The 72,089-nt window shown below is 42.5% G+C and overlaps 2 protein-coding genes and 1 pseudogene across 2 annotated transcripts; all 3 read left to right on the top strand.

Moving 5' to 3' along the window:
• Positions 1-1,491: 1,491 nt before the first annotated feature.
• LOC115328155 lies at positions 1,492-7,267 on the top strand. Its single transcript, XM_040216566.1, has 4 exons — positions 1,492-1,621; positions 2,754-2,957; positions 4,998-5,174; positions 7,227-7,267. Exons 1-4 carry the CDS (start codon positions 1,543-1,545, stop codon positions 7,265-7,267), a joined length of 501 nt encoding a protein of 166 aa, XP_040072500.1. The 5' UTR covers positions 1,492-1,542.
• Positions 7,268-27,417: 20,150 nt separating this feature from the next.
• LOC120844668 lies at positions 27,418-27,891 on the top strand (annotated as a pseudogene).
• A 9,782-nt stretch (positions 27,892-37,673) lies between these two features.
• LOC120844664 (papilin-like) lies at positions 37,674-60,328 on the top strand. Its single transcript, XM_040216564.1, has 6 exons — positions 37,674-37,716; positions 47,733-47,969; positions 52,207-52,380; positions 58,107-58,259; positions 58,725-58,895; positions 60,141-60,328. The coding sequence occupies exons 1-6, from the start codon at positions 37,674-37,676 to the stop codon at positions 60,326-60,328; spliced, it is 966 nt and encodes a 321-aa protein (XP_040072498.1).
• Positions 60,329-72,089: the final 11,761 nt, after the last annotated feature.

The raw sequence follows: 72,089 nt of genomic DNA, 5'->3' as shown, positions 1-72,089 counted from the left end.
TCGTTTGACAAAGCCTCAAATATTGAATGGTGCAAAGCAAAGCAAACACGCAAGGTGCTTGAGGCGTATATTATTATGGGTTTAGTTGATAACTGCGTTAGTCAGCCGTCGGTGGCGCTTAGCGAAAAAGAAGCAGACTTTTTGTGGTCTTTTGGGCGTCACTGAATTGAATATCCACGTGCCGGTGTATCTGTTCCCCCCATCTTGCTTCATCTTCTCTTTCTTCACGCAATACATTTGAGTTGTGAGTACGCGCCGCCTCTCTTCAATTCTCTTCTTCGTCTGTTCTGCCTATTTTTGTGCGGTTTTTCATCATGTTTACTGACTCATAGGTTTTTTAATACTGTTGACTCTTAAGGTTAACACTATTTGAGATTAAAAACAAAAGTATCAGACCCTTTAATTGATAAGCTTTGTTATTAATTTTTGTGGGGATTTCTTACCCTTGTATGGTGCTGGCAAACGCAATTTCACTAGGGCAAACATTTCAAAATGACTTCGATCTAATATAAAAAATGCACAATTTTTATCTCCCTCTTCTATATCTAAGCCCTCTTCTATATCTAAACATTAGAGATAGCTTGGTGTTAGTCTCACCATTTAGGTACGATGGATCAATCTTTAACACTTGGTGTAAAACGCAATGAAACGTGTAATCATTACACCCAATCAGAAGCATGGTCCAGCACAACCAAGTTGACTGCACAGGAAACATTGATTCCCTCAGCTTTTGAATATTGCTAATTTATTTTGGACGTTGTCACGGTCATATAAACCTAAATTGGTTCGAGGAAAAGAGTTGCAAATCAGGAATAATAAACATTGTAGCCGGGATTTGATCACTGTTAACATTTTGTACTTATTTAAACGTAATTTTATTTTTACGCGCCTGAGGCTATATTTGATCTATCTAATCACAAGTGCGCTCCGGAAATTGCCTGTTTTTTTTCTTGCTGAATATGTTATCCTTTGTTCCTGCTGTTTCTTTAGGAATAGAACCATCTTATATTGGTGGAATCACTAATAAATTAGTGCAAAGGATAAAAACATTACCCACATCACCAATTTAAAAAACGCACACTTCTTTAAAGGTAACCTTTCGATGTTGTTGTTAAATTATACCCTTAAATATATTTTGAATCTCAGAATTGTCCCTCGTTTAACCTTCATGACGTGATATCTCTAACTACAAGCGTCAGCAAAGAAGCTGCAGCCTGTCTAAAACACGAAGAATAACTCAATTCAAGCGTTTATTTTGTGATCATGATTTTCGGTTTTTAAGACGTGCATTACGAAAGGTCATAGATGAATAAACATGATATTTTGGATGAAAATAACCGTTAAATAGAAAAAAAATGAGTGGAAAATGTCGTGCCTGTCTCGCAAAAAAACAACATATGGTTGGAATTTTCTGGCACTCCTTTTATTGTTAGAAAGGTTTAGCAGTATTGCAGCCTGCCATCTCGAACATCGCTTTATTGCGGACTTAGCTTCGTGACTTTGCAGTCATCTCACAGGTCTGCAATTGTTGGTGACTTCGGCATGTTCTCAACAATCTACGGCCTGGAATCATCTGCAGTGAAGATGAATCTCTTCCTCCTCCTGAGTGGCGCAGTAATTGGTATGATCTAAAACAAATATTTAAGTTAACCTTCCACTATAAATATTTTGTGACTATTCAGCAGACTCAATATTAGGCAAGGATACGATAACAGCAGAAATGACATAACGAGGCATTTGTGCCTAAATATTTCAGAATGTATTCCGAAAAGAAGTTACTCATTCCTCTAGTACACGTAGCATTCAAGAGAATGCTTGCACAGTAGCTGGATGTTGCCAGTCAAATTCTGAGTTAAAAAAACAAAACAAAAGAACTTGGGCTTCCGGGGTTGTATTTAATGGAGCAGTTTTAACAAAATACGACTCGTCACAAGGTGGAGCGAGAAGACTTTGATTATTTATTAATAATGTGCCGTTGTGTATATTTCCTTATTACAGTCCTGAAACGTATTTCACTTCTGAAATTAAGTCAGAGGTCTATCTAGTTGTTGATGACTTTTTTTCGTCTGGAGCAGAAGTGTAAAGTTTGCTATTTCTTAAGCTCTGCTTGCTAATTTACTACGTACAATTTCAACTTTGAACATTTATTTTTTTGTTTTGGTTTTGGGTGCGTCATTTTTTAAATCTTTTATGTATATTTTAGGTCTCTGTAATTCTTAAACGGTTGAATCTGGGCAGTGAAAATAAATACATATAAAACAATAAAACTAAAATATCTTGTCTTTTTGTACACATCACGCGCCTGGTACGCATGTTAACCGCCGAAGATATTCGCTTAAAAATGTGATAACTTACCCTTTCCATATAGTACTTGTCACAGCAAATTGCTGCACTCCCCAGATAGAGTTCAACGAAGGACGAGGCTGGAAATAAGTTGAGATATAATGCTAGTCTGCGCTGTGGTGCTGAGGATGCAATTTCACTATGCTCAGTGCTCAACACAGGACGAATTTTGGGTTCTAAACTTATTTCCGGTGTCGTCATGCTGCTAACTTCCTCTGTAGACTGCAACGATTGGCTCGTCCATGTGCTGTGTGGGAAAGAGGACGCTCCAGATTGTTTTAATGTGCAGAAATAATGATAAAAATTTGCGTTCACAATTCTTTCCTGATTTAACACGATTAGAAGGCAGACAAAAATCTGTTTCGGAGAAATGGTGCTGATAAACAAAACTGTTTAAATTCTGTTTTCAGGGCTGTCCGTCTCTGCGAAAATTGAGACCGATAATCCGATTTGTAAAACGCCGCCAAGTGGTGAAAATCTTGGAGATGCTCACGATGGATGGGCATACTATTCCAGTGTCGACCGTTGTGGAAAAGAGAAGTTTAAATCTAACGATTTTTCAGGAGAAACAAATCAATTTGCGACCGAAATTCAGTGTATTCAAACGTGCCGGAGTAAGTATTATTCGTAGCCGCACACTCACTGTGAATAGCTTGTCCAAATCTGCCATTATATGCACTTTTTTTAAATATTTTGTCGGGACAGTTATAGATGTGTTCTCATAAATTGATTCAAGATTTTATAAATTTGCTCACCAGCCGGCGTCTTGAATATGGAGTGCTTATGTTTATTAAGGGCGTAATACAAAACTAGATCGCTGTTTTTTTGGATACAATAGGCAATCGATTTCACGGTTTCAAGCACGATAATCTTAAAAAAATTTATTTATCTCAAATACATGACCTACTGTAAAATAAATATAGTTTGTATATTGTGTGATTCCATAAATATTTTGCCGGACTGTGCAGACGACAATAGAGATACCGAGCGTACACAACTTTCGAAAGTGAGTTTATTTAATTTAATTTAATTGTTTTTATAATGTTTGAGAAGTTTATAACCGTAACCATACGTTTACGTTCACTAACTGAGAACTTAATTAGCAATTTTCTCGAACTATTTGCTAATTAGTATTTTTGCAACACCTAATGTCCGTCATGACTGGCAGTTTGTTTATGTAAAAAATCATTTTCTCAATCATGATATTTTTAAGAGTTATTGAAAGTCTCCGCTGAAACACCTGACTTTAACGGTTATAAGACAGGTTATTTTTAAAATCCAACATTTTCGAATGGACATAGTTACACACGAATCAAATGTATTTTTTGTGATCCCACAAATACTTTTCTCGGCTGTGCGAAAGCGGGGAAAATGCTGAGCAGAGAAATAAATTAAATACAAAAGGATCTTATGTTCTGGTACATTTATACCAATGAATGGACATGGTCGGGTACCAAACTCACGGTTTTTATATTTCTGGCCATTTTATCTGTTAATTGTAGGCACAGTTCATGCGTGAAAAGTAAGTTTCAATGAATACTTAAAGTAATATTTTGTTTTATCAAAAATACACATTGCTCGCACAGTAACCTTTTGTTATACTGGCCACTCTTCTAAAAGGGTATGTTACTAATTATGGATCTAGTCAAGAATAAACTTCATTTTGTTGCAACCCTAGATGCAATTGCAAATTTGCGAGACGTGTAAAATAATTTGCTCCGTAAAAGGTTCAAAACATCCGTCTCGTGGAGGCCTCCACCAGAGGTTGAATTACCATTAACTGCATATCTGGTCCTTTGGGGCTGCTACCTGATGAGTCATGACCAATGAACAGCGTCGTGAAGTGGTTTAAAATGCAGGAAAAAATCGTTCAAGAGGACCTTAAGATTTCGAGCAGAGGAAGTGGCTATTTGCGAGTTGATTGCGCCTTTCAAACGGTCGGGAAATACAAAGAAGACAAGTGATCAATAGGCATTCGAAATCTCACAGATTTGAAATAGCAAAGTTTTCCCAGATATTTCTGAAGCAAACTATCGCTGCCGACATACTTCTAATGATCTTGTTTACATTTAGGAACTCAGTTTAAAACAAATGAAATGAATACTTTTAGAACTTTGGATATTCAAGTTAGCTTATTATATTCAAAAACAAACTCAGCGCGCAAAAAAAAGAGAAGAAAACACGGGCGAGGAAGATACACATATACAGCACGGATTGGCACTATTCACCCGCACACACAACAAATAGCGCCAGTTCGTGTTGTATGTGTCTCTTCCTCGTGCGTGTTTTTTTTTTTCGTTTTTAACTTTTCCAGGCTCTAATGGAACAGTTTATTACTACGCTTAACGTCACATTGCACCGTAAATGAAGGTCTCGGCAGAGACCCCTAGAATGCTATGTATGTTTTGGCAGTGTGCGAGTCTAGCAAGCGTGACCTGTGGCTTAAGGAAAAGAAGAATAACCATTTACTGTTAAAAGAAAAAAAAAATTGCATGGTCCGGCTCTTTCAGAATGTATGACTCTGCCGAATTGTTTTTAAAAAAAAATAATTTTGACCTGAAATAGAAGTTGATTTATACTGCTGCGTTTTAGGTTAAGATAAAGCTATTTACGTCGTACTGCTCATATCCCTTCTTTTGCCCTTTCTAATTAAGCTCACCTAAGACAGTTCTGCAACATCACCGCACCAAAGCGTAACAGGAAAGAAAATCTTCCCATGGCCACGTACGACAGCAACCTAGGCTATTGTATTGAAGCCCCTGGTCGTAGAGAAGACGAGGGCAGGGAGAACCTTTTCGTGCGTAACGTAACCTGTATGACTGTTTGCGCGGGTGAGTAGAGCAATCTATAATGCAATTTTTCTTAAACACGTTTTTCTTTACTTCATTTCATGTCATCAAGTTGTGATTTTCAACAAATATTAAGCTTATTAGATCGCTAACTGCGCGTTTTCCGTTATAATTCATATTCTTAGAATTAGAGGCAAACTGATACGGTGAAAGGTTGTCTTTGTAACGTACTTGAAGCTTAGGTAGACGTGTATAATGTTGCATAGGGGAGAAGGATAAGACTATCCCGCTAGCGTGATCTGCATACACATTGTCACATGTTCAGCTGTCGAGAATGATTCTTGTTTCCGAATAGTCTTCAACGTTGTTCTCTGGAACAAACCAGTGTGACATAGAAAATGTAATAATCAAGATTGGAGGTAGTTCAGATAAACTTGAATGCGTTTTTCTGACATAAATGAAATAAACAAAGCAATTTCGACAGCCTGGAAATACAGTTGCTCATGATAGCCGGGGAGCGAACTAATGACAATTTCGTTGTGATCCCGCAATTCAATATTTCGCACAAAGTAATAATTGCAGTGAGCTAGATGTTTCCGTGTGCGTTGTAAACTCTGCCACGTGCGTGGCACTATCTAGTTCACGGTAATAATTGTTTAGTCGAATATATTTGATGATGTGTCTGCCTTTTTATTGGCCTGGTTTTGCAATAACTTTAGTAGTTTTATACTGACAAAGTATTTTAACCTAATATAATTGCGACTTTCTCTGAGCGACGTGCCTTATTTTAAGTAGTACAGTACGCGGACTACACATCTTTGAAAGATGAAATTTTATGCGGTGCTGAATATCTACAGGTGCGGACTAAACAGAGATTTATTGTTTTGAAGATCTTTCTTTATGACTAGACGACGAATTTCGTGGAGGAAATAATATGTTATAATGGCTTGTGTATAAAACAAGCTTCCACTGCTGGGCAGACATAACCCAAAAACTATCCCAGAATATGAATACTGAGATACATGTATTAGAAGGCCCAAATTCAGATACTGAGATATATTTGTCTTTTATACGGAGGGATATTCCTAATATACTTTTGCGAAAACGGAAAAAAATACCGGAAAGCAGCTACCGGAAAGCAAATACCGGAAAGCAGAACCTAATGAAACACGTTCTTTCCCCAAAAGAGATTGTTCTCCTCAGCCACATATAATGACGCAGTGCATTTGCAGCAACGCCATATGTATCGCAATTATCAAATATGGCACAAAATAGGAACATTCGAATTCTCAGGGAATACTCAAGTTTATTTTATCAAGAAACGAATTTGCAAATTTAGATAGTAAACTAACTACACTTCAGCTTATTATTTTTTTGTTTTAACCCTATAAAGTGAGTAAACAAGACAAGACAACACAAATCACCAAAAACAACTGAGTTTTACACTTACACAGCATTACACTCTTTAATAATGCTTAAAATGTTGTACTTGGAAGTTAAAATACGTTTGGGTAGCTTTTAGAATGTATTAGTTGGGAGAAAGCATGATGTAATTCACATTACTATTGCAACTTCATAAATATATGGAAGCTCCAATGTGCATTATATGTTATTAACGTCGTACTATTGTATGCAATATCTTTTTGTTATGTTAATAGAATCATACACACTTTGAAGCCCTTGTGTTTTGACAGGCTTGATGAAACCGACAACCTTTCATGAAAAAATACACAAAAAAATGAACGATGTCACTATAAGTCATCTTATGTAGCAACCTAAAACAGGAACCTATTACTCTAGTCCCAAAATGATTGCAATTCATTTGTTAACCACAATTTTATATGTGTACTCCTACAGAAATACAGTCTCATATTACACTGCATGAACTAGGCAGATCCTTTACGGAGAGTATAATGCGAAATTTATCCACATATTTGGTATTTACTGGAACGTTAATGATTGCGACAAAACTTCGGACGATTTGACAAGACGTGTAGATATCTTAATTACCTTAAAAAGTAGGTTAATACAAAAGTATCATTAAGCCGATTCGGTGTCATCAGGTATGCTATTTCTTCTAATTTCCCTTTACAGGTAAAGACTCGGGAAAAGAAGAGTATCCGAATGGATGTTGAGAAAAATAAAACCTACAGTTGACAACAGAAACGATGTGCACGTTTTAGTAATGCAGCTCTATTAAATATTAAAATAAATCATTCGCAGTTTTCTTACTTGATTGCCGAATATACTCGTTGCATTTTAATGTCTTCATAATGTACAAAACACATCTCGCGTGAAGTTCTGCAATGAAGATGGACATGGCGACTTTTTTGTCTATTGAGAATGCGCATGGCTCAAACTCTATTGAGTTTCAAGGCGGGACCATTTTCTTCAACATTTTGAATGTATGCCAGGCACGTTGGCAGGATTTTGTTTCGGGGGGGGGGGGGGGGGGCGCAAGCATTTTTGATGTCACTTGACAGTGCATGACTTTATCATCCTGACTAATAAAACGCCCTTAATGTGCACATAGTCGATTAAAAGAATAGTTTGCCGGGTTGTTTTGACCGATTTTATTTCGGGGTACTTATGTCGTCTGCTTTGCAGTTGCTTGTTGTTTTTGGTTCTCCGACTGTCGCAGACTGCAAAACGCGCGCCGCGTTAAAAAGAAAAAGTGAGTGCAGCGAGCGACACCACCGTAGACGGAAATTAAGCAGCTGCTCTCTGCGTGCATGTAGTCGCCCCCAATGAAAAAATGGAAGACGTTTACAACTTCCTATGATGCCGAACTAGAGTGAAGCTCTTGAGGAGGAGGAAGGGTACTAAAGGACGGGTGTCCCCTTCCTTATCCCAACCTCTCCTCCTCCCTCTCCCTCCTCATCCCTCGTCCTTCTCCCCCTCCCCCCTCCTCCGCCTCCCCTCCCCCTACCCCTCCCCTCCTCCTTCCTAGTCATCCTCCCCCTCCTCATTCCTCCTCCCCCTCCTCCCACCTCCTCCTTCTTCCCCTCCCTCCTCCTCCCCTCCCTCTCCTCCTTCTCCTCCCGACTGGACTTCCCATAATGCAATGCGCGGGTCAAGAGTGAGACCCGCGCGTTGCATTCTGGGACGTTTCCCATAATGCACGCAGTTACGCTGACGGCGACGCCGCTCGAGCCGGAAACGGGCGCCTAAGAGCTGCGCTGTAGAAACGGAATTGGTTTTGAAACGTCGGGCTCTTGACTGCTAAGGGCTTGGTTGATTAAGGTCTCTATTTCTCTAAATTTTGACCCTACCAGAAGGAGTTCCATGAAAGAGGTTTACGTTTAAATTTTAGAGCGCAGCTCTTGGGGGCCCGATTCCAGCCTGAGCGGCGTCGGCGTCGGCGTCGCCGTCGCCGTCGGCGTAACCGGGGGGGGGGGGGGGGGGGTCACGTGACCCCCCCCCCCCCCCCGAGGTCACGTGTTTCTCTAGCACACTTGCGAGAGTTAGACTTCTGCTCGCACGTTGTGTACCTCCTTCCAGTTCACTTGAAAATCCCGAACCCATGCCATTCACAGTATGGGAGATCCCCCATTCTTCACCACTAGGATTTCATGACGCTTGACTTGCCCGTTGTACCGCATCCCCACTTAAACCATTCCCTCTTGAACGATAAGCTTGCCAGTGTACGGCTTCAGCGTTATTCCCGAAGGTGTCAAGTTGATATATAAAAAAATTTCCTAAAACGTCTACAGTTTGATCACAGTCACGGGTGAGCCAGTGTCGATTTCCATCTGAAGAAGTTTGTTGCAAATCTCTACGGTTACTGTGATGGGTTCCGGGTGGCTTGAGTCGATGAAGTAAAGCGAACGTTTGCCTCTCGAGTCCTGTGTGGTGAAATGGTTGGTGAAGTTTGGTTTATCTTTCCTTTTTTTAAGCTTGGTGATCACGTCTCCTGTCGCGGCAGATCATTTGGAAGTGTCCAGTTCTTCCGAAGGTTTTACAAGTCTTCTTCCTTGCAAAGCAGGTTTCAGGGTCGTGATTGCTCGTGCCCAATTGTGGCATAGGGTCCTGCTTGTGTGAAATTTTCCTTTTCCCTCGCTTGCCTTTTTCGGAACTGACGTCTTGTATTTCTGCCCATGCGCCAAGTGATTGACATCTTGTTGGGTCTCGGTCTCGCGTCTTTTTTCTTTCGCATCCTTCGTGGCTAACTCCATCGAAGTGGTAAGAGCAACCGCTGCCTTGAACTTCAGCGTCGGTTCAGCCAGCAGCTTTTCGAGGATGTTCCCGTTCTTGATGACGTCAAAGAGCTTTTCTCGGATCCGGTTGTTGAGAGAAACACCGAAGTTGCACTGCAGGGAAAGTTGTTTGAGCACAGCTACGTAGTCTGCGATGGTTTCGGATTCCATGTGCTTCCGGTGTAGAAGTTGTAGGATTCAACCATTTCACTGGGCATCGGCTTGAAAGGTGTGTTCATAAGTCTTGGTGCTTGCTTTTGCAGATGTCACCAAGTTTCGTATTAGTCCGTCCATTTCCCGTCCGATGATAGTGAGAAGAATATCTGCTCGCTTTGACTCCGGAATGTCGTTAGCAACGAAGAGCACTTCGATTATTTGGATGAACGAAGATTATGATTCCGATTTTTGATCGAACTCTGCAATTTTCCCGATGCGATGTATTCTCTAGGTTCAAGATGGGAAGTCGCTTAATTTACAGCTGTCTCCCTTGTTTTGATGTCGCTCAGTTTTTTTATATCTGTCTTTGTTGCGTGGATCCCATCCTCGTCTCCATTGTGATGTACCGGTTAATTTGGGATAATGCAAGGATATATTTATTTAACTGCTTAGGATACAGTCGGTTGGTGTTATGGGAAGCGGTTCTTCTGGTCTGCGACCGCTCTCAATCTGTAGCTTCAAGGCGTCCCGTGCTTCTCCGTGGTTCACTCGGCTTTCCCCTGCCGGTATTTCCGGTTGCATCCGGTGTTGTTTGGGCTCAATTCACGGGACGCCATATTGTTGGACGTTGTTCACAGCGCATGCTGAGAACTAGCTCTCATTTATCGTCTTTAAAGATCAACGATTCTGATTGCGTAGAGTGGACGTTTAACGTGTATCTTCCTGAAATTCTCTGAGGCAACGAAGACAAGCTATAGACCTTTTTATTTCAGCAGTTAGCTGACCGTCGGGTAGAGGTCGCTGATGCACTCGCCGCCATGAGGTTGCTTCAATTTGGTTGGTTTCGGTTTCAACGCGCACGCCATTGCGTTGCTGTTTCAATGCGTTTTCGCTTTTTGTGATACAAATTTCTTTTTTGTGGCACACAACGAATGACATGATGGTACTGATCGAGTCACTTGGACAACCACGAGGTGGTTTCGAGCCTAAAGTGCGAGCACTTTCACGAACACCAGATGCGTCTGATTACGTCCAATCGTCAATTTTGCCCAGGTTTGGCGGTGAAACGACTGCTCTAATGCAAAGAGAGGATTACCATCGCTTACGGCCGTACCCGCGGACAAGAGTTGCTAGAAAGAAAAAAAAGAAATAAATAAAAATCAAAAGAAGCTCTGCCCCCAGCACGCGGTTTTTGCCTGCCGCCGGGCTTTGGCTGCGCGTGCACCGAGTGGTATGAAAGGGTTGACTCAAGTCAGGGATTCGACTGCTCATCTTATATTGTAACATACTATAATGCATGAGTGCTTAGTGAAGAAGCATGTCCACAACATGATTATCGATTTGCTAAATCATGGGAAGATGAAGTGACGACAAGTTTACTGTTTGGGTTTCATAGGCCAACTTTTTGTGAACTTCGCAGTCTGAAGAAGGCGCCTATAATGACGTAGATAATGTGAAAAAGCGTTGTTTCCTCGGCCTGTTTTATTTAAATAAATTAAGTTCTCGAGAAATATTTTAATAGACCAACCTAGGCCGAGTAGCAAATTTATTTAACTAAAGTACTCATTAACAAGATTTCACAGTATTGGTCTTATGAAATAGACTATTTGTTATATGGAGATATGATTACGACGTTGTTAAGGTATGAGATAAGTGACATACGTCACTTATCTGCAGACGGATTCTTTTCGGCGTCACAAATTCTGGACTCCAGGCACTCTCAAGCTCTCTGTGACAGTTTCTTACGGGGGAAGTCAAAACCTTTGCGCTGAAGTGAATTAACTGAATTGAACTGGTTATGTAAGAAAATCATTTAACAACTAAAAGACTGTAGAAATGGGTCTAATTAAGTACGCCATACAGTTTCTTGGAATTGATAAATAAACCGATCGAGCGAATGTTTATATAGCAAAAACACTTAGAAACGTCAAACAGATGTAGGTGTGATATTGTAAACAAACAAATTGCCTGATGTCGACGCACCATTATTTTTGACATCAGATAAAAAAAAAATCAAATTAAACGTTTGTTGCCTATCTTGTCCACGAGTTCACCTATATATACAAAACATGATGCTGTCAGGAAACACACGTGGAGTATTTTGTCACCTTCCTTGAGATCCTAAATGCGCCGATCGTAGATATATATTTACATCGTGCTTCCTATTGTGAAGCTTCCGCCACAATTAGTAAGCAAACCTAAGTTCTCCTTTAAACCCTCCTGCTGTCATATATGTGCTCAATGTGCGTGAGCAATTTATGTGCCCGTATAGCCTCATCGCACGTAGCCGGCACACCGACGGTAAAAATAGTCGAAACGTGTAACAAAAGTAACTGCAGAAATTGTGAACATAATGATTTAATGCAATTACATGGTAAAGGTATAAATATCTGACGACATTTTCCGGAGTGAGGTAATTGAAACGCGGTGAAACACGATGTAGAACACGAATTCAACGCATCCGCCAAGACGCGGAGTTGAGCGGAGGGGAGAGCAAAGCGACGAGCTGAAGCAACCTAATGGCGGCCGCATCACGTGATTTCAAGATGGCAGCGCCCATGCGGCAGAGGGTGAAAAGGTCTATAGGTAGCCGTGCGCTAGCGGACCTTGAGCACCGATCAACGCTGTGCACGCGCGGGGCTACCTTTTTTTTTTTTTTTAATTACCTGGAAACGTTGTTCTCAAGCATTGTTTTAAGGATACACCGCGAGCAACGTCCAACAAAGTGGTGTCCCGTGGATACCCCCCCCCCCCCCCCCCCTATGTCGTATTCGCTTTACTTGGCTAACATGAACATAATACACGCCAGTTTGCATGCGCTATGATCCGTCGCAAACTAGAACGGGAAGTGATTGATTGTTCAAAGATAAATTGCGACCTCACAGAAGAAGTCACGTATGTGTTTTGTTTGGCCTTTTCATCTAATTGTCTTGTTTAGCGTAATAAACATTTATTTTCGTGAGGAACAAAGAATTTTGTTTTTAGTTTGGACACTCACTTATTGTGGATCATAATAGAAAAGTGAAGGATTTTGTATACAATGCTTTAAATTGTATTACTTATTATTTTGCGTTCCAACATCCTACTTTTTTTGGTTACGTGCGTCATGCTCTTCAAGTTTGTTATGTGTATTTTATTGGTAATTCACGAAAGTTTATACATGGGCAGTGGCATTAAAATTGTATCTAAATGTTAAAAAAAGTTACCTCGTATTTCATTCCTTTGCTTACGGGACTTTCGCAATGGGGATTATTGCTCCGAACAGCTGCTGCCCGGGAGACGCACTGTACACTTCCCTTTTCATATGTTAGCCATTAAAGACAGAAAGTCTTATAAAAAAAGGTATATGCCACTTTTAGATATATGTTCTAGAAAACATGCAAGAATTTCAACGTACCGCAAAATTAATAAATATATTTCAGTCTTAGTTATTTTTTAAGGTATCGAGTTCGTGACGGAAATGAAAATGAAACTGGCATTTGGTATACGTAGTCTAATTTTGACAATATCGCGCAGTTCTCAGATGTGAGGTAAGATCACCCCGTCCACAACTATGAATACGGTAAATTTAGATTTAACGAATTTAAGATAATCAAAGTCGATTCTCGCCTATGTTCAGTGCATTAAAACGTGCCGGAGCAAACGTTATTTTTAGCCTTTTGCGTCAATAGCTTGCCAGGTGTAGGAGTTTTGATATTTTTGTAACATTTTATCTGCACTATATCATTGCGTTATCGTCAACACTATAAAATTTATGAGGAGTAAGGAGTACTTTGATAAAGGAGTACTTTATAAAGATGAGGAGTACTTTGATTATGAGGAGTACTTTGATAAAGAACATACCCACGAAACTACTGTGTCTGTTTCTAAACTAACGCAATAGGCCACGATATTGATTATTAGAAGGACTGTCATTTTACAAACTGGTTGCTCCTAAACATATGTAGCGACGTGTATGTATTTTGTTTATTGACAGACCCTGCTTTGTATTTAAGTGTCATTGTGTTTTTGCTCTTGAGCGTTTTTATATATGAAACAGCACCTGGCTATCAGCCTCGAGAATTTACGTGGCGCCCCCCTACGGGGAACCGAGGAGACTTCGCGCAGAGGACGCAATTTTTCCCTGACCTGTCCCGCTCGCCTCGTGGAGGTTGTGAAGATGTTAGTTGTCGGCACGATCGCTTCTATTTAGCTTCTTGTGCTCGTTTTTCGTAGGAAGAGTGCATTTTTATATGAGGTCTTATTGATGGCGAATCGGCTGTTTTTCCTGCTAGCATACACGCACATTTCCAGTATTTTCGTTTCCTAAAAAAATAAGACATGACTGCATACGTGTACGAACAATGTAAATAATTCACGAAGAAGCCATATTTATGTAAAACAACCCTGTTTCACGAGCATTTCAAAGGCCTTCAGGCCCACGGCCTTTTAAAGCATCCGCGAATCAACGCATGCAGAGTGGCATGCGCAGAGTCGGGTTCGCGAACTAATTTGCCAACCGCCCAAAAGCCATTCATGCCCGCCAAGCGGGGTGTAATTTGCTCCTAACTCATGGACATGCAATCAACAGCAAAAACACATGAGCCACAGCTTCACTTACGCCTCGTACGATCGCATTGTGCCGTGTGGACGAACGGGGAGGCTTATCGGCGGAATTGCCTTTGCTGACAGCTTTGGGTACCTTTAACGTTTAGAATTGTAAATGAAAAGCACAGCGTCCTATATACTGACAAAGCCTGGGAGATTGCCATGAAAAGCGGTCGCCGAAATGGAAAAGGTGGAGCGGCAGACAACGGGTGAGAGAAGAGACACGTGACTGGCGCCCCGCTGCGTCGAGACGCCGCAGCGGAGCGTTTCGCCGTGCTGCGCCGTCTCGCAGCGGACTCGAAACACACAAAACGTGGGTTTCGGGTCCTCGCCACTAGAAGAAATGGGCTCTGGCGTCCAGGTTTTTCGAGAAATGTCTCTCTGACGCTTTGTGCTACCAGATCCTCGCGCTCCAAATCTGGGACACGGCACTCTCTGGCATCGTCGTCGAACTGCCAGGCTTTGTGAGTACAGAGGAGGCTATGGTAAAAGTGAAAAACACGCTTAGAAATGTACGGAAGCACGTTGGCATTGGTGTTATCCAGCTTCTTGTGCACCAGGTAAACGAAGGCTCGCTCCTCCAAGTGCTTGCGGCACACAATAGCCCACGTTGACGGTCCTTAGTTTGATTTTCTATGCATTCTTTAACCTCGACGTCTTTCGGTAGTGAAAGCTGATACCGACTTCTTTTCGGGACTTGCATTGCGGCACTGAACAGTAGATCAGCATGTTCGTAAACCAGAAAATGGGGGCAGGGACGCCAGCGGGTGCAAGATCGCGTAGCGGATTCATTTCCCTGACTCATGGTACATTTGACCCAACCAGGGTGCGTCGACCGCAGCGACACTTCTGCTTGCTCTCGTTGCTAAGAATGCCAGAGCTTCGGAGCTACAGGTTTTTTTCTGTAAAAAAATAAATGAATGAACAAACGGAACCAAACAAACTAACTAACGAACGAATGAATGGAAGAATAAATGAATTATTTCTGCTTGATTTCATAAATGATCTCCCTGAATATGCTTAAGCATAGCTTTGGGAGTACTAAGGAGACAAAATATTTGAAGACAGGGTGTTTATGTAACCTAGAAGTGAGAATGAGTGGGTTGGTTATACGATGCACACATTTACGAAGAAAACACAGAGAAACGAACATACATCTTTGTCCGTCCGTTTGTTTTCCCCTTAAATGGTTGTATTATATATACTACAGAACCGAACTAATGAAATGTAATCTATTCAGTTTCCCCAAATGAATAGAAAGAGTATAACTTTCAAAGCCATTCTTTTTATTATTCCTGGCTAGAGTTTCTCGGAACTGTAGCGACAGTTTGTGCGGATTGTAAGGGTGCACCTGAGTACTCAGGATGATCTGGTTTTTAGCAAATTAACACATTCCCAGTACAATTAAGTGTCTCATAGATAACCCCTCAAGGGAATGAAAAAATATTACTTAAGTAGTCACGAGTACACTTTATTCGTTTCAAACCATAAACGCGCTTGAAACTTTGCCGGACGTTCACTAAAAGTGTAAAATCATTTGACTCAAAAGCGTTCCAAGGGATATGCCTCGTTGAAGCACCCTTCAGAGTTAGAGAATCAATCATTGTTGAAGAGCTTATGTAGTGAAATACATAACTCTTAGTACGTAAAGCTGCGAGTTAGATTTGGATGTTGAACATTAGAATGAGTCGAAATAAACCAAGCGCAAACTTGGAAAGAGTGCGAAAAAGACAAGGGTCAAGAACGAGGAGTCAACGAACACAACGCTGACTGGCAGCTGAAGTTTATTCCTGCGAGGAACGGAAAGAGAAACATAAAAAATGCAAGATAAACCCAGGGTTTGTAATAAAAGTTGCTGAGCGTCATCGAATACCACTAAATCAGTAAACTTGAGTCTCAGAGTGTATGTCGAAGTGGTGTGGATAAAATATTTCCACATTTCAAACATTTCAGGGAAAGTGCAGATGATGATAAACGGAAAAATACCCCAGGTGCATTGAATTTACTGCAAAAGTAACCGAGACAATTTGAAGTTGCTGGCTAATTTCGACAACTGGAAAAAGCTCTCATGATAATTCAGTGATACTCCCACAATTGTGGGACAATGTGTACCACACAGCAATGAATATTTTGTCTTCAATATCTGATAATACATTTCCATGTTTTTACTAGTTCACGTTCCACGAAACAGTTCCCGCCCTCTGCGATCCGTGGCAAACTAGAGCGAGAACAGGTTGATAGTTCAAGATTTCTTTTTGCCTTATGGAATATTCAAGTTAAAAATTGGCATTAGCAAATAATATTATTGTTTAAAATAACAAAGCTTCGTAAACAAGAGGAACAAATACGAGATTTGAGCATGGTACGAATTCGCACTGTGACGCATAACTCAAAGGTCATTATTCTGTAGGCGGATGCCTGCTAACTTATGACGTGCTAGTTCACACTCATTTCTCGTGAATATGTGCGTCATGCTCCTACATTTTAGGCGTGTTTCACTTCCATTATCGAAAGTTCATATATGAATAGTGACGCGAAATAAATATACTACTTAAAAGCCTCTGTCGTATTTTATAACCGTCACCTGCGAAATGGCACTCACCTCTACATGCCTTTTAAACTTCACATGTACACGTGCCTGAACTGCACTTGCATTTGTTAACTTCAACGCAAAATATGTTATGTGGTCGGCAGCTGGCATTTTTCCGGTTTCGCATTCTTGAGGCGGAAGACCGTCACATGAATGCTGCTGCGTGAGCATTGGGGTGGAACTTGTGACATCACTAATCGAGCATGAGTTCAAGCCGAGCAATGAGAAAATTTTTTACTCTTTATTGGTTTTACATGAACTCTAGCCGGACACTGACGGAAAATTGGCATCCATTCCCTGACCCGCTGTAGTCTTCGGTGACCTAAAGAAAATCCAGCACTACGGCCTCGTTAAGGCCCATTCGCGAAGCAGCTTTGGACAGCGTTAAGACTGAACTCCATGGAGCGAATATGCGGAAAATAACCTTAAAGTTGTCTGTTTTCGAAATCTTACTGGATTATGTTGTAGTCTGGCTCAGCCGGTCAAGATATTTATCTAGGACGAGCAGAACCTAAGCATGTCCGGTCGTCAGGACATCTAGTTCCAAACACCCGAGCCACAAGACACGCGAGCCCGTGCTCAGGGCTTGAAGGCGCCTTTGATGATGATAACAGGCTCTTTGCTACATCTCTCCTGTCTCGAAGGCTGGAAATGGTGGGGTGCTATGCGTCTTCGCTAATAATACCATGGAGTGGGTTGCAAATTATACGGTGGACCTCTGGGGCTCGCAGACATTAGAAGGTCTGTTGGAGACGCGGGGCATTCCTCTAGTTAATGTGTGCTGACCAGAAACAGGAGGTGATATGAAACATCTGATCTGACTCGGTCGTTCAGGTAATAAGCATGAACACGTCGAAGTTTACGGTTCTTATCCAGGACCTCAAAAACGACTGTCAATTCTTTTTATAGACCCGCCCTTTATCCAGTGCTGCTTTCTCAGCCGGTGCTTGATCTATACTTTTTTGATATGCTTCAAACGAGCGCGAGTTCTTTGGGCAGACCTTTCGAGACGTGGACGGTTTAAATTTTGGTTTTACCAAATCGAGGACTGTCCTGGAGTATTGGTGGTTTAAAAGTTCGCAAGGTGGCTTCCTGGTGGAGGTGTGGGGAGTAATGTGGTGTCGCATCAGAAAATCTTGCAGGTACTTCCAGCTGTCATTTTCTTTTGTATGGCGGAGAGCGGATCTTGAACGTCTTCACAAAGTTCTCGGCCTGACCATTTAATTTGGGATGATTCGGTGGCGTGAGGAGATGCTAAATGCCGTTTAGAGCCAGAAATGACTTGCTTTGGGAACTTATGAACTGCTATTCATTGTTGGCTACCATATTATTTTGGTAGACCATGAAGCTTATATCTCGATGTCTTGGTCTATCCTTGGCCACGAAACATATGATCGCGCGAGCATTGATTCCAGAGTGGCGTGTGTAATCAGTTAAACATATCTAATAAATAGTCTGTTTAAGTTGATCGTGAGCGTGTCAATCCACGTTCGCCCAATAAAGTTCGTGTGCCTCTTTCCTGTCCCCACAGCTTCCAACGGTGCTGTTTGGTGGCCTAGTGTGACACTGAGAACACTTTTTTCCTTAAGAGGAATCGTTTGGTTGTTGAGGCAACACAGGTTACTCTTACTTTGCTCGAGTTTCGGCTATCTTAGCTTTTCCCAGGTGTCGATATCCGCTCGCGTCAGCTTGGAGACAGTGTCCCCTTATAGATCAATGGGGATCCCTTAAGCAAGACAGGTGACAAATTTGTTGTCTTCATTGCGAGTAGCAAACAGGTTTATGACGTCCCGTTTGCGATTTCCCTGGTGTTTGTTGCGGTCGCAGAAGCACACATCTTCGCAGTATGTGCTTGATTGCCGCAGTTCTGGCGGGATTCTATCCAATATCAACAATTTGAGACCATGTGCTTGCTATTGCTGCACCGGCAATAGCAACCACATGTGTGCTGTGTGCTGACCAGAAACAGGAGGTGATATGAAACATCTGATCTGACTCGGTCCTTCAGGTAATAAGCATGAACACGTCGAAGTTTACGGTTCTTATCCAGGACCTCAAAAACGACTGTCAATTCTTTTTATAGACCCGCCCTTTATCCAGTGCTGCTTTCTCAGCCGGTGCTTGATCTATACTTTTTTGATATGCTTCAAACGAGCGCGAGTTCTTTGGGCGGACCTTTCGAGACGTGGACGGTTTAAATTTTGGTTTTACCAAATCGAGGACTGTCCTGGAGTATTGGTGGTTTAAAAGTTCGCAAGGTGGCTTCCTGGTGGAGGTGTGGGGAGTAATGTGGTGTCGCATCAGAAAATCTTGCAGGTACTTCCAGCTGTCCTTTTCTTTTGTATGGCGGAGAGCGGATCTTGAACGTCTTCACAAAGTTCTCGGCCTGACCATTTCATTTGGGATGATTCGGTGGCGTGAGGAGATGCTAAATGCCGTTTAGAGCCAGAAATGACTTGCTTTGGGAACTTATGAACTGCTATTCATTGTTGGCTACCATATTATTTTGGTAGACCATGAAGCTTATATCTCGATGTCTTGGTCTATCCTTGGCCACGAAACATATGATCGCGCGAGCATTGATTCCAGAGTGGCGTGTGTAATCAGTTAAACGGATCTAACAAATAGTCTGTTTAAATTGATCGTGAGCGTGTCAATCTACGTTCGCCCAATAAAGTTCGTGTGCCTCTTTCCTGTCCCCACAGCTTCCAACGGTGCTGTTTGGTGGCCTAGTGTGACACTGAGAACACATTGTTTCTTGAGAGGAATCGTTTGGTTGTTGAGGCAACACAGGTTACTCTTACTTTGCTCGAGTTTAGGCTATCTTAGCTTCTCCCAGGTGTCGATATCCACTCGCGTCAGCTTGGAGACAGTGTCCCCTTATAGATCAATGGGGATCCCTTAAGCAAGACAGGTGACAAATTTGTTGTCTTCATTGCGAGTAGCAAACAGGTTTATGACGTCCCGTTTGCGATTTCCCTGGTGTTTGTTGCGGTCGCAGAAGCACACATCTTCGCAGTATGTCCTTGATTGCTGCAGTTCTGGCGGGATTCTATCCAATATCAACAATTTGAGACCATGTGGTTGCTATTGCCGCACCGGAAACACTTGGCTTGGCCAGAAGTAAGATGCTTTACTTTGTCGACGTGCAGCGCATTTTTGTCTGGATGGTTCAACTGGCGGGACTGCGCTTCAGGCCTGAGATGCGCTCTAAAAAACGCTCGTGCGTCACTTTTCCCTCACAACACTTGAAGTGCCAATCTCAAAAACGTACGGGCAGCTCAGTGAATGAAAATGCCGAAACATACCTTTAGACTAAAAAACGCAGTCTGAGTTGTGACATTAAAGAATGTAAGCGTGACGTTTTGCATTGCTTAATGTCATAACTAAGACTGTTTTTTGATGAAAGCATATGTTTCAGCATCGTCATTTGCTGTGCTACCTACGTAAGTTCCGGTGATAGGCTCTTCGAGTGTTCTGAGGGAAAGTGGACGCATGGGCTTTTTTTTAGAGTGTAGGACTCGGCCACCAGCCGAGCACTGTCTAAGGTCTGGTCGCTCTTTATTACTAAACGTGCCCGGATGTGTGAATCATAGAGACCACCAATGAATGCCGTCAAAAGTGAACAACTCCTGGCGTTGGTTTCAGTATCACATTTGCAAGTCGCAATAACAGACCGCAGTCTTGCCAGGAAGTCTTTCACGTTTTTCGATTCCTCTTGACGCGCCGAAAATAGCTTGGCTCGCTCAAACCTTTTAAATTTCCTCGGGATGAAGTGATCCTGGAGCCGTGAAACCAGGTGTTTATAGCTTAGTTTGGAGAATTTTAGAGGTTGAACCAAGGCGCAAAACAGCTGAAACGTGATCCACCCAAGTGATGCTACCAATAAATTCTTTTTGTCGACGTCGACAGTCATCTTCGCGACGTCCAAACAAGCATGGAATCTTACCTGGTAGAGTTTCTACTCTTCCTTGTCGGAGTCAAACGTCCTAGGGCCATAAAAGCGGTGGCTGCTGGCGTCCACCACGCTTCGGTTGTTAGAGTTGCCACTGGTCGTCAGGGGCCCTTGGTTTTAGTCGCCAATGGTGAATTCTGGTTCAACCGGTCAAGATATTTATTGACGAGGAGCAGAATTTAAGCATGTCCGGCCGTCAGGACATCTAGTTTCGATACCTCGAACGACAAGACACGCGAGCCTGTGCTCATGCCTTGATGGCACCCTTGATGATGGTAGTAGGCTGTCTACTACAGATTAGATCCGAGTTGCTCCCGAAAGTAACATCACATAATAAAACGAGTCGAGCGACAAGGAACCCATGTAGGTTTTCGAACGCCAATGCAAAAAACCATCGCTCTGAAGTGAGGTGGAGTTGATTTGGGAGGAACGCAATAGGTGATGCATCGACTATGTTGGGTCACCGGCGGCTCACTACTTTCTATGCTGACTGCTGATCTTTAGCCGAAATTACCCAAGTGTTAAAGAGAAGGCTGGAAACGTATGTACACACGCCGAAAAAGAAACTATCAAGCAGGACACCTGAACATAATGCGACACGCCCCCTCTTTTCTCCATTATGTGATTGACTATATAGGTCTCATAAATTTTTCCGAAGTCACTCGATTCCTTCCAAATCCCCTTCATTATTTTGCGAGGACTTGCTTTTTCAGCACCCGTATCCTGTGGTCAGCATTTCGTTTGTTTCAAGTGAGATATTTACCATAAATCAATATTGGCTGCTTTTCATAGATTAGTATGCACCGTTCTTCCACAGTGGACGCAATGATTCGACTTCAACAGAGCGAATCAAACAGCGCTGAAAGTGCATCTGCACGACACTCATCACCCATCCGCATCTGATATCGCCTGCTAAACCGATCCCGCACAGTAAATGTGCAGTGGTTTCCGATTTTTTTTTGCGTGTGATTCCTCTTGCCGATGATAGGAAAGCCACAAAGACCAGGAATTTCAAGACAATGCACTTTCGAAGGTGCCTGAGTGGCTCCATCTATGATGCCTTCATGTGCGCTTCGCATAGAGTGATGCCAACTGCCTGTTTCCCTTTCCCACACCCTCTTCCACCGCCATTTTGTTCCTCTCATTGTTGTTGTTGTTGATTTTATTTGCATCAAGTAGAGCGTAGATGATACTGGAGGCTTGTGGAAAACGCGGTCACAAGACCAGCTTGACAAAGCCACAGGCCCCCACATTGTTTCCCTGTGCGCCGAAAAGTGGCCTTTGTGTCCATCGGTCCTCCCATCCGAGGGAGAAAATGCTAATCCTCCCTCGGTGGGTTGCACAACGCTGCTCCGAACTTCTGAGATAAAGTGCTTGTTTCCGGGAGGGTTATGAGCCCCACGGAATATCGCCGAGAACCAAAATCGCTGCTGGTTTGTCGGCGAGCGGTATTACAAAGGGTGGCATCACCCTAGAAAAGCGCACATGAAGGCTCCCTAGCTCCATCGTGTCTTAGCGTCGGCTCCGTTTGAACTTCATGCGAAATAAAGTATGCATCAAACGACTGAAACAAAAAAAAAAAGATCCGTCACTTACCAAATAAAACATGCAGGATGTGGCTTAATCTGTTCACGCGCCTTGCTTCCCGGTCGATGTCTTACAGTTTAACGGATTTCCGCTTTGTGTTTTCAGGCATGTGCAACCATTTATAAAAAAAAATAATAAAAAAATATAGAAGGCCTGTTCCTTTCTATAATTTTACCAACAGCCTAACAAAATATAATTTTTTTTTACAATAGGAAAGCAGCACGGAAACTTCGTTGGATTCTGAGGCAATTACCCTTACTACTGTTTTTTTTTTCTTTAATAAAAATATTTTGTTGTAATGTGTTTTTACTTTAGGATCTTTTTGCTTTATAAAATGCGCCATTTCAAAGTTCATACATCCTGCGGAAGTTGCTTGCCTTTTGGCGCTGGCTTTTGATTCTCGAGAGATTCAAAGTGTTGCTATTTTTTTCTTTTGCTTTCAGATCTCCTCTATGTGAGGTTAAAGAGACGCAGTTTTTTTTTTCGAAATGAGCCAAATACAGAAACTGAAGTTAAGCGAAATTTGGCTTAAAATCAGAGTATATCTAGATTCCTATCGTCTCCAAAATGTATTAATCTCAAATCGACCCCATATTATGCAATACTAAACAGTATAAAGTTAGGCGCGGTAGAGTGCGCAAAGGTAGTCCGATAAGCAATCATTCCGGTTTATCTCAATTTCGCATCACATAAATTTGGCTCATTTTGGGGAAAAAAAACTCATAATTTACAGAACGCGTCCGCAATAACACAATAACAATTAGCCATGAAGAAGATAATGGTGAAGATTATTATCCTGTTGATTTTCATTGCCGCCCCTACCGAAAAGAAACTGTATAAACTTGCTTATGAAACAGAAAATCCTTTTAAGTGCATCTTATACGTGCATTTTTTAGCGGATATTTTTACGAAGATTTTATGTTCTGGAGCAGCGCTTAAGACACCGAAGTCTGCCTGATTGGGATGATAAGCTGCAGTGATACCTACATAATACTACCATTGCTCTCGTATTGTGGTCAAGGTATGCCGCAGAATCGAAAACAAACAGAACAAATTGTTCTGGAAATTATTATCTCTAGATATCTGCCACTGGGACGATGATTATCATGAAAGCCGAGGTGACTCGCGATATAGATACAAGAAAGCTGATACGAGCTGCTGTTACATCGAGAGGCTGAGAGCATGTAAGTGATATTATTACGACCCAAGCAAGTGAACAAGACGACACCCGGGACATCAATGCAACAGCACGCTAACCCAATAACTACATCTGTGATTTGCGTTTTCGCCTTTTATGCTGGTCGGTTTGAAGGTACGGATATTCTCGGTGCCCACCTAAGCAGTAAAAAATATTCTCAGCATGTTGATTTTTGTTCCATCAATGTCATACCTCTGAGAGCATTTTGAACGGCTCAGGGGATGATTCTCTTAGTAAAAAGAAAACGCTCATGCCGTAGTTATTTGAAAGCTAATAAATCAAGCCACTCCAATACGGTTCCAAGCCATGTGTTTGCTTCCCCGCACGGCACGTCGTAGCCAGTATTTCTATTGTAGTGTTTCTTTATTTTATTTTCGCTGCTTGCGTGCGGCTGCGATTGCCGTCTTAAATTAATATGCATAGAGGATGTATTCAATCAGGTGGAAGTGAAGCTTCACGGACAGAGAAATCGATTTTCGATCAATATGAATGTAGTCAAAGCCGGGAATTGCGGCAGGTGTTAAATGTACGCTGCTGCACCGTGGCGAGCTCGAAAACGTCTAGCGCTTATCCTAGCGCGCCAGTTGGAGGACCGTTTCTCCAGGAACCGCAGTATATTTAAACAGCAAAATAAAGGATATATTTTTGTTTGTTTGTTTGTTTGTTTTACGATTTTACTATCCATCCTTCCTTAATGCTAAAATTCCAAACTAAAAAAAAAGATGGTCTCAAAGGACTAACGGCAGCATTTGGTCCTCTGAACTCCCATTTGCTCCCCGAAGAGACCATCTGGTTCGAGCTAGGTATCGTGCGCAAATGCTGGGGACTAACTGTACTAGACCAGGACTAACCGAAAGGCGCGCGGGAGCAAAAACAGCCGCGGGTGCAAAAGTGCAGGAGCAAAAGTAGCGAGAGTCGCGCGGGGAGTAAAGTGCGGGAGCAAAAGACGCGCGGACAAGATGGCGGCGTCTGCTTCATCGCCAAAGGCCAGCGTTAGCGACGGACTTACTGTTTCGGAACGCAGGAGGAGGTATCCACAGACAATCGTAACATCAAAAATTGCAAGAGTTTAAGGGTTGAAGCTTACTTTATAACGATCGCAGCCTCCGTACCAGCACGTCGTGGTAGCCGCCGCTGACTCAAGCGCAGCCATTCTTGATGCACTGGTCATGCGGATTTTGAGCATTGTCCTGGCGTCCTTCTCTTTACTTACTTTTGAACGTGCTTTGAAAGCGTTTGTATTTTCTTTTTGGTTTAACTGCAACGTAGAAAAATGTTTTTACCACTCAGCACGTGGTAAAAACGTTTCCAAAGACAAAAACGATAAATTCTGGTTTCTTTTCTTTTGTATTCTTTACAATATTTTTTTGTTTCTGTTTTTGCAAGAGACGATGCGGTTGCCACGGAGACGCGCATGCGCAAAGTAGGGCAGTCTATGCGGGGAAGCGAGAACATGGCTGGCGGGAGTTTATGGGGACGCTGTTTTATAGACTGTCACAAATAATTACGGTGTGTACCGTTACCTCTTTTGTAAGAGATACACTCCTTGGAAAGTTTAGCAACAACATTGGAAAACAATATTGCTGCGAAAGCAGCACCATATTTGTAACGTCGTTTACGGTTGAGATGGTCACTGACAAAACGACTCCTCTCATATGATCATGGGTAGGCTTTAGGTGGCGATGCCGATTGGAATAGCGTGTCGTCGCGTATGTGTCGTCGCGTGTGTGTTGTGCGTCTGTTGTGTGTGTCATCTGTGTTCTATTTCCTTGTCTATGTTGAAATGTGTATAACGTGCGCAAACGTGAAGTAAGCGTTCGTATGTGAATGTAATGAGCGCGGAAAAGTCTACCCCAGCGATACCATATTTTTTTACCAACTTTGAATTTGACGTTGACCACCGGCATCTGGGTGTGTAAGGGCGCAATTTGCTACAAAATAAGGTAAGGGCGCAGCACTTAGTCCCAGGGACATAAATGCAAGGGTGCAAAAGTTACTCTGGGGGTTCAACTTTGAGGGACTAACGGTAGGGGAGCAAGGTTTGCTCCCGTCACTGTTGCTCCCCTAGGGGACCAATGGTTGTGTCAGCGCATTTACTCCCTTGAGGGAGCAAGTGACGCTCCCTTTTTTCTTAGAGTGAAAATATACGCACTTTCCGCCTTATTTCCATACTGTTCAGTCCTTTCCCCAGAGCGCAATCGCTTTTGGGAAGGAGACAACAGAACATAGCAGACGACAGTCACACTGGCTACTGTATGATAGGAGCGATGGTTCAGACCAGCGTTACAACATGAGTATCCGCACGTCGATCGATAGCATCGTAATCATTCCCGCGGTTTTGACGGATCGGACCCATTAATGATAATCGAAATGTCAACCTGCGGCACACCGCTCGTCGCCCCCCCCCCCCTCCCTCCCTCCCCCGATCACGTCCCGACCGGCGGCATCAATGCCCCACAGTTGACGTCATCTCATCTTGTTGTTACACCACTGATACCCGAACAGACGGTCATAGTGTCAATAATTCAACTCTTTTGTTCACAACACACAACACTGCCATCACGATGTTGCTGCTATGTTGCTGACATGCAGAAATACAGAACCACGTTGATTGCCGGTTGGCACTCAGCATCGGAAAAAAGACCCGCGGTATTTTTCCCGATGCTTTCAGGACAGACGCACCCGGGCACCCGGCAGCAAAAAATGCCTGTCTTGGACGCAGTTTCCGCGATTTTCATAACGTCGTCAACGTCGACACAACGTTACGCGTGATCCGCATAGTTCCGCGTGGGTTTCGCAATCCGGAGACGGACATCTTAGCCCGGTGTACGTAGCGTTGCTGGCACTGCTCCGGAACTTCGCTCTTCCTAGCGGCTTCGTTTGCTCGTTTGATAAAGTTAGTGGTAAAAACGTCAATTGAACTAAAAGCTTCTGTACGTTTGGACTGGGAGCTGAAATTACGGGTGACCTTCGCTGCCGCTAAAGCGGAATCAACTCAACACCATTTATTAAACAACGAGCGCGACGTTCTCGAAAAACGAAACCAAAAAAGGATGAGGTGGAAGGGCGGAAGTTTTCTTTCCCCCTTCTACCTGGAGAAGGAGAAAAACGTCTCGTTCCTTCCTTCTTCTCGTGTCCGCACGGGGACGCGTCAGTAGAAGGGAGAAAAAGAGCGGTTGCTACCTTTTTCCCCCATTTTGTCTCAGAGTGAACCCTCGAACCCGGGCCCTTTTCGGCGAATAGGAGTACCTTGACGACGAGGACATAACTTTTTCCTGACTCGCCCCGCTCGCTTCGCGGAGGCTGTCACGACGTTAGTGGCCGGAACAATCACTTCTAGTTACGTTTTTGTGCGCGTTTTTTATAGGAAGAGTAAATATTCATATGTGGTTTCTTTGAGGCATGGCCTGTAGCTGCAGGAAAAACTACAACCAACATTTCAGGCATGGTTGACAGGGCAGGCAGGGCATGAATCACAGCAGCTATATGAAAAGGAAGAAATGTGGCCACATTCGCTGCAGCATCACGACTGATTTACAACTCACACAATCAATGTTGCTGATGGTCTGAATGAATTGACAAGTTTTGTATATTATATAGTTCTTTTCTTTAATTTGTATTTTCGCTTTTAAACAAAAACGCCTGAACAGAAAAGCTGGATGCAGCTCTAGCAACAAGCGAAATATAGTCGGGGCCATGGAGTTAAAATTACAAGCGAGACTGCCCTAGTAGAGGGGCAAAGTAAACAAAGAAGGACACGGGCCGTATACCTGTTATTTATTCATATTCAATGGCCTTAAGATCAACACATAGAAAACAAAGGCCATTATTTTTCGACCGAAAAGCAAGGCTGTAGCTACTGACAACAATATTACAATTGGCTGTACACCAATTTAATTACGCAAAAAATCATAAAACGCTCGAAATATTTTTTTCTGAACATCTTTTGCGGAATGAACATGTCGATTATCTCGTAAAAAAAGCTGTCCAAAGTCGCTGGAATCACGCCCCACTGTCGCTCTGTTTTACCAGTTAATGTTAAACTACAAATTAGCGATTCACTATTTCGGTCCTACATCAATTACTGCCATCTTAATTGGGAAAAGACTTCCCAAATGAACGTAAAAAAACAAATGCTCCGTTAAATTGCAAATGAGCAGTATATGGCTCACACAAACCCCTTATTTGCCCAATATAAAGTAATTACCGTTGAAAACATGTACGACTATGGACAGCTGCATAGTTTCCGCTTTTCAGCTTCTGACCATATCTTGTTTTTATGTGAAATGGCTAACGTCTCCGAACATCCTCATCGCAGCAACGATACACCTCTCGGAAAGGTGGATCAATACTTGAGCTCGTACTAATGATACTATCAGTCAATCACTTATCGTCTACCTTCATTACTTAACAATTTACTTACCAACAATAGTGATATATATAACACGGGAAGAAAATTATTATTGATGCACTTCTTATACTCCTGTTGAACGTTCTGTATAAATAAATGTGAAAGCCTTTTATTGTATGGTATATCTATTCTTGTTAAAATGTTCTAATTCTGTATAACGTGGAAAGCTGCTGTCTGTACCTTTTTATTAGAAAAATATTTTATAATATTAAAATGCTTCTTGCTAACCGCATTTCTTTTTTACAAAGTGTTGTATTTTGTAGAATATTATGAACAGAAGCTGTGCGTATTTTTTTTTTCGTGTGTATGCTTGTGTGCGACCTTGGTATTTGGAGTTTGATATTTTGCTAAATATTTTATCATCGGGTTTTATTTATTTTTTCGAAAATTAGTCCTGCTGCCGAACTCCAAATGAGCCCCAGACCCCATAAAGCAGCCCTTGGCAACTTTTTGTATGGGGCGCCGTTAACTATAAGGCCAAAAATAAAGAGGGATAGATTGATTGATTGATATCTGTTTACATTGCTCGCATTTGGCATTCGCTGGTTTCTGATAGCAGTGCAATGGACTCCACTGGTCGTATACGTGGGCTTGCTTATAATATCCCCCAAGCAATGTACAACAGACGTAAATGAAGTGTCTAGAGCGTTATTAGTCCTTTCCGACAATTTACGTTTCAAAGTCTTTAACAATGAGATTTTAGCTAAACCAAATTATGCTGAAGCTAAAATACCAGATACTTTGCTCATGCAAACTGTCACACCTCACAGGTTCCACATATTCTGCAACAAGTCCAACCTCTTCCAATGGATAGTTGTTGGGATGATTACTGTTCTGCCTGTCTTTCTCTGTTGTCAGACAGTTCAGCTGTAGGTAGTTTGGAGGCCGAGAAAGGTTTTGGGGACCGAAAAAAAGGTATTTTTTTATCTGGAAATGAAAATTAAACCTAAACGGTGTATTTTACGAATAAATAAATAATCACACGAATACGTACAAACATTCTGAATTACGGTGTTGTGTTGCTGTACATATTTTGGACATTTTAATACATATAATTCACACAATTGGTGGCGATTCGGCCGTTTTTCCTGCTATGCTAGTCCAGCCTCTTCCAATGGACAGTTGTTGGGATGCTTGCTTTTCTGCGTGTCTTTCTCTGTTGTCAGACAGTTCAGCTGTCGGGAGTTTGGAGGCCGAGGAAGGTTTTGGGGACCTAAAGAAAGGTATTTTTTTTTATCTGGAAATGACAATTCACACTAAACTGTGTATTTTACGAATAAATAAGTAATCACAGGAATACGTATAGACATTCCGAGTTACGGCGCCATGTTGCTGTGCCTAATTTGGACAGCTTAATACATCTAATACACACAATTGGGGGCAGTTCGGCCGTTTTTCCTGGTATCATACAAACAAATTTCCAGTATTTCCAGGTGTGCTAAAAATAAACATGACTGCATACGTGTACGAACAAAATAATTAATTCACGAAGAAGCTACATTTATGTGAAACAACCCTTTTCCTTGATTATTCCAAAGGCCTTAAGCCCACAGCCTTTAAACCATCCGCGAACCAGCGCATACAAAGTGGCACGCGCAAAGCCATGTTCGCGAGCTGATTTGCCAACCGTCCAAAGGTCTTTGATACAAATGCAGTTGAAATGCCTCCAAAGCGGGGTGTAATATTCTCCTAACTCATGTACATGCAAGGAACGGCCAAAACACTTGCGCCGCGTTTCACCGACCCCTCGCACGATCGCCTTGTGTCGTGTAAACGAACGGGGAGGTTCTTCGGCGGACTTCCCTCCGCCGATAGCTGTCGGTACCTTTACCCTTTACAATTATAAATGTAAAAGCATAGCCTCAATTATACTGACAAAGCCTGAAAGATCACCACGAGAATTGGCCGCCGGAATAAAAAAAGGTGGAGCGGCAGACAACGGATGAGAGGAAAGCCACTGACTGGCGTCCCGCTGCGGCAGTCGCCGCCGCCGGGCAGCGCTCGCCGGCGCTCGCTACGCAACCCGAAACACACAAAACGTGTATTTCAGGTCCTGGAAGCTGCAAAAGCTGTTCGTTGACGTCCAGGTTCCCCCAGAAACGGCTCTTTGATGCTCTGTGGTACCAGATCCTCGCGCTCCATATCTGCGACCGGGCACTCTGTGGCTCCGTCCTCCATCTGCCAGGCTTGGTCAGCATAAAGGAGGTTATGGTAAAAGTGACAAAAACGCCTAGAAGAGTACGGAAGCACATCTTTGTCGGTCTTATCCAGCGTCTTGTAAATAGTTAAGCGAAGTCCCGCTCCTCCAAGCACTTGCGGCACACAATGCCCGACGTTGACGGTGCCTTTCCCATCCTTAGTTTGATGGTCCATACATTCGTTAACCATGACGCCTTTGGGTGTTGAACGCTGATACCCCTTTTTTTTCGGGATTTGCATTAAGGTAATGAACAGCAGGTCAGCATGATCGCAAACCAAGAAACGGGGGCAGGAAGCCAGCCGGATTCGAGATCGCGTAGCGTATTCCTCTGCCTGACGTCACGGTACACCTGAGCCAATAAGGACGCGGCGACCGCAGCGACGTTTCTGCGCGCTTTCTGGGCTGATGTTGCCGGAGCTTCGACGCTGCGAGTTTTCTTCTGTAGAAAAATAAATAAATTAACAAACGCAATCAAACAAACAAACAAACTAACGAACGAATGAATGCATGAATGGATGAATAAATGAATAAAAAATATTTCTTCTTGATTTCATAAACATTTCCCTGAATATGCGTAAGCATAGATTTGGGAGTACTAGGGAGACAAAAGATTTGAAAACAGGGTGTCCATGTAACCTAGAAGTCAGAATGAGTGGGTTGGTTATACGATGCGCATATTCACGGAGAGAACACAGAGTAAGGAACATGCCTGCATGTCTGTCCGTCCGTTTATGTTTTCCCCCTAAATGGTTGTATTATATATACTACAGAACCAAGCTAATAAAATATAATCTACTTAGTTTCCCCAAATGAATAGAAAGAGTATAACTCTCAGAGCCATTCTTTTTAATATTCCTGGCCAGAGTTTCTCGGAACTGTAGCGACAGTTTCTGTGCGGAATGTAAGGGTGCACCTGAGAACTCAGGGTAATCTCGTTTCTAGCAAAACTACAGATTCCAACTACAATTAAGTGGTCTCTTTGATAGCCCACCCAAGGTAATGAAAGGATTATTACCCAAGTAGTCGCGAGTACACTTCATTCGGTTAAAACCATAAACGCGCTTGGAAATTTCCCGACATTCACAAGTAGTGTGAAATTATTTGATCCGGACAAGTTCTAAGGGATATGCCTCGTGGACGCATCCTTCAGAGTTAGATAGTCTGCAATTGGCGAGGGACTTATGTTGTGAAATGCATAACTTTTGCCACATGAGGCTGTGAATTAGTTTTGCATGATGAGTTATATAATGACTAACACTAAACTTAATGTTTGTATTAAAGGTTGCTGAGCGTCATCGAATACTACCAAATCAGTACATTTGAAATCTCGGAGCGCATGGCAAGGTGGTGTAGCTCAATAGTTTCCACATGTGCAACAGCCGAGGGAAAATGCGGGTGATCAGAAACGGAAAAATCCCTCAAGTGCATTGAATTCACCGCATAAATAATATAGGAAAATTGGAATTGCTGGTCACTTCCGGCAACAGGCAAATGCTCTCATGATAATTCGATTGCACTCTCGCAATTGTGGCAACAATGTCTGCCTCACAGCAATGCATATTTTGTTGTCAATATCTGGAAATAGGTTTCCATATTTTTACTAGTTCATATTCAACGAAACTGTTTCTCCATTCTGCGACGCCTGGCAAACTAGAGCGAGATCAGATTCATCGTTTAATGTCTTTTTTATTTGACATAGAAATATTATAAATAAAAATCTGCATTCACAAATATTTTTTTTTTATTACAGTATTGAAACTTCGTGAACAAGATGATCTAATGCGTTATATAATTATGGTATGAATTCGCACTGTAACGCATAAAGGTAATTATTCTTTAGCGCATATTTGCTTATTTCTAACGTGCTAGCTAACATTTTGATTTATCCTGGTATTACCTTTTATGCGCATTTTAAGTCTTGAAAGTTTATATATGGACATTGATGCGAAATAAATGTCCAACAAATAAAAAGCCATCTCCCGTGTTTTATATACTTCATCTGCGAAATGGCGCTCACCTCTCCTTGCCTTATGAAGTTCACATCTACACGTGCCTCAACCCTAAAACCTTGCACTTATAAAGTTCAACAAAAAATATGTTGTATGGTCGGCAGCTGGCATTTTCCGGTTTCGCACCATCAGACGCCTGCTGCTGCGTAAGCACCCGGATGGAGCTTGAATCCTCACTAATCGAGCAGGAGTTTAAGCCGTACGATGAGGAAATACTCGGCTCTTCATTGGTTTGACACGAACCCCAGCCGAATGCTGACAAAGCATTGGCATTCAATCTCTTTCCCGCTGTAGTCCTCGGTGACCTAAAGAAAATCGAGCACTACGACCTCGTTAAAGGGGGCCTGCAATCATAATTAAGCGTCTGCCTTTTTTTGCGGTATCCACGTCTCTTGGGGTTCCGGCAAGACAGCGGGCACGAAGAGGGTAACTAAATATCAGTGCGTCATATTTTAACCGGACGACGCGTAAACCTTTTCCAGCTACGAGGGCGACTCGCGTTGCCGAAGCGCGCGATATGGGACGTCTTTGGTCCTGGGGTTACTACTGGTCAGAACCGCTAAAATCTTTTTTTAGTCGAGATACAAAATATAAGTGGCGCGAACCGTTAAAATTATTTATAAAAGTAATTTTTGTTCAATATTTTAGATAAAAAAAAAAACGAAACAAATGCAATTGAGAAAGTACGGAAACAAGAAACGACACGTCGACATACCCGCCACCAAGCGGTGGAAAAGGCGGCGCATACTAGAAAGGTGTAGTGGGATTAGGCACCAACGAGAGGCGAGCGTAGAAAGGTCTTGCATTTACGCGGCGGCGCTGCGGTCGTATGGGCTGGAGGACCCGACCGGTTCGTTTATAAGCCTTCCGACAAGCAGCTTTGTCTTGCGGTTTGGCCTTTTGGCGGTATGGCAGCGCGAAGTAGCTCCCGTTCTGAACTGATATTTACCTCGTGTTCGCTATCGTTTGGGCCAATGAAATCTTATGCCAAATTAATGTTTAATCGCGCAGCAAATGCAATGCGAGCCGCCCTGGCTGCCCGCTTCATACAACCTAGCTAGAACATGCTTTAGTGGCGCCCTCTCGAGCCGTCGACACGGAGTACGGCACCCATGAGCTCTCGCTGAGCTCCTGTAGTTCACGGCCACTCAAGCGACCAAGGACGTCATGATGGAGGTTATTTTTTGCTTGTTTTTGTAATTTTAATTCATCCATAACTTTTAAAATAAAGCGAAATTCAAGAATAAAAAGTTTTATTAAGTTACTACTTTCAGTGCGCTCAGGTTCGGTGCAAATTAAAAACCAGCAAGAAAGTCTTTGCAAGGCCTCTTTAAGGCTAAATCGCGACGCATTTTTTTATTGCGTTAAGGCTCAACTCCATGGAGCGTATATTTGGTGAAGGACCTACCAAGTTCGCCCGGCGGCACATTCGCTTTGCGCGCGGGGGCGCAATAGCTACCCTTCTGACGCCACGAGCAGAACAAACGCCGGCAAGGGAAATTCGTAGTTTTTTTTTTTTTTTTTTCGTTTCATGGAGTTTAATTTTTAAGGTGGCTGTTCTACAAATTTTCCTCGATTAGATCCGAGTTACTCCCGAAAGTATCATCGCGTCATAACCCAAGTCGAGGAGCAAGTCTCACGAGTAGGTTTTCGAACGCGAAGGTACGAAACCTTTTCTCTGAAGTGAGATTGAGTGGATTTGGAAGAAGGCACAAGTGATGCAACGACATGTCCAGTCCAGCACCGGCGCTTCCTTACTTCGTGCGCTCGGTGCCGATCCTCCGCCAAATTACCCCAAGGGCTAAGGAGAAGGCTGGAAATGTGTGTAGACACGTAGAAGAGCACATTACCATGTAGGACACACTTATATTATTTTATTTATTTTAATAGTTCGAAAGGCCCCAGGGGGTCATTACATAAAGGAAAGGGAATACATGTAACGTTTACATAGTCGCACAATGTTGTAAAAAAGAAAAGAAAAACAATTATAAAAAAACACAGAATCACGCTCAACAGAACTTAACAGAGAATAGCATGGCTCATGCTCACGCATACAAACATCTCAGGCACGCACACAAAAAAGGGAAAAGAAATAAGGGTTTCTTAAGAAGACAAAAATAAACGCAAAACGATTGTCACGACAATGATTCACGCAATAATGCTACAAAAACGTAGTGGTTTCTATTGAGAACAATTTGGCTTGACAGCCCAATCCTGTCGGCTGTAGCTTGTAGTAGCGGAGAGAATTTATACAAGTTAGTTCTGGTGAAGGGAATATGAAGTTCGTTAGGGTGATTGTGAGAAGGAAAAATAAGAGTGTGTGGGTTGACGTTATTTTCACTAGATTCAGTTGATGTGAATCCTATTTATGTTTTAAGTGGAGTGACGCTTACAGGTTTATAAATTTTGAATATGGAAAAAGTAACCCTAGTTTGTAGCGATTCTAGCCTGTCAAATAAATATTTTCGATGCGGGTTGCAAACTATAAATCCGTACTCCGACCTAGGTCGAACCAGGGTAGTGTATGCTCATAGTTTATTTTCTGCTGCTGCCACGTTCAAATGCCTGCTTAAAAATTCCAAAGTTTGGTTAGCCTTGTTAAGAAGGTACTCTATGCATGTATTTTAGGAAAGATTTGTAGGTAGATGAACCCCAGGTATTTATATGAAGGTACTTTATCTAATTTTGAATTCATTATAGTGTAATCATTAGGTAGCATGGATACATAGTTAATAAAAGCAAATGTTTTTTTATCCATTTTCATTTTTCATGTCACACTACGCAATGACGCTTTCTGAGTCCTTGGGAGTTACTGGAATTCGACTGTTAGATACTTGAGGGTGTGCCAAATAGTTGTCTTAGAAAAGGCGAATTTTTATTGAACTTCGGATGAACATAATACAACACGCCTTGTGTTTCTCAAGACGTCAGTAACTGTAAAGTGGTCTCACAAATTATTTCTAAGAGATTCGCTTCTGCCCATATCTGATCTATTTTTTGACAAGGACTTGTGCTTTCAGTTTCCGTATGATTTGGTAAGCGTTTAGTTTGCTTTTGACATTACTATACTCCGTTTCGCTTCAAGTTTAATAGGATTCGGCGAAGCCGATTAGTAGGGGCCAAAATTGCATCCTCACAGTGCTCGTCGCATTTGTGCATGTGCTATCCCGGGTTGAAGCAATAACGCGCAATGAATGTGTCGTGATCCCGCTCATCTTTCTGTACGTGATTGCTTTAGCCTGTGACAGGAAATCCTCAAAGACAACACACTTTTGGTGGTGCCGGATCGGCTACGTCGCATCTTAGCGTCTGCAGCGGTGGGACTTCAGAAAACTGAAAAAATGTTTAAAGGACCAAAAAAAAAAAACATCACTATGAGAATAAAAGGCGCAGGATATGGTTTATCTTGTTCACGCTCCTTGTTTCGTTATTTGTCTTCCGGATTTTGTTTTGACGAAGCCCGCCATTTAATTTGTTGTGGAGTGATAGTGAGATTTTTTTTTGCATAAATGACTTAATCAACATTCCTAAAACTCCTGACGTTGTAATATTTTAAGATGGCACTAATTTGTTTATTTACAGATGAAAGAAGTGAGAAACTTGAGAATATGGCCAACATTTGGCTATACGAATTGTTATTATGGCTACAAAATAAGCAAAATGAAACAAAATATCAGGAACACAAAATATAGTGTCATCAAGCCAAGAAGGAAACCAATGGACTACACTGTAACTATAAACTTAAAAAAAAAAAAAAAAATCAATAATTTAACAAGTACTTTCACAGAAATATTTAGGTGTCTGGTTTGAGGAAACCTCAAAATGGACACATCATGTAAATGATATACGCTTTAAGATCTCCAGATAAGTTGGTACTTTGAATTAATCAAATTTCTTCTCTGAAGCTTGCTTAAGCGCCAACGTTATTACAGTCTTGTCAATTCGCATCCTAATTAATGGCTACGTGGTTGGGGTGATACAAAAAGAACAGACTCATTTATAATCATCAATCTTCAAAACAAAAAAAAAGGTCTACGCGTTATTGAACACTTATCATTCGAAAATCTTACAGGTCCTAATTTTTAAAGTATCGCATATAAGGTATCGCACAACTTTTTAACGTGAAACTTGCAATACAAATCTATATAATGATTAGAATTGACGAGGTGGCTTTTTTAACCTATATCGACCTAAAAAAACACAATGCAATCTGAGAACTCAAAATTATGTGAAACCAAACACACGATCAAATTACGACTTACAAAACTAAAAAAAAATCAGGTAACAAAATATTTGAACAATATTAGGATATCAAAGAATATTTTTTTATTCTGCATCATTTTAGGCTTTTAATTATGATAGAAAGAATTCTTGCTAAACTATTTTTTTACCGCCATGGCCGTGATTGAGTTTATGTGCACAAGGATAATGTTTACGAGCATTTTATTTCTATTTGCTATTTATGATATTTTTTTAATATGATAGGATTGTGTGATTGCTGTTGTTATTACGAGTGTATAATTAAGATTGTGGTTTGCTGTCGTGCACTTCGAACATACTTTTATGCCATACTCTTTGTCCCGGCTGAATAATGTACACGGCTGGAGGAGCCGAGACTCAATAAGTCGCAATAAAGTAATAATGTCATCATTCGCAAGACGCACCGCGCCCTGCGTTTCGTAAGCTATGAATAACTACACTCTCAGAAACGAAGGGTGTAGTCTTACTCCATTTGGCTATATAATACACCCTAAACTTCAGTTCGACGTACAGCGCACTGACGTCAAACTGACGATTTCAACTTTTTTGACGTGGTTGATAACGGTGCGATATTACTTATTAAAGAGCTAAAATGCGTGTCAGTGACTACAAAAAAAAAAAAAGACACTGAGCTTGTGCAGTAGGGCCAATAAAACCCTGATTACGTTTTTGTAGCCATTCTAATAAGTTGTACCACTCGGCCGGCTATCAAGTCGCTCGTGAATGTTGGTACCGTCAGTTCGACGTCAAGGCGCAGTACGTCGAACTGAAGTTTTACGGTATATTATATGATACAAGGGGTGTAAGATTATACCCCTTTTTTTCTAAGAGTGTATAGTAAACGTGGCGGTCGACATCTTGCCGCGGAACCCAGTTCCGCTTTTTGTTTTCAGGCATAGTCAGCCATTTATATATATATAAAAAAAAATTGTTTTTTTGTTTTTTTCTAGTTTTAAAGACAAATTAAAGATTGATTTTTTTTATAAGAAAGCTTTACGGAAACAACGTTGGCTTTCTGAGGCAATCACACTTACTACTGCTTATATATATATATATATATATATATATATATATATATATATATATATATATATATATATATATATATATATATATATATATATATATATATATATATATATATATATATATATATATATATATATGTGTGTGTTTCTTTACTTCTGTACGTAATTCCAAAGGTCGCACATTATGCGCAAAGATGCTTGCGTTCGACAGTGTTTATTGTTTCTGGAGAGCTTCATACCATCACTAAATTCGTTTTTTTTTTATTTCACGCTTCTTTCGTAAAATGTCAGGGAGACGGTGAAGTGATATATATATACCGCATTCGCAGTAAATTCATCACTGTGAACCCGAAAGAACGTCACAATGCAGAATAACATTTTGTGGATCTTCGTCACCGCAGTGCTTGGTTAGTATTGAATTAACAATGCAGCACAAGTTTTAATTATATGCACGCAATCTATATAGTTTTACTTTAATATTTTAATTTATTTTGGTGGTAGATACGAAAAAACCAGGCTGCCAGCTTTTACCTTTTAAAGCTACTTTATACTTTCTGATTATACTTCGTCCATCTTACAATGAAACGCATCAGGTACTACAGGCTATTTCAGCCATCCAGTGCTGTGAGTATTTTTACACGCCCCCACACGTCGCTGTGCTCATACCAAAGGTCATGTTACATTTACATGGCGTTGAAATGACTTCAGTGCTCGTAGTGTCCTCTTTGGTTCATTGTTCGGTGAACGATGTAAAGTCTATTGTTCATTGTACTCTATTAATTTATTTCTATGTGGCTCACCTTTTCTAAAATATGGATTCAACCTCTTTTTGAAAAACGAATTGAATGCTAATCCTGACAATACGTGAACCTCCTTGACTGCACAGTGAACGAAGATTATTTTTTTTTTTGTTTTACTACAGCCACATCTGTAATCGGTTTACCTTTCTTAGATTCGTGGCGTTTCAAGAAGGCCGTCACCTAAAACCTTGAATAATTAATTTCCGCGACGTGCGAAACTAATTAGATAATACAGAATGACGGAGTGTGTATCCGGGTTGCATAAAAAGAGATCCTTTTTTGCTATCCTCTAGTATTAGGAAGGTGATTTCAGATAAGATCGACCAAAAAAGGGTGGGTGGTCGACATTTTAAAATCAACTGACGTTTCTATATGCCACTCTCAAGTGCCTGGTATAAAGAAATCCGCACTTAGTTTTGTCCAGAAAATAAATTTGGGGACAGGAAAAATCGCAAAGCATGAAGAGGTGGACAGTTGCATTAACGCGCACTGATTGGGGGGGGGGGGGGGGGGGGGGGGGCACGTTTGAAAGTGAATAACTTGAATGATAATATTAGGCGAACTCTAATACTTTTTAAAGAACAAACTATGAGTACAGCTTGCTTGTAAGATAGACTAATAATATTTATGTAAATTTTATTTAATTTTCTAGAAATTGCCAAACGTGCATGCTCGAACGACGAATGGCAAAATTTGGAGGCCTGTATCTGATGAAATAATTTAAGCATTATCATATTATTTGGAGGTAGTATTTTACTTATATATGTCTAATATTAATAAAATAAATAAGGTATTTGAGTGATACAATAACGGGGATATATTTAGGCAAACATGGGAAAAAAAAAAACAATGAAAATTTCCGATACAAAAGAAAAAAAAAGAAAACAACAACACCACCTTCGATCTTTTTTTAAAATTTGGTACCTTGCCATACTCTGTTTCGGCATTCATTTCTATTAAAAACATGTTGCATCATTTTATTGAGAAAGAAGACACAGCTCCCCAAAGTAGGGTCCTTTTTCAAAGCCTACACGTAGCAGTGCCCTATACGAGAAGTGACTCTGAGTTTCGGTTTAAAAAAACTAACAAACATATTTCATATATTTTTATTCATATGAGGTAACTGACAACTAAAACGATCGGTCACACACTAAAAGTGAGGAGAACCTTTATACAGCATTTTACATACAGCGTACAAAGAGATATCATATTAGAGACTAGTGATTCGAGAAAAGATGATGCAGTGTGAAGTTTTACATCCCGGTATAATTTATATTAAAAAAAAAAGATGCAGCCGTTCCAGATAGTCACTCACAAGATGCCAGGCACGCCACGGCATGGCACAACCACACTATGCCGCCCCATAGACAACTGCACAGGGCTCCCCGCCTACTCTCCCGATAAGTACCGAAGCAGAGCTCCACGCTAGTGCAGGCTATGTACGAGACACTCTTCTGATGGCACAGGAAAACGCTCCACTCACGCACCTTACCTATACTGACTCGCAAGCGGATCACTGAATAAGCTTCGACACCAAGCACACCGGTCTTGCATTGCAAGAACTAATGGTGGCCGTAACATTCCTGAGATCATCCGGCCATCATGCCATTATACGCTGGGTCCCCGCTCACAGGAGCGTACCGAGCAACCAGGCAGCCCACAGGCTAGCGCGCGCACACACCCTCCCCGTGCTAGCCAAGGAACCTCCCCCCACCCCCTTCTCCTCGTTTCTGGTTTCCCCCTTCCAGAGTGGAAACTGAAAAGTTGTTCGTGGGCAGAGAAAATAAATAATTTATTATTATTATTATTATTATTATTATTATTATTCTCCTACGACTCCTACGACTCCTACGCCTCCTTCCATGTGTCTGTGGTTGCAAAAGACTTCGAAAAGCTTTCCGATCCTACCGTGTGGCCCAAATCATGCCTCTTTAAGGCCTTTCGAGGCGCCCTTCGCGAAGACCTGCTCCATGCATCCGAGGCAGCCGCCTCCCCTTTGAACGTTGGATAGATCAAGGATGAGTCACATTGATTTATTTTACCAAAACGTTCGCGGCCTGCGTACAAAAGCCGATTGCTTTTTCTCTAATGTTACCTTATCCAATTGCTCTATATTCTGTTTAACTGAAACATGGTTGTGTTCTAGCATCGGCTCCTCCGATTACTTCCCTCCTTGTTTTGAGGTGCACCGTCGCGATCGTGATTCTACCCGGCGGAGCAGAACGGGAGGTGGAGTGTTGGTCGCAGTCGACAGGCGCTACCGCTCTAGGAGACGCGAAGACTTAGAGAAATTTCCCGAGAGCGTATGGGACGAGATTGAGGCTGCAAAGGGAGTACGCGTTTTCATCGGTTTATTTTACCTCCCTCCCCAGACACCGCCAGATGAATTTCATAGTTGTCTTGTTGGCATAGAGAATACAGTGAATGACTTACAGGGATGCGAAGTCTTAATCTTGGGGGATTTTAATGTTCCTGGAGTCAACTGGCCGCAGCTTGATGTTTTTACGGACAACTTTTACTGCAGGCAGAAAGGCACCCAGCTCTTAAACTTTTCTTCTTTCTTAAATCTCAAACAACACAATAATGTTTTGAATCACCAATTTAATGCTCTAGATTTATGCTTCTCAAATATGGAGAGTGTGCGTGTAGCACGGGGTGAACTGCCATTAGTTTCTCAGGATACATATCATCCTGCACTTGATATAGTACTTTCTTTCGAGAATTCTTCTGTTCGTGCTCATTCTAGTGATTCCCCGCCGCACACCTCATATAATCTGTCGGCAGGGGACTATGTCGGGATGCATCATTACCTCACGAGTTTTAATTGGGCATTGATCTTGGAGTCGCCTGATGTGAATGACCAGGTCATGCTCTTCACGCAAACTGTTCGGAAGGCCATGGATACTTTTATTCCGTTAAGGACAGTTACTAAATCTCGCTTTCCTAACTGGTTTTCCAGTGAACTAAAAACACTACTGAAAAGAAAGGACTTCTTTCACAGGAAGTTTAAGAAAAGTGGCCTTTTAAAGTGGGAGGTGGAATTCAAGAACTGCAGAAAGCAATGTAAGACGTTCCTGGATCGCGACCGCCAGGCTCATCGTTGCTCAGTGGAATCAGATCTTGTCAATAATCCGAAGAAATTCTGGAAGTACATTAATTCACGTTCTGGGAGGCATATCGAGTCGAAGATTGTCCTGGATAATCACGAGAGCGATTTGAAGTCCGTGCCTGAGTTATTTGCTGAGCATTTTAGGTCCGTCTACAGGGATAGTACGCAGCGTTCTGCACCTGTGCTGCCTCACTTAGATGGGTTTGGTGACTTGTTAAGTTGCATTAATGTTGATGAAGAGTCCGTACGATCCTGTATTAAGAAAATGAGAGCAACATTATCAGTAGGGCGCGACGGCATTCCCTCTGCGATTCTCAAAACGTATCACGACATATTCACGCCGGTACTGTGCTCTATATTTAACAACTCGTTAAGGTTGGGAACCTTTCCTGAAACGTGGAAAGTCGCTGCTGTTGTTCCAGTCTTAAAGTCGGGAAAAAAAGGTGATATTTGTAACTATAGACCTATTTCTCTTCTCTCTCCATTTTCTAAGCTCTTTGAAATGGTAGTTCATCAATTCCTGTCTTTCAAATTTCGAAACTTAGCAATTCCCAATCAGCATGGTTTTATGAGCGGCAGATCAACAACTACCAATCTCATTAGCTTTATGTCTGCTGCATCTCGTGTAATATGTAACAGAGGTCAGTTGGACGTTGTCTACTTTGACTTAAGTAAGGCTTTTGACGTAGTCAATCACATTATTCTTTTATCCAAACTTTCCTCCTATGGAGTATGTGGCTCAGTACATGACTGGTTAAAAAGCTACTTGTCAGAGAGAGAGGCATATGTCCGGGTTAACAACATGAACTCTTCGTTGTACAGGACTCGCTCTGGCGTTCCTCAGGGATCTGTTTTAGGACCCCTTCTGTTCACAATTTTCGTAAATGACGTCTCTTTTGCTGTTTTAAATTCTTCATTCCTGCAATATGCTGACGATATAAAAATTTATCGAGAAATAGTTACTGAACGTGATTGTGCTAAGCTCCAGGAAGATGCATGTTCTTTCTACCGATGGTGCTCTGAAAATGACCTTCTCTTGAACCCGTCCAAAACCAAGGTCATGACGCTCTCTCGGAAAACTCACAATATCTCTTTTGCATATAATGTTCAAGGAGAGACTTTGTCTCGAGTAAGTGTAATGAAAGATCTCGGAGTCATGGTTGATTCTGGGTTGCGTTTCTCTGATCACGTTGGTAAACTGGTTAACTCGTCTTTGCGAATGTTGGGTGTTGCCTCTCGCTTAACCAGGGAGTTCAAAAACCCGACGGCTTTTATCACGTTATACTGCTCGCTATCCAGGTCACAGTTAGAATATGCCTCAGTTGTTTGGAATGGAATTTCTAAAAGTCACTCCTTGGAAATCGAACGTGTGCAAAAAAAGTTTGTTTCTATCTTTAAACATCGCTACATAAAGGAGGATGTTCACTGTTTAACATATGAGTCTGCGTTAGAGCGTGTTGGTTTGCTTAGCTTGCACCGGCGTCGGGAGAACGCGGACTTACTATTTTTGTTTAAAACGCTGCATGGACTCATCAATTCTCCGAGCCTGTTATCTGAACTGTGCCTTAGGGTCCCACGTGTGCCTACTCGTCTTCTGTCATCTTTTTATGTTTCTAGAATGTTTAGTCCGGTAAACCCAATTGTGAGAATGGCTCAGCGTTTGAATCATTACTCTGAAAAACTTGATATTTTCAACCCTTGCTACAGGACGTTTGTCCTTTCTATTAAAAACTTGCCCGTGCAGGATGAGCATTGCTGAATTGCTTTGTTATGTCTGAATGTCGTCATCTCCATGTCGTGTTTTCTGGTGGTGCAGTTGTTGTCCTTCGGTCTTGTGTTCCGTCTCTACTGTTACTGCCTCGTTTTTATTTCATTGTACTAATTACTCGTGCACTGCCTAGTATTATGCTAAAAGTGTATCTTATTTTCTGCGGAGATGTGTATAGTGTGTTTTTTTGTTTTTTGTTTTTTTTTTATCCACCAGTGTACCAGCACCAAGACCTCAGGGTTGTTCCTGGGCACTGTATAATAAAGATTGATTGATTGATTGATTGATTGATTATTATTATTATTATTATTATTATTATTATTATTATTATATATCATTGCCGACCTTTGGCACGGCCTGCGCTCAAATAAATCCAGGCGCGCGTCACCTACCTCTCCATGGTTGTTAACCCGCTATCCATGCGCACTATACCCTCCCGCCATATCTCTTGCAAGGTAACCGTTCTGGTTCGCCAAATCCAGACAGGGACCCTATTGACACAGCATCGTCGGCAGCGGTTCCATTGGAACGCCAGGGGGACAGTGTCATCTGCACCTGGCACCTGCCTAATCTGCCACTTCAGGGCGGACCTGCTCTATCTCCCGTGGTCCTGCACGCAGTACGCCGCATCCCGACAATAGTCTTGGCATCCATCGAACGCGCCCCAGTACCCTCATTCCTGAACGTCTGGGCCTGCCCTGACACCAGCATCCCAACCCAGCACGCCCTAGAGCTTTGGCGAGGCCTGCTCATGTTCCTCAGAAATCCAATGGCGCCTCCACTGGGAGACTGGCTTCTAGCCACGACCAGAAAGAAAAGGTCACTCCCACAATCCCCTTCAACGACCACCGCAGCGTCACAAACGCAAATATGTGGTCATTAAGAGTGTGTTCACTTCAATCCAGTACACGTAGTTTAGGCATATGCCAGTGCAAGACTGTTTTAACAAGTTTAGACAATTTGTGGTTAGGATGAGTAGATCATAGATTCCTCCCATTTGGACCGTTTATGCATTCTGTGGTCATCCTGCTTCAGTAATGTATAGGAGTCAATAAATAACGTATTCAGTATTTATTATAGACAAAAAACTGTAATTATATTCTAACCAGAAAAATAGTAAATAAGAAAAGCTTATTACGATGTCACCTTCCACACAATGTGCGTCTACTGCATTCAATTGAAGTAAGGGCAGGGTAATAGAATGTGGACAGGACGGTTACGGTACGCAGAGATTATTACTGTGCCTCCTTTTTGTTACTATTATGAAGCTGCCGTTCGTAATACTAAAATCAACATGTATCTAGCAGAGCTTGTTATTCGAAGTATGATGTGTTCTTAACTGTGAAGTACCCAAATATGTCACACATCTACAAAAAAAACCTTCAGTTTCTTGCAGACTTGGGCGTAGTTCAACAACTCTAGTCAAACTACTGTAGTTTAATTACTTTTCCGAGTAACATGGTAACTTTCGACTACAACTTTTTTGGTAATTAGTACTTTACTTTAACTACGTGTTTCAGGTAACTTCTACTCAAATTATTAACTACTTTCAAAATCTAGTGCTAATTTTGCTCATCACAAAAGTTTGAGCGCAGAAATAAATAAGACGTCGGCAGATGAAGTGGCATTCCCGAACAAGGGGCCCCCTCACATTCCGTTCCCACGCACTTGTACTCGGCAACCCTAGAAACTGTATCAAAGGCGTCCTTACACCGGCGCGCACGAAAGCAGGCAGAGATGCGTAACAAGCCTTCGTCGGGTATTGACCTCATCCGGTAATGCACGCAGGCGCCGCGCCTCCAGCTGCAACCGGAAAATGTGGCGACACTCCGAGGGTTGTTGTTTTCATGTAGTCTGCCTTTAGTGAGTTCTGACTCAAGCGGTAGGTTCCACGGGAGGCGCGGCTGGAACGACCTCGCAGCTGGGCGCCTGTTTCCATGGTCGCCTCGTCGTCAGCGCATACTCCCTTAATTGCAAAGCCGGACGCCCCCGCGCACAAACGGAGACACGGATAATCCGTTCATGGGAGCACGTTCCCGCTCCCGGCTGTAACTGTACGAGTGGCCATGCTTGTTCACGTAATCCTTCGCGTCCTTCTGACCGTCCACGCCAGGGAGACCTTCTTTCCGTTGAAAACGTTTTACTTGTCAGGCGCGTCACATCAGGATACCGTAGTCGCCGGCGAGGATTGCGAGTCATCCTTGGGAAATCCTTTTGTTGGACCCGGCGTCAGCGACGAAGTATGCGTCGTTTCATCTTCTGTTAAACCCAAACAATTCTTTTTCAGTAGCATAGCACTAGCTCTGCAACGAAATGCGCAGTCGTCCAGATGATCTCATCGTCGTGGCGCGAGACTTGATCATTTGACGGCCAGGAGCACTCGCTCAGCGTACTCTCCGACCGTTGTGAGAATAAAGAGGGGCCAGTCGTAACCATCTCAACTTGCCAAAGAAAAAAGAAAGGGAAGGAGAGTTTGTTATAAAAGACCCTCTAGGCTAGGGCAAACCTCACATGTTTCGTCATGGACACCAAAGGTGCAGACACTCGCTTACCCGACCCTGCCAAGCCTGTTTCTGAAATGCAACACTGCCGTTCCATCCAGCACCACAGTGGAACGTTTTTCAAGCCTGGCTGGGACGTCCTAAGGAGGAAAAGGAGAAAACTCTCCGATAAGAGCTTTGAAAGTCAATTGCTTCGGCGAGCGAATGAACTATTGTGGTGAAAACGCAAGACGTAAAATGACTGCATTTATTTTAGGCTCGAAGGGTTTTTCATGGGTCAAAACTGCTGTTTATTTTGCTACCACAAAAATATAAAAAGTAACTTCGAAAGTACCTCGCTACTTTTTGCAGTAGTTTGTAGTGTACTCAATTACTATTACAAATGCGTAATTTCTACTCTACTCCAATTACTTTTGGCGTTGATACTCAGTAACGTAACTTAACTACCTTTTTTTAAGTAATTTGTACATGTCTGGTTTCTTGTGACTCTTATTTAAGCAACACCAAGTATATTCTGTTGTCGACTACGCACTACTATTCGACGAACTGTTATAAGGTATTTACGGTTATTTACTCTGTATATTTTAACAGAATCTACTGAGGTACAAGAATCTAAATATTATAAATATTTGCGCCTCAAAACGATACTTTTTTTTAGCAAGCCAGCAGCCGCATGATACTTCAGTTTTTAAGCCTGCTTTTAATGTTTTTGGAACAATAAGATAGTTCGGTCAAAGAGCACTAAATATTTTTGACGTTATAAAATATCTAAGGAACAATATAAAACTAGTAGAAGTTATTAAACACGATTTTTATGACCACTTAAAGGGGCACTGACACCGCAAAGGTCGTATTCTTTTTTATTGTCTAAAACGATGCAAGTTGTAGTCATAAACACGCAAAAAAAATCGCATCGCGAAAAAAAATTTCACCGCGCGCGCGCGCGCCTTTTTATTTTTGGCGTTTATAATTCCCGCGCTAACCTCCTTGCTTCTTTTGATCGGTGACGTCAAAAATCAGGAAATTTAGAAGCTTTGTAGGCGACATTTCTATAACGGCAATCGTAAAACATGTTTTTTAACGCAATGACGAACGCACTGCGGCCTTTCTTTTTGAAATACCAAAAATCAGATTTCGGTGTGATGTCACTTCCTGAATTTGTGTTCTCCCTCGGAAACCTTGGCGGCGCTCGAGCAGAGGCTTATCGCCGAGTCGGGGAAGACCGGTTTTTCCCCGCGTCGGCTCCCTTCTATCCCGCCTGCTCACCTCCTCCTCTCTTCGGGTCGCGGTAGCAACGGCGCTTTGCTTCACAGCGTGGTGCGGAGGTCCGAAAGAAAGTTGAGTCGCAGGAGACCGCAAAATTTGACTCACTGCGCTGGAGCGGATCGCGCGGGAACTTCAAATTCGGTATTTGGAAATTGTTTTTTTAATTCACAAATACTGAATTCCCAAGTTTCGAATTTTGAGGGTAATGTCCCGGCATCATTTTCAATCGTTTCGGATAATAAAATGAATTACGATTTTGATGTGTCAGTGCCCCTTTAAACAGCGAAACTCGTTTTACTTTAGAGGAATTTTGTGCGCAGGGTAACGGGGTGTCACGTACCACGAACTATCCAGGAGTGACTACCCGGGACTCCCGTGCACTATGATGTCGTAGTTCACTGCGGTGGCTTTCTGGTCTCGGTTTATCTCTTTTATTTAATTCAAAATTCCGCCGCGTGATCATTATTGCGCAGTGTTTTCGCAAGAAAAAAAAAAAAAGATTGTTTTCGGGTATCATGTACTTTTGATTGTTCTGCTAAACAGAGTTTCCGAAAGCTGGAAAGCGCTTAATAATTAGAGGACATGTTTGAAATTGAAGTTCCCTCTGCCTGCCTCCTTTTTTGAAGACATGATCACCAAAATACAGAACAGCCTTGATCCTGTGACAACGAGTTTAAATTTATTATTTATATTGTGGCAACATTCATGGCCACTATTAATTATGACCACCTGAGACTGTGGTGCGGAAAATTAAGGAACTTATAAGTCGAAGGAAAAAACCAGAGGATAGCGTTGCAACGTTTTCCTTTGTTTTATGTTCCTTCGAGTAGCAAATGAGACACTTAAGTATGCCTGGTTCGGATTACAAACTGCAGTGATGCTAAAAAATAGTAACGTGGTTCTCGTACTTTTCTCAAACGTATGCTTTCGAATTGGAGACAAAATTAACTTGTTTCTGATAATTCATAATTGTTTCTAGGGGTCTGCCACTGTGATGATTATTATGTCGAAGATGGAGATGATATTGCAGCGTCGAAAGAAGAAAGCAGATGTGAGCTCCCACTAGAGGAAGATGCCAGAGGCTGGGAGCTTGTAGAGGGATGGTTCTACGACTCAACAAGGGACCAGTGTCGTCGTGTTCACTTTAGAAATGAAGACTGGGATAAGAAAAAAAACAGGTTTCGTAGTGAATTCTTATGCAGAAAAACATGCAAAAGTAAGTAATGTAATTATGCTGCATATCCTTGTCTCTACAAACAATGAAGAATGATTATATATATATATATATATATATATATTTGTTTTACCAGAGCAATTTGAAAGGAAGCAGGATTCCAGAAACAGATTTGCCAAAGAACGCTTTAACAGTTATATTTTGTTTCCCTCACCCGAGAATTGTCTATGTGACAGCCTCTATTAAAATTCATAAACGAAGGTTTACTAAAGTTTGCTCAATTTATCCTTAATTCTAATTTAAGTTTTTTGTGAAAAGTTTTAACGACATAAACAAACTGTCGCTGGAATCATGTATGGGGCACACATAAATACTAAACACTTGGAAGATAGATAATCACTTTTATTTACGTTTCAGTATCTGCTATGTTTAGCAAACTAATGTCAGTGCAGTGTTTTTTTCTTGTGTCCTGTTTGAGCACCATAGTGATTTCCTCTTGGATGTTTTTGGGCCCACAAAAATGAGCATTATTGTTATTAATCTTATTATTCTATACTTTGTCTCATCCAACGATGGACTAAAGGCCAAAGTCGCAGGCCGCCAGGTCCAATCACGTTACACGCCGAGCTATGACATTTTTAACATTGATAAGGGGTGCACGAATAATGCTCCGAATACAAAAGCGCTGCCTCATTTTTATAGCTTCGACACTGCAAAAATCCTTTATGTCGTGGCTTTCTTTGCGATGTAAAATTGATGAGTTTTTCAGCGCAATTCAATTAGAACCACTGTCCGCCCATGCCCACTAGACGTAGGCACCGACACGTGCACCGAAGCGAAATACCACGCAATTTATAAGTGTCTTGTTATTGGATCTGGATGTCCGTAGCTTTTGCCTTTAGTTCACCCTAGGGTGAGACGAAGTATAGGCGGGTAATAAAAAAAATGTACGCAAAAAAAAAGGCTCGACATAATGGTAACCATACTAGAAAGCAAACAGCCTGGAAGGTAAAATCCTGAAAACACCTTTGGCAATGACGGAAGGAGAATGGTTGTAACCTCAGACGAGGGTAGAAAGTTGGGCGAGTTGATGATTCATAATGATTAAAAAGCGCGACAGGACAACGGACACAGAAGGAGACACAGACACAGCTATGTTTCTGTGTCTCCCTCTGCGTCCGTTGTCCTGTCGCGCTTTTTAATCATTGTAACCTCAGCCTTGTTTAGAACTGCATCTAGGTGCATATTTATAAAGTGAGGGCACATGTGGAATGTCTTGATGCTTCCAGAGTTACCAACCTGTCTTTGGCACATTTTTCGGTAGCATTTTTGTAGAGTCCAACAGCTAAAGCGCAAGCAGTTGCGCACCAAACTCTTTTTTGATCGGAGTTTTTCTTTCTGGTTATATGCGGGGCTAGCCGTTCGCAAATATATTTTTTTCTGGAAGTTCTATTTTCTGCGTTGTTTTAAAAATTATGACTTTTAAAGCTAGCAATGCGGAAAGTGTTCTACTTCAATTAATTTATTGCTGTCCAGCTATACTTTAGTATTTTATATTTTTGTGTTGCTCCTTACTCTTGTCGCCCAATTGCTATCGGAACCTTTCATGGGGGGAATCAGTTGCACTGATTTCGAATCGTAATTACAAGTTCCTATAACATTTTTAACGACTTTCATTACCAGCTACTATCGACATGACATAAATCATCCTTAAATTGACATGACGCTCATTGCAAGAATGTCGAGCGAGAACAACATTCACACAGTTTGGTACCCGCACACAGCAGATGGTATTAATAAACTTGAACACGAGCAAACACTGGCTGAGAGATCTACATCTAATAACTTCAGATACACCGTGTCTGCGAGAGTTCTACTGGAAAAAGCCAATATCCAGCCATTTGAGGTTAGAGCGAAATTGAGCATATTGAGAAATCTATATCCTTTATGAATTGAATCTTAAATGTCAATAGTGATAGATACATCCAATTTTCAACAAAAAGTTCAGCTAGATTAAATCATACTAGGACTATTAAACAATTAAACAATATAAAATTAAGCATGGAATTGTTTTTCTAACGAAATGGGCCTTCATTCCCTTGATATTTTTGTTGAGGCGGTCGCTTCTGCCACTAAAAAGTAAGTGCTCGTAAGCATATCACACTAGGGTAATATGTAACCACCCCTGCTCCAAATAAATGAATAATAAAAAAAGACGTGTAATGTTGTATATAAAAGCCGCCGAGGAGGCTTTTAGTGAGGAAGTGAGGAAGAGAAAGAGACTAGACCGCGCGGTGCCGTCAGAATGCCGATCTCTGGTTCGAATGATTAGTGGGAATACCTAACGCTTCCTGCTTCTGTCTCCACTGCACTCGTCGAGAGCGTCACAACGCGGAACGCCGGCATCCGAAGTTCAACTCTCGTATTCGAAAGCGTTCGACGAGTGCAGTGGAGACAGAAGCAGCAAGCTTTGTCTTCCCACTAATCATTCGAACCAGAGATCGGCATTCTGACGTATTCTCTCGTTTCCTCCTCTCCCTCATTTTCTCAGTGCATAGTCGGATACAAGTTAAAATTAAGGGTGCAAAAAATGAACACCATCACCTACGAACGCTAACTTTGAATTGCTCCGTGGACCAGCCATAGCGATTTATATGACGTCAGTGCGTCACGCGCCTTTGGGAACAGTGGCCTTCGGTAATGAGGGTGTTGGAGGAGCGTTGCCGCATTCGTAAGCATTTACTGTAGTAAAGCAAAAAAAGTTCGTAACCCTAAAACGAACATGTTCTCTTTGTTTGTTTGTTTTTTTTTAAAAAGGGAAGGGGGGCGGGTAACAGCTGATGCTTAACATTTGACATCATATTATTGCTGGTGCTTGCACAGACTAAATATATGTCTGCGATTGAGGTAGCAGAGGGTCTTCAATATTTATAGTGTCCCAAGTTGACGTCCCTAGGTGCGGTAGCGTCGTAATAATGAAGGACGAGGGAGGGTAGGTGGAGGGAGGGAGTGATCGCCCCCCGGCCATTAGAGTCATTTCTAGCAAACAGTCTGGCGGGAGGAGAAATAAATTTCTCCCTCCACCCTCGAGAAAACTGCCGACGCCCCCGCTTGCGTAGTTATTAAATCTTGTTTTAATTTGATTTGATAATCATTGTGCGTATTCAAGTTATAAAATGTCCGACTTCCTGTTTTTGTTTTAATATACGGGTTTCTTCCTGTAGAAGCTTCAGGGAATTAAACCTGTGTATGTTGTAGCTCTTTTGAACATCAAATTAACTTGTCGTTCTGCTGTAGCTTCTGCACTATCGCTTTGATCCCACTGTGGACGATCCGCAAAAATGGGTTTCTCAATGTATCTCGCTTGGATCTAGTACAGAGATGCGGCTAGGTGCTGCACGCAAAAGTTAAAATGTAAACGGATGGACTTACCTCGTTCAAAAATAAAAAAATAAAAACCTGTTTCGCCCAATAATGGCGCTATTTCCGGGGGATGGTGAGATGTTCGTTGACTTGGAGACGCTGACGGCCTATGGCGTATGAATCGAAGGCGTCCGGTATCCGCCGGTTCGAGTTTCGATAGCAAACGATTCAATGAAAGTTTTTCCATGCATCTGTTGGCAGCGTCTCCAAGTCAACAAACACCGTCAGCGTCGCAGGGAAATGTCGCCGTAGATTGCCCAAAACAGGTTTTTCTTTTTTCTCTTTAGAACAATATATGTTTATTCGGTGATATTTTAACTTTATACGTGCACCACCTAGCCGCACCTCTATAGTAAATCCCAGTGGGATAATCGAGAAATCGATTTTTGCGGACAGACCGAAGTCGAATCGAAGCGTAGTGTACACGCTCTAGTATAGAATGGTTTTTAAACTTTAGTTCCCTGTCATGTAAAGAATTGCCATATAAAATTTTATTAAAAAAATCACAAAACGCGTTTCTGTGGATAAGCTTCTAAGCACTGTACTATAGAACATACATCCGACTACTTTAGAAACATGAGTAAGATACGACAATTATTTGCTTCTAAAAAAGGAGCTTTTGCATGCCATTTTTACAACATTCATGTCTCGTCAATATGGACCCCGTTAATATGGATTCCTCGCTATATGAACACAATTGTCGAGGAAAAACTCCAAAAGTATATGCATTTTTGTCCCGTTATTATGAACAACTAACATAATGGACAATTTTTTGAGGGAACGGACGTGCCTATTTTTACGAGACATCACTGTATATCATTTACACAAATTTTTTATGAACCTTTTTATATTTAAGGCCGTGTACCCTCATACTGCTTTACAACGCCTGAAGAGCACGGGAGAAAGACGAGTTATCCAATGCTCACGTATAACGCAAGTCTAGGAGAATGCAAAAGCATATCGGCACCGAACGATAAGCCTCAAACCAATGTATTTAGAAGTAGAAAAGAATGTAATAAAGTATGTCGAGGTACGTACGACACCTTTCTACAAAAAGAACTACAAAAAAAAAACAAAAAAACACAATAACATTTGGATATACGATTTTTTAATTATTGAATCGGTAATCTGGCTAAATTTTTGTTTCACAATAATTATGATACTGTGACTTTCGAGGGTTTCAACATGCCGTCTTTTTTAGCTAATATTTGGCGCCGTTTTATAAGTTCCACCGTTTTACTAGCAGGCAGGTGCAGAGAGCTGCGATGGATGGCACGTGCAGTCGCTGTCCGCAAGTGGGAAGGAAAAGAAGATGGCTGAATTCTTAATACTCTATTGTATAGGACTTCATTCTGCAGTTGCCAAAGGCAATACTGATTTTTGCCAAGGCTTTGGGCCTTAAAGGCAGTGACGACAAAAAAGCGGATATCAACAAGAACAGGTTATCTGACTGTTGTCATAAATCGAGGAAAGATTGAAGTTGGTTATTGTCTTCTTTTCAATTCGTAGGGCGGAAAGTGTGTTTGCCAAGTTGCAAAAAGGCGCCACCGTCATACGGAGTGTAATTTGAATACACTAGGTGTGCCAAAAAGTTTACTGTGCTTTCTATTGTAAAAATAAGCTTCGCATCGCCAACGCTAATTCTCCGCTCAAATGTAGCGCCAGTTGTCCAAGCTGCCTGCCAAAATTTTAGGACTAACCGTGATCTTATTCAAAACTTAGAAGTGATTTGCAGAAAATTTTCATGAGATAATAAGGCTCATTTTCGCCCCATTTTCGCTAACCGGCGCAATTCAGCACTATATATTCGGCCGCGATTTTCTCATTGAACATTTGAGAAAATCACTCATAACTTTCAAATAAGGTAATGGAGAGTTCCTTAACTTTGACATCTGGTTTGAGCCGCTAGTGCTACAATTCGGCTGTAAATCGGCGTCCGTTAATGCGTAGTTTATTTTTGCGATAAAAAAACAAAACAAATAAAAACAACAGCATTAACATTTTTGGGACACCCTGCACTATATGGAATATTTAACCTTATTGTTTTATAGGTGAGCGATCAGTAAACTGCTGAAATTAAGATGTTTGTTTAGGGGGCGCAGGCAGCCGCTCGATTAAGAGGATTCAAGCATAACTATCCATCCAGCCACGTACCTATGCAAAAGGCATATTAGCAAAAGGTACTGGACCGTTTTGGGATCACTGAGAGTGCCACCGTCGGGTGCTCTGCCGTTCTCCATTTATTATAAATGTCACCATGGCCATATTTTCCCACAGTTAAAGTTCATATCTATAAAAGAACGCATATAAGTTGCACCGTTACGTAAGACTCAGACAGAAATTGCAGAAAAACTCCGTGATTCATGCAACGGAAAATTAGGTAGTACACTATTTGTACCAAATATGCATTGCTCCACGTGTGATGTATTTAGGTCTGATTGTTTTATATACTAAATTTTCTGTAAAAAACCATCAAAGAAGGGGCTTACAGAAAAAACTAGGGCTACCTTGTGTACTGAATGAAACATTGCAGGTATTGCATAGAATTGAGAAATGGAATGTCCAAAAATGCACACTAAATAAGCCACTAAAATGTCCCATAATAAAATCTAGGACGTTTGCAGAGGATGCCTTATGATTGTTGTCAGTGATAAAAACTTTGTTTTGAGCTGCAACTATTTCATGAGTACCGTCCTCAATATGTGCTTATCGTGGCAGGGGATATTAAATGGGAGGGAAATCATCCACATATGTTAATGAATTTGGTAACTAACTTAATAATTAAATTTCGGGATATTTAGCAGTATCTGTTTTGATTGCAGATTTTAAATAATACGCCAATTCATAAAACTGAAAGAAGGCGACACATTTTAGGTAGTCACCGAATATTTATAGGTTTAGGTTGCCTATTTCTAAAACTTATTTTGTAAGGAGCGCCAGGAGCCCTGCTGAGACCGGAACGCAGGACAGTGATCTACACGTGATGAACATAGGGTCTTTACTCGCTAGCATATCCTTGGTGCTTTCACCAATGACCAGCTGCCAAGATAATGAGAAAGTGTCAATCACGTTGATGCCATATTGTCCTGCGCATCAAGGCCGGTTCACTCACTTGCGACTGCTTGAGGGCCGTGTGTTCTGAAAGATCTAAAAATGTTTTGCAACAAGAAAAAAAGAAAAAAAAAAAAAAAAACACTGGCGCCAGCTATCGGAGAGCCGTGGAATACTTGGCGGTTCTATAGATATATATTTTTTTGTGCGTAATTGTTTCTTCTTTGCCCTGAAATACTTTTTTCCCGTTATAACGACTGTTTCTCATAGGAAGTACGCACATTTGACCTCGCAAATCTAGCCAAACCTTCGCTCTAGTGAAATGCAAGGCCACTGCGTAGATGGCGCCAGCGTGCCACTGTGTTCTCTCGTCGTAAGGTATTTTTAGATGTTTTAAGGCACTTGGCCCTAAGAAGTCGCCGATGTGTGAACTGGTTTTTATAGTCAACTGGCTTCCTAGCTTGTCTCCTACGTTTACTTTCAGATTCAGGCGAATAAACGCGAATAATGGCAGATGTTTATATAAAACTGTTTAGCCTCCTTGAAAATTTTGTGAATTCAGTTTGCCTCTGGTTATAACAGCACTCAATACTGAAATTGTAAATTAATACAGAAAACATGTGATTAAAAGTTCGGTATAACATCTTAATGATATCGCCAATGTATTATAATGGTCTCCCAGCACGAGGAACGCAAAGTAAAGACAATATCACGGTAACGAACGCCTCTTCTTAAAGTTTACGGCGATTAACACAATTACCTTGCATTTATACTCATACATGATGCTTCACGAAACGCCGCCCCCCCCCCCCCCCCCCCCCCCCAAATCGTTCCTGAAAAACTATGCATCTCACCAAAAAAGAGGTCGATATTGTCAGGAAGGAACAGGCGAGGAAACAAAGGATAACTGAGGAAACTGAAACCTTTAATGGGGCAAACTTGTGCCCAAAAATAAAAAGGAAATAGAAGATAACAGCAGAGCGTCGCGGGCGTCGAAGTTGGCGTAACAGCAGAGTCGAACGCTGGGGCGAGACTGACTGCGGCTCGCCACGCGGAGCCCAGCGTGGGCTGCTGGGACAACCGGCGTAGAAGATTCGGCGTGTATAACATTCGGACCTCGAACAAGCAACAGGGTTCTTGAATTTACCAGAAATCTAAATTCAAAGAATAAATAAAAGACGCGTCGTCGCTCCCAGGGATCGAACGCTGGGCTTTCGCACGAGAGTCAAGCGCGTTAACCACTCGGCCACGCACGCGGTCTCTCGCGGACGCGCGTGGCAATATCATGATGACCTTTGCCAAATGGTCAATTTAGTAATATCAAATATGTTCGCGATAAAATGCTTATACATTATTTCGGAAAAATCAAATTTTTAGTGAGTAAATCTAAGGTTAGGTTATAAATAAAAGAAAATGCTGGGCTTCTTTTGAAATTACTTTATAGCGAGTTCGTTTCACTGCACTCGTAGCCACACGTGGCGACCCGCAGCGTGGAGCGGGTTTGTTTTGACCGGCAATCCACAAGCGGCTGCGCTCTCCGAGTTCGTTTCGCAGCCGATACTCAACGCGTGCAGACACTCGTTGCACCGAAAGAACCCAGCGTGCATCAGCATGCAATCCCGCCATGCATCGCTCAGGGGAGGCGTAAGAGCCGACGACGGGGGTTCGTCTGCTCCTGGTTTGATACAAGATACAGAAAAAAAATTTGTTAGAAATTGAGTCCCACAAAAGACGGGATTGAACGAAAGCTTGATTTGTGACTTTCTGTCATTTCATGAAGGAAGCAATTGACAACCCATACTTTTGCACGTTTGAAGTCTTCTTGGTGTCGTGCAGTCTCTGAAAACTTTCGACGAGTAAAAACATGCTTGGGACAAACGCATGCTTCTGTGGCCACTAGCTCTCTTTCACGGTTGTACCATGAAAAGTTATTGCCAAAATATATCCTATTGAGAACTTACGAATGGACTCCATTTGTCGGCAAAGTTCGCCCAACAGAACCATTGATGCGCAGCTGAGAAAGCGAGACATGGTGATTTTAACCAAGGTTTAGGTAAAATCATCATCAAAGTCATCATCATTATCACATTTACCTACACAAGTCATCTTGGACCCTCGTTTGTTTGTATGAGACTGCTCTCGATATCACCGCATTAAGAATAAAAGCTGACCCAGCTGTATGTGAGCAAGGATTCAAATCGAAGTTGCCGCGAAGCGTATAGTTAGAGGATCCAGCGGGCTATAGTTTGAAACCGCATCCTTTCAGTGATTCACGTTTAAATTTGATCAAGCCTATGCGTGACTAGTGTAACGGATGCTTTCTCCAGTGCAAACAGTTATGTAAGACTTGAAATAATGCTCGCCTTTTGTTATTTCATGCAAGTTATTTTATTGTCAGCACTTGGCGGAAGGATATGTAGTATGTAAATATCTCTACGACAAACGAGCTGTTTAAGTAATCGCTAATACAAACATTGCAGCAGCCACTCTGTTTCGTGTTCCGGCCTGTTACGTCAAACAGCAAGGCACTAGTTTAGGTTTGAGGTTAGAACTCTTGGTACAAACTTAGATCTACAGCATAGATGGCGAGAGCATCGGTTTGCACTCGGCTAATTCGTTAGGCCCGTTTCTTCATGCGGCACTCCATGAGTGCGATGGTTTCTGGGAGACAACTCTCACGGTGCCTGTGCGTGAGAAACGAACTCGCTATTAGAAATATACTAGGCGCGTAAAACATTTCGCGGCGACAAAAAGAAAAATAAACTTTAAATTAGGACGTATATCAAGGCTTCAATTTCTTTTGCAGTGCATATTTACGCCTACGATCATGCTTTTCGTGGCAAAATCGCGCAACTAACATGCGTCGCCACGCATTCGTTGAATGGCGGAAACAACCCCCCCTCCACCACGTCCCCCATGAAGTATTCCGGTCGTCACATCAAAACATACCCGCATGCTGCAGTTCTACTCTTATTAACACGCACAAAGTGTGGGGGGGGGGGGGGGGGAGGGGGGGGGCGAGTTGAGACGTTCACTGATTGTGCCGCAATCATCACTATACAAAAGGAAAGGACCCAGGAGGAAATAGCTGAACAGAAGCGGCGAAATGCTGAGTACGAGGGTGAAAGCGCTAAAAACAACGGACAAGTAAAAGAAACGGACAACACAGAGCGCTCCGTGTTCTTTTCTCTTCTTTTACCTGTCCGTTGTTTTTAGCGCTTTCACCCTCGAAAATATGGATAACCAATTAGCCCAAGTGCATACCCTCCTGCTAAGTACGGCGCGTAGCAGCGTCTGAATTCGTCAATTCAATTAGGGCATGTAAGTTGTGATTATTGCTTCAAAATTATAAACTGATATTCATCACGCTGGATAAGGTTATTCTCATTTTTTTTATTTCAAGTGTTTTTTTGAAGCGCCCGAACGCTTGTAACACTATAAAAAAAAAATCCCCAGTCAAGAAGCTCAGCTAAAAAGGGTTCAGTCAATAAATGAAAAAAAAAAAATATGACAGGTGTCTTTACAAGTACTTCCCATGCCGACGTTTATGCAGTTGCACCATGTTGATATGAAGGTACGGCCCGGAGCAGGCTGTGGGACTGCCACTGTGTACAATACTACAGGGTATTATATTTATATTCTATGTGTAGTGCCTGTCTTCTTTAATGTGTTGAAAGCTAAGCAATTTTCAATAACCACCTCAAGACCCAGATCTCGGACAATGTGGGCCATCCGCTCATAAAAATTGCAGTAATAAAAAGGAAGCCGGATTCCGCTTTAACATGGAGACTAGAAGATGCGAAAGGGTTCACTGTGGTTCCTTTTCTTCCGAGCAAAAGTGCTATGAACTTTGTGGAAGTAAGTATAGCGCCTTGTTTCTTTGCCTAAAAAAAAAATATTTTTCATAAATATTTGTAGTTCTATTTTTGTTGTTTCTTTTTTGTTTAACAATGCCACTTACGTATTTTTGTTTTTGTTTTAATTATTTGTGAGTTACTATACATACCGGGAAAAGCCTGAGACAGAGCGACACACAGATAGGGGGGACAGAGAGGAACATTGCTTATGACCCTTTGTGTTACATACTCTGTTTTTCTTTTTTTATTTATGAGTGGTCATTAGCTAGCCTGTTTTTTTGAAATATCTTTACAATAAGTCGTTGCTTAGTGCCTGTCCGTGTCCGCTTTCTACGCCTCCCTGTCCTTTGCGTTTTCGTTTGTGCAACTATGGAGGACTGTTTATGCATATACACATATTCCCCCCGTCAACGCATCCTGGTATTCATTTGTGCTTATTGTATTTTTTGGGGGGGCTGGGTACAAGAATTCGTGCAGGTAAAATGTAAGCTTCCCCGCATTACATCGCAAATATGTGAATCTCAAGAAACGCGGTACTGGTACAACGAGACATCGAAGAAATGCGAAAAAATGGACGGATGCAGTGATGATACTAACAATTTCAGGACTCCGCAAGAATGCTGGAAAACATGCTCCAGTAAGAATTAACGGCTTTTTTTTAATGACTGTTTTTTCAACGCCTGTCAAAACGTTTTAAAATTGTTATGCTGGTGAATGTTCGAAGATTGAGACTGAAGATTATCAATTAAAAAACAGTCATGATACAGACTCAATTTATGAACTTTTTTGACACTCACAAATCTTTTTAGGAAGTGCTAGGCACAAGTTAATTTAGGCGTTACTAATAAACAGAAGAACTAAATTTCCATAAAGAACAAACCTTGTCTTATTTGGTCTTCAAATTCGACGAAAGGCAATATCAGCGGGAAATATGAATTAAAGTAATTTTAAACCTATACTTTTGTAGCAATTATGAAAAATAAATTGGCGATTTATGAAGTTCTATTTGGATATGTTCCAACTATATTTCACTAAAAAATATTAAAATAATCGCTGTATTCTATGTCTCAAGGTTATTCGCGACCGGAAAGTGTAAGACCAGGTATAAAAATATATTGCCCGTAGTCCTCCTACACTTACCATCTTATCCTAACCTTGGTCGAACGTACAAAACTTTGTTTCCGCTTAAGTAATGACGCAGCCAACGCTGCGAGCTAAGGGGACCAATCAAACGGTATCGAAAGCACAAGTCGCTGGCCTTTTCCTCTTTTGATTGGTTCAGTGATGATAAAACACGCACAGAAACACGGGGAACACTATGATGGTGAAAATCGCTGTGTGATTGGTGTCATCAGCTCGTAGCACCGGATGTATGGACGTAAGGTGAAAGAAAGTATAGTACACTCTACGCTGACCAGAAATAGTTTATAATTAGATGTTGCTAGAGAGGCTATGGAAATCAATGTAGATATTGTTTTGATTTCCTGTTTTTTAATCTTCTTTGCTCTTACCCCAGACTGATAGTTCTGTACGTGCTTCGTTGGACCAGGAGTTAGTACTCCACTCGCGAAATGATTTGCTATAATTTAAAAATATAAACGTCGAATTATTTTCTTCACTAAATAAATGAAAAAAATAAACCTCATTTCTACATGGACAGTTAACATTTTACATATGCTGAAGCTTTCTACGACTGCTACCAAATGTATGACTTAAAAGTGAGATTTCCTTCTGCCAGTATGATAATTATAATATGGTAATAACTACATAATGTGGAAAGTAAAGCAATATTGGATACGAAAGAAATTCAGCCTAATATTGTGCATGCTTCAACTACCCGAAAGAAATAAAAGTAAAAAAAAAAACAATTGTGAACTTACAGATGAAAGAGAAAGCCGCTGTCTGAAAGAGCCAGTGAAGGGAAGATTTAGTATAGGATTGTCTCGGTATTATTATGACCTGAATCAAAATGAGTGTATAAAAACCACCCGGTTAGCCCTTTGGCGTAGAACCAGAGATAAAAACATTTTCAAGACCCAAGAAGGATGTGAGAAAGCTTGCAAAGCGTAAGTTTCTATTTTTGTAATGCCTCCACTGAAGCGTACCCACGATGACTTTAAGGGGCACTGACAGGTCAAAATTATATATATATATATATATATATATATATATATATATATATATATATATATATATATATTCTTTTTTTTTTTTTTTGTTATCCGAAACAGTTGAAAACGATGCCTGGACATACCCCTCAAAATTCGAAACTTGTGAGTTCAGTATTTGTGAACTAAAAAACAATTTCCAAATGCGGAATCTGAAGTTCCCGCGCGATCCTCGCCAGTGCGGTGACGTCAGATATTGAACCGTCCTGCGAGTCAAGTTTCTTTCACGCCTCCTCTCCGAACCGCCGTTGCCGCCTCGACGCGAACAACCGGTTTCCGCCGTGCGTGCCTTGCCGCCTATCGCTGCGAGCAAACAACGCTTGAATTTCGAGTTTTAAGTTTTTTTAGGGCCTTTTCAGTGATCTCAAGTTTTATGAAATGGTGTGGAGGTCGAAGAGAACGCGCAGTGGACTTTTGTGAGCGGCGCGAGGGGCCATGGCTCGCCGGTTCAGCTTGAAAGGCTGCCCCGGCGGAGTCACAACCGAAACTATTCTACACAGACACCAAAGCCAGTTCTTTTGACCGTTTGACGATTTCCTTTTCGACTTCTGAGAGGTCACCGGGCCCCTAAGAAAGACCACTTCGTCCGAATTCCCGACTCACCGATCATCTTCTGCTACATGCGTCGAGCGCCGCCATGTTTTCCCAGGGAGGATAGAAATTCATGAGGCGACATCACACCAAACCCCGACTTTCGCTATATAAAAAAAAAAAAATAAATAAATAAATAAATAAATAAAAAACGAGTTGTTGTGCGCTCGAAATTATGTTAAAAACATGTTTTATGTTTGCCGTAATAAGATGTTATAAAAATGGTGCCTACAAAGGTTCTAAATTTTATTACATTTGACGTCACAAATTGAAAGAAGCGAGGAGGTGAGAAGTGGGAAAGAAAAACAACAAAAATAAAAAACGCAAACGCGCGTGCAATTTTTTTTTTTTTTTGCGTTTTGGTTTTTTCTTTTTTTGCTTGTGTCTATGATTACATCTTTTATCGTTCTAGACAATAAAAAAAATACGACCTTTGGGGTGTCAGCGCCTCTTTAAAGAGAACGCCGCTTCATTTTTGTTTTTTTTGGAAAAAGAATACAGTTCTCTTCAGTATCACCTAGAAAGACCACACCTCAAATATTACGACGTAGTACTGTCCAAATGTTTCTTAGACGGTCCGGCAAACCTTTGCAACTCGCCAAGTTTCCGAAATGACTCGAGCGGGCGCATTCAGGCGCAACCAACAGCGCAGTCAAGGCTACGGCGTGGGCGTAACCAACATTGAGCTAAACGTCATTACCATTTGCCCCCTTTGCTAGTTTTTACTTTTCCGGGCAACCGTAACCGGTGACGCTAGCAACATTTCCTCTCGGTGCTCAGCGGTGTCCACATGATTGGCGGGACGATTCTGCGCAGCGCGCTTCTTGGGAGCCGTGCGGCCCTCCCGCCGTTGTCCCGCAGTTATGGCGTATTCACACCGATGGTTGAGCTGCGTTTGCGAAGCAGTTGCGGACGCGGTACGTGACCGTCCCCGTTCAGAAACACCGAGACGCGGTTGGTGGTTTCCCGGTGATCACGCATGATCTTTCGAGACTTCCGTTTGGCAACCCTATTTTAAAATACAAAATCCCGTTTAATCCACAATGCAAAGCAGAAATTTAGCTATTTTGGCACTCTGAAGCTTTTCTTCAGGCTGTTCGCTCACATCACGATATCAGGCAGCGAAAAACGAGGCATTAACCCGCAAAACGCACCTGCGATTCCATCGATTTCGCCCGCAAGCACAACTCAGTTAGGCGCACCTTGCTGACCCAGAAGAGGATGCCCCCGACCGTTTCCCCAAAGTGGACCCTTCCCACATGCATAGGGCACCTGGTTCTTGGGATAGAGGATTTTCGGGATAGATATAGCAAGAAAATTATGCTATATCAATGCGATGTCATCAGTAGCGAAGGCGTACGGCCTGACTCTGCAAAGACGTCCACAGTAGCAGAGTTCCCCGCTCAACGAACAAGAAGGCCGCCCTAAGATTTATTGGGCTTTGCGCCTAATATAGACGCTTCATTCGGAACTACGCCAAACTTTCCGCGCCTGTGACATACATTACAAAGGGTGCCGTAAAGTTCAAGTGGACACAAGAATGACAGCGGGCCTTCGACCAGCTCAAACGAAGGCTCTAAACGCCTCCGATTCTCGGCTACTTCGACCAATTTGCACCCACCGAAATTTACATGGACGCAGGTTATACAGGACTTGGCGCGGTGCTTGTACAACTGCCAGAGGGCGCAGAAAGAGTAATTTCCTATGCCAGTCGGACGCTCTCCAAGGCAGAGAGCAATTACTTGATCAACGTGGAGGAATGCCTTGCCGTCGTCTGGGCGATAACCAAGTTCCGCTCGTACCTGTACGGAAGCCCGTTTCGAGTGGCTACAGACCTCTCTTCGCTTTGTTGGCTTGCAAACCTGTAGGATCTCTCAAGACGTCTCGCGCGGTTGAGCCTTTGACTTCAAGAATTCGCCGTATAGTGTGGTCTACAGGAGCGGCCGCAAGCTTAGCGACGCCGATAGCTTCTCAAGGGTACCCGTCGATTTGGAGTCTGAGCGCACCGACGACAGCGAAGACGACGACATGTTTGCCGGCGCGGTAACCGTGAACAACACGGCAGCACTTCAACGAGACGATCCTGAGATGCGTGCAATCATCGATCATCTGGAGCGGCAAAGGGGGGGGGGGGGGGGGGGGGGGCAGTTCTACGTGTCTTCGCACGAGCCCTAACAACTTACACTGTTCGAGAAGGTTAGCTCTACAAAGAAAACTTCGGCGGCACCAACTCGACGTTGCTGCTGGTTATCACCTCCGACGAAGCTGGGAGAACTCCGTAGTCGATCACATCCCCGTCTATGCCGTTCCAGCAAACGGGAATGAACTTGCTTGGACCGTTCCCCCCATCGACGCAAGGAAGCCGGTGGACCGTCGTCGCGATCGATTACCACTTACAAGGTACGCCGAGACCGAAGTCCTTCCATCGGGCACTGCAGCTGAATTCGCCAAGTTGTTCGTCCATTCCATCGTCCGCAGGCATGTTGCAACCGAAATGTTGATTACAGATCGAGTATCGTCGTTTTTGTACAGCTAATTCAAGAGACCTTTGTGCTCAACCACACCAGCCATCGCCGAATGACGGCGTATACCATCCGCTGACGAACGGTCTGACGGAACGGCTAGACAAGGTCATCGCCAACATGATCTCCATGTACGTCGCCGTGAAGCACAAGACGTGGGACGTAGTATTACCGTACGTCACAGTTGCCTACAACGGCCCAGTTCAAGACACCACTGGAGTTACATCTTTCCAGCTGGTACATAGTCGGAAAGTAACGAACAGGCTGGACGGAATGCTGCCCCACGAGCCAGCTGACGATTGGAGCGACGACGCCCAGGGGGACCCTCAACGGCCTGAAGAAGTCTGCCGGGTCGCCCGACTCCGGATTCAAGACCAGAAGCGTGTTGACGCTGGCCGCTACAGCCTTAGTCGTCTGGGGGTTCACTTCCAACCCGGGGACAGGGTGTGGGTGTGGACACCCATTCGTCGCCGCGGCCTGAGCGAAAAACTGTTGAAACGGTACTTCGGACTGTAGAAAATACTTTGTCGCCTCGGAGATCTAAACTACGAGGTGGTGTGGGACGGAATGAAAATATCATCACAGTGCTGACCACGACCCGAGGTTGTTCACGTCGTGCGACTGAAGCCGTTCTACACTCGCTATCACTGACACGTTTCGTTTTCCAGAAGACTTTTTAACCTACCAATATTTATTTTTATTTTTTGCATCGAGGCAGTGCGCTTTTAAAGGGAAGAGTAATCCCGCTGCTTGATCGAGAATACGCGCTTCTCTATGAATTTAGAAGGTTCGCGTATACTCTTACTCCAAGCGAAAAAAATAAGGAGGCCAGAATGGCCTTGCCAAGTCAGTATCACGCCGGTTATTGCCACAACATTCGAGGTCGAATATTCGAGATGACGAGCATACTGGATAAAGAGCTGAGCGCTGTATTGCCGATGAATTTCACTGATTCTCTCTCGCGTCAGCCAGCTGTTACGCCGATGCACCGTCGCTTGCTGCTGCCCCCGTCGACGCTCGATGCTGCTTTCTCGACGTGTGTTCCTCTTTTTTGCTTCTGGCATACGTTCGTCACCATTAAATCTTTAGTTCATTCTGTTTTCTCCTGCCTCATCGTCTGTCATTCGTGACAATATTATACACGCCAAAGAAAAGAGGTTCGATTTCACAAAATTGTTTGCGCGCTTACGGATTGTCTTCAGTGCGTGTGAACAATATTGACGATTTCATTCTTGTAAAGATGCAGGAACCCAAAATAACATTGCATATTTCCTGATTTATGCCCCGACCTTGCACTAGTGGTGAACTCACCATTTGAGCAGCGTACATCGCTGAAAAAACAGAAAAAAAAAGCTGTGTGCCTGTCTTGATAGGACAACACGGTTGTGAAATGATGCCCATATATGAGGCTGGTGTCGACAGCAATTGTGAGAGATTTATAAATTGAATATCTATTACATTGTTTATTTCGTTTATATAGACTATTCTCATCTTGTCATGCGGAGAGGCTGCTACTAAGTTTTGCTTGGTATTGACCGGCAGGCAGGGTCCGGCACACGTTAAGGTTGTAAACTAAAAGAGCCATAAAAGATATTTAAAAAAAAAACGAAAAATGATGCTACTTAGCAAGATGTAAAATAATTTCAGAATGAATTAAGCTTGTGCATAAAAATAATAAGTGTAGCAAACTACAGGCGTCAAAGCATCAGTTACACGAGGAAGAATTACACTTTGGCTGGATTAGATTTCGTCTTTCTAGCCTCTTGGAGGCCAAGAGGCTCCAGTCTCGAGACACAGATTCGCGGCTGCTACAAACATTCATATATGTGAAGGGGTTCTCACAATGAGGTGGCATTGTCCTAACCTTATAAGAGTGAAAGAGGTGGACGGCGAGTACTCTGTCAACGCTTACAAAAATGGGCCAATTAGGAATTGGCCAGTGAGTGCTACGTAATCAAAACAACACTACGGGAAAACAGATATGAGGAGTGCTAAGACCTATCAAACTAAGAAACAACAAAGAAAAAAAGCTAAAGACGTACTTGCTTGTGTGTTTTGTGTTAAGAATTTTAGCGATCGAGCTTAGATAACACCTTAGGTGTTAACTGCATCCTAAACAGCTAAACTATTTATCGATAAAATCTCAACCTCTCAGTGTACCATATGTGTAATATGCATTTCTTATAGATTTATTGATCAAAAAGTTAGTGACCCCATACGACATTTCAAAAGATTTCATTGAACATATCATAATCAAATTGTGCATTGATTGTCTTTAGTACGCTCTATATTTCTTCACCTCTTTTGGGGGAGCAGTATGAAGAGAAAATAACACAGTTTCTTTACTTCTTTTGCAGCTGAGCACGAAGTGCCGAGGAATGGAAATCATACGAACTGATTGCAGCGTTTTTTTTTTAGTTTTTTTTTTACTTTAAACACATTGCCAATATCTCGTTGGTAGGCAACTATTCATCAAGATAAAAATAAAGTCGCTGTGACCTATTGGTTCCTTTGCGTTACGTTCTCTATAAAATTCAAATCTGGGGGGTTTAGGGGCCAAACCAACGAAGGGCATCTGGCACCCCTCAGCGGAGGACTGAGGATCCATTTTGACAACCTGGAAATATTTTGACGTGCAGCCGAGAGCTCGGTTACACGGCGCTTTCTCCGTATGATACCTCCGTCATATTGCGGGCACCTTGGCCGGGATTCCAACCCGCTGCCTGGGAACACGTAGGCCGGAGCTTTTTCTCGGAGCCACCAAGGTGGCTTTTCCTATAACAGTGATTTTCTTTTGCAAGAACGGTAAAATACGGACGGTTACGTTATTGCACCACATCGAAAAAACCCTTACGGGTGTGTAAAAAAATAGCACCTGAAAACTTTATTAAAAATTAAAACAGCGCAAGGACACGGACAAGAACAAAAAGACGAACAAGGCGCTGACTTACAACTAAAGTTTATTTGTGCTAACATCAAATATAAATACTGTAACGTCATGACCTACAAATAAAGATAAAATACATGTAATGGACGCCAGGTGCTCCTTAGCCACCGTTATGCGCTGTCACTGTGTGTCTAGAAAGCGACATTCCTTTTCAAATAAACATATTGACGGAGTGTGACACAATTTTCCTCCAATTTTCCAATTTCCCGCGCCTCAATGATTTCTCGAGTGAGTTTGTCTTTATTTTGCTTAATCACTTCACACTTGCCGAAGACGGGAGTGCAGCAGCAGTCACGGCAATGCAGGCCAAGGTGACCTGACACAACTCTAAAGATATTATACTTATGTTCCCGCAAGCGGCCATTGAGGCAGCGCCCCGTTTGCCCGACGCATCTCCTGCCGCACGAGAGGGGAATAGAGTACACCAGTCCTTCCACACAGTTCACGAATCGTTCGTGGTGTTTTTTTTGTGCAACCCTGCTTTCCTTTACAACAGCAGTTCACTTTTCTGCATAGCCCAGACAGCTTTTCCGGAGCCGAAAAAAACACATCAACACTAACCCTTCGGCCAACTTTCTTTAGGTTGCGCGAGATCTTGTGCAGGTATGGTAAAACGGTTACTTTTTTGTTAACCCTATGAGCCTGCTGGGTCGTTTTCTCATTGCTTTCCTAAGTAGGCTCTCAGCAACTGTCGTCAACAGGTAAGACGGATATCCCGCATATCTGAGCCTTGATGCTTGTGCGTCGAAGCTCTGTTTCACCTTGTGGGGGCACGACTTGAACAGGGTATTTCTAAAACAGAGATTAACAATTCCCCTTTTTACTAGTTTAGAATGCGCCGAGGAAAAAGGCAAGATGGGTTTCTTAGCCCTCGGCTCATATATCCAGCACACATGGCCATGACCAAGTTGAAGGCTCAGATGCAGAAACCTAATGGCCCCATTTACAGGTACTTCACGCTTCAGCACCAGCGGTTCCAGACACTCTTTAAACGTTGACAGGACAAACGACACAGCAGAATCCATATCTCCATTGTCACAATCTAGGAGCACCAAATAGTCATCTACGAATCTAAAAATTTTTCCCACCTTGGTTCCTTCCAGTTTGCCTGACAGGACTCTATCGTGGAACGGAATAAATATATCGCTAAGTACTGGGGCTATGCATGACCCTATGCAAACGACATTTGTCTGAATAAAAACACCGTCATACCAGGTCGCGAACGTCGACTCGAGATAAAAAGATAAAAGTTCTAGAAAGTGACTCACACTAAGTCCAGATTCATTCTGAAACGCCGCGGTACCATGATTGTCAATACGGTCTTCAAGAGATGCCAACAGCTCTTTATGGGGAATCGGATAATACAAATCTTTAACGTCAATCGAGCAAGCCAACAAGCCACGGTTAGGGTGGTCTTAAAAAAAAATCTATTATATCATCAGAGTTCTTCACCCGAAAGGGATCATCAATCATTAACATATTCAGATTTGTTTGCAAAAATGAAGCCACACTTTTGTCATGTCCCTTTCTCCAACACAATCACGCGTGTCAGGTCACCTTTCATGCATTACCGTGACTGCTGCTGCACTCCCGTCTTCGGCAAGTGTGAAGTGATTAATAAAAATAAAAATAAACTGACTCGAGAAATCATTGAGGCGCGGGAAATGGGAAAATTGGGATAAACTTGTGTCAGCTCTCCTTCAATATGTTTATCCGTAAAGGAATGTTGCTTTCTAGACACACAGTGACAGCGCACAACGGTGGCTAAGGAGCACGTGGCGTCCATTACGTGTTTTTTATCTTCATTTGTGTGTCATGACGTTACAGTATTTACACTTGATGTTAGCACGAATAAACTGTCAGCGCCTTGTTCGTCTACCTTCTTGTTCCTGTCCGTGTCCTTGCGCTGTTTTAATTTTTGATCATGAAACACCAACTAGCCCAAATTTCTACGTTAGTTACCTGAAAACATATACCTAGAACTTTTGAGAAATGCCAAAACAATATGTAGAAAGAATAGAAGAACATGCAGAAATACTGCAGCAGCCCGAAGAGATGACCAAGAACGGGGCCGTGTACCTGCGCTGTTTCCCTGGAGACTACATCGCAATGCGATAGGATTGAAATAAAGGCTGGAATACATCCGTCCAACCACACCTGCAAATTGGAGCTCTGCTTCTTGCAGTACGATCTTTAGCTGGCTTCTTGTTTGTTCACACGACCTTTCCTCGTAGAATAACGAGACCTCTTTGCTTCTCTATCCCTAACGAAACGTCACTTTCTCTCCTCGGGCGTTTCCTTGGCTTGTCGAACTTGGTCACACTCAGAACGCCGCCACTTCTCCTACAATCAATCCGCCGTTTCCTTTTTCTAGAAATTTTGAAGACTGCGGCTTAATTAAGGGCTGTCCATACAGATCACTTTAAACACGCGTGGAGTGGTACTTCTCCGCAATATGAAGTGCGACGATCCGCTTCCGCCCGTCTTTTCTGCGGGGAGGGGGGGACTGTTTTTCTCTGCCACGTCCGTTTGTATCCTTTATGAAGGCCCATATAGCATGCTGGACACGTGGGTTTCGATAGTCACTCACACGATCTGTTGACTGTTAGTCAATCGCTCAAGGCCTCGGCTGCTCTCGAAGCGCCGAAACGGAAAATGGGAGGATATCAGGGCGCTGCAGAACAGATGGACAGGCAACAGGCGCACCATTGGCAGGTGGCGTGTGACGTCAAGTCTGACGAGCACCGATCTCACGGAAGAGCAAAGGAGATGAGGAGAAAAGTGTCACAATCTCCATCTGGCTACTAGCGCTGCCAGGTTCCCTAGCAGTAGTTGTCCGCTACGACAAGCACCAGCAAGAGACATTAAAACTCTTCTTCAGACCCAGAAGCGAAAGGAAAGTTGTCATATTTCTGTTCAGTCGGACACGTCTTGCTGGCCTTACGGTCTATCTACAGTGGTAACAGAAAGCTGTGATGTTTGCCTGGTGAATGTCCAAACAAAAAACGGACTGCCAGGCTTCGACTTTTATTTTATATAGAGGATAATTGTCGTATTACGCATTCTGAAGTACCCTGTTCGGAGATGGCTGAGGTTCGATGCCTGGTAGCAGAGGCACCTTTTGTTATTTTTGTAAATGTCACATTTTGGTAAATTCAAAAATCTTGTTGTTTCTTCGAGGTTCGAATGTTCTACGTGCTGAACTTTCTATGCCCGTGGTCCTAGAAGCCCACGCGTGTACAAAAGTGGCTCGGCGTCGCCAGCCGGAATCAATCTCGCCCCAGCGCTCGATCATGCTGTTACGCTGCCGTCGACGCCTGCGGCGCTAGCTTTTTGCAGCGAAGTTGCATATGACTCCTAGGTCGGGTATTTTCGTGTCCGTCGACAGAAACCCATCGCGCGCGCCTTATCGCCGTTCACCTTATCATTTAGCATGTGGTTTTGGCACTCGTTTTATTAAGAAAACCCCAAACCAAGTGTCAAAACCACGTGATAGATAAGGCGCCCACGAACGATGATAAGCACGTAGCGCTCCAAGCATGTCTTTCAGGGTAAAGATTACGGTTGCATAAGCTGCTGCGGCAACCACAGAGTACGAAGTGTGGAGTGACGTCCCTAGCCCTGCTAACAATGAAAAGCAGGTAGAGCTCTCACCACGCGTTGCTCGGTAAAGATTACGGTTGCATAAGCTGCCGCGGCAGTGGAAGCGTACGAAGTCTTTCATACATGCAAAAGCTCTTGTACAGTGCATTTACTTTTCTTTCGTCAGTCATTTGGTATAGACCCTTTCACTGTTTACAAACATGATGTGCCGCTTGCGTCCCAAGCGACTTCCAATCGCACCGTTTCTGCAAGCTTTTTGAGGTTGCTTATGTCACCAGTGCTAGAAAGCATAAATGCTACACGGACAACAAAGTTGGAGATTTAACGAGGGCCTTTGGCACTACAGTATAACATCTTGGAGGAGGGAAGTTGGCTTACAAGAATACTCGAAACATTTTAACAGATCTCGCACTCCTTCTCTCTTTTGGCGTTCACCTGGAGAATTGGTGGTTTAACGTTTAAACTACACTTCAGACAGCGGCGTTAAAGTGGCCTTTGTTTATTCTTTTTATAATCCGGCAGATCTCTTGGGCGCCGAAGACCGTAGAACCACCTGGTTGCGTTTGCCATAAAATGGTTCAATACTGCAGAAAACAATCATTGCAGGCGATACCACAGCTTCGATGTTTAACCACAGTCATGGCGTGGATTGGAGCATTAACTTTTTAAAAATTTGTGGGGTGCACATGTTCTCCACATGAAACGTTGAGTTTCCTTCAGTTATTCGTCACCTCATCAATTGCCATTTGTGACATTTCGGTGGAGGTTCGGTTAACCGCGTTCTATGACCTTGATACGTACCCCTCAGAGGCTCTATCGGGCTCGATCCTTTTCAATCCAGAATAGCTAGTTCACGTCGACGAACCCGAAACCAGAGCAAGCCGCCACAACCAAGGTTAGCCTCCGGAGTTCGGTCAACTATCAGAGCAGCCGAGAAGGAAAACCACGCCGGCGATGAACACCACATTGCAGCAGCGATGTCCATCGTCAAAGTGCGGGCCCCACCATTGACGCCGGCGAATTTCCATGGGGATCTCTATAAAAATGTGGACGGCTGGTTGAGCCAGTACGAGCGCGTCGCCTTGTTTAATGGATGGAGGGAGGCCTGAGGAGAGCCTAGGGAATATATATTTCGCTCTGGAAGGCACGGCACGCACCTGGTCTTAAAACCAAGGAAGCGTCGCTTTCGTCGTGAGAAGACTTCCGGAACGAGCTTCGACGCACCTTTGCCAGCCAGCTGCGACGTCAACGAGTCGAAGTACTTTTCCAAGCAAGAAGCCAAGTGGCAAACGAGAGCGTCTCAAGTGTTTCGTCGAGGACGTTCTCCACCTCATGAACCGCGCCCACCCAAACGCTCCCAAAGAGAAAATGCTAAAAGTCCTAATGCGGGAAAGAAAAAAAAAAATCTTCGGGGACCTTGCGCGAACTCCGCCTACCACTGTCAAAGGTTTCATTACTGAGGCCACAAATCGAACGTGACCTCCAAGCACGAGCCTCGCACTATTCGAGACATCCCGGTTTCGCTGCCCTCTCGCCTTCTAGCTGGAACACCTCGGGCACTCGCGAGATCATCCTGGACGTCGTCAGGGAGGAAATCAAGAAACTCCTACCTGTTGCAGCAAGCGCAGCTTCGGCCTGAATCGCTAAGGTTGTAAGGGAAGAAGGTCAGCAGGCTCTACAGACAGAGGTTCTAGTCAACGCCGCTCCTAAACCACCGGCCCTGAGCTCCACCGACGCAGCTCCTCACCGGGCGTTTAAGTTACTCCAGAAAGTAACATCGTGCGATAACACAAGTCGAGGAACAAAGCACCAGAATAGGTTTTCGAACGTCAAGGCACGAAACCTTCGCTCTGAAGCAGATTTGTGCTCGTTGCTTCCAAAATGTAATGGATTACAATGACAAATTACCGAGTCTCAAATGTAATAGAATCCCGTTACAAATTACTTCCGCTAAAATGTAACGGATTATTTTACTCGTTACGTTACAAATTATTTTCACG

The sequence above is a fragment of the Ixodes scapularis genome, unplaced genomic scaffold (assembly GCF_016920785.2).
Source record: "Ixodes scapularis isolate PalLabHiFi unplaced genomic scaffold, ASM1692078v2 PGA_scaffold11__112_contigs__length_91849675, whole genome shotgun sequence".
In the NCBI taxonomy this organism is placed as follows: domain Eukaryota; kingdom Metazoa; phylum Arthropoda; class Arachnida; order Ixodida; family Ixodidae; genus Ixodes; species Ixodes scapularis.
The sequence above is the reverse complement of the archived record's forward strand: the minus strand, read 5'-3'. Positions and strand labels throughout refer to the sequence as shown.

Excerpts from the sequence above, each read along its gene's own strand:
- LOC115328155 (XM_040216566.1), top strand. The coding sequence starts at position 1,543 with ATGTTCTCAACAATCTACGGCCTGGAATCATCTGCAGTGAAGATGAAT. Across the intron at positions 1,622-2,753 it reads CCTGAGTGGCGCAGTAATTG|GGCTGTCCGTCTCTGCGAAA; the intron begins GTATGATCTAAA and ends TTCTGTTTTCAG. Across the intron at positions 5,175-7,226 it reads CTGTATGACTGTTTGCGCGG|GTAAAGACTCGGGAAAAGAA; the intron begins GTGAGTAGAGCA and ends TTCCCTTTACAG.
- LOC120844664 (XM_040216564.1), top strand. The coding sequence starts at position 37,674 with ATGCAGAATAACATTTTGTGGATCTTCGTCACCGCAGTGCTTG. Across the intron at positions 37,717-47,732 it reads CTTCGTCACCGCAGTGCTTG|GGGTCTGCCACTGTGATGAT; the intron begins GTTAGTATTGAA and ends AATTGTTTCTAG. Across the intron at positions 52,381-58,106 it reads ATGTAATAAAGTATGTCGAG|ACCCAGATCTCGGACAATGT; the intron begins GTACGTACGACA and ends AACCACCTCAAG.